Here is a 67,501-nt window from a genome sequence, read left to right as displayed (position 1 = left end):
ATTGTAAAACACATTTAAAAGAAGTCTTATTTGTAGGATGGAAAAAATGATTTTTGAGAGTTTGGCTAATTATGAAATTCCAGAATGTTGTATTGGTTATGTGTCATTGTAGTTGTTGTAAGTAACACAAAGATACAGTATTTAGAACAATGGTAATTTCACTGAGTAACATCTATCACTGCTGTTTTACAAGATTCATGCATATATTTAGTAGAATGTGTTGGTTCCCAATGCCAAAATGAAGATATTTTTCAGTCTTTAATAGAAAGTTTTCTATATGCTTGATTAATCATTCGCTGTGAAAATATTCATTGTTTAACAAAGTCTTTTATAAAATAGTGAAATATTTTTGCTACAGTTTAAATGAAATTGAAAACAAGTTTTGATTGGTGAATAAGTGAACAGGGTAATATTACCTGATGTATATGAATTCTAACTTCTGAACACTTGACTTCACAAAGGTCACATTCCAACAACCTCCAAATTATATTGTCATAGAAACAGGTCAGATGACTTTTGTGATAGGTATTTATTTCACACCTTTTGTTAGAAAATTCTATTTCAAAAATCACAAAAGACATGTTCTTAGCTGTGATTGACTGGTTCTTTATTTCACACACGAATTAATTATTTTATTACAGATTCATTGTAGATGCCATAGATATTGTTGTTTACTAGTCAAACTTCTGTACATATCAGTGTGTTTGTTCTGTGCTAATATTTTCTCAAATGTTGTCAACCGAAAACTAAGATCAACACAACTTAAGGTTTTAAGAACAAGATTTCAGAATATTTAATTTTATTATCGAACAATGTTGATGATTTTTTGTGAAAAATATTTCTTGTTTGCCCTGTCAACTTTCAAAGTTCTGTCTCTTTTAATGCCTGTGTTAGTATACTGTGTGCTTTATAGACTGGAAATGGATGATGTAGAATATCTGACCATTTTTTATCTGTTTTGTTTGAATTCTATTTTTAGTTTCTTGTGTACATAATATGAGTATTTCTTCTATCAGTCATTACTGGCAAGTGTACATGTGATATTTTTCCTTGTGATTTTGTAAAATTTTTTGTAAAATATTTTTTAATTGACAGACAAGCAAGATAGATGTTTACTAGATAATCCGTCCACTGTGCTGTGACAGGCATCATCTTATATCCACTGTACACATACTTGTTAATATAGAATGTAAAAATATATTTTTGATTATGTTCATTCCTTTCATCATCACTGTAAGAACTGTAGATTTGTACTCAATTGTTTTTCTGTGAAGAGTGTTACTTACTAAAATCAGGTCACATACTATTTAATGACAGATTTATTGCTCTTTATTTATAACATACAGAACTACACTCCTTTATCTACTATACCATCAACAGAATTATGGCCCGTTGTGTATGATGCAATATGCAAAATTATGGCCTTTAATTTATTGTGAAGTATTCCTAGTTATTGCCCTTTATTTAACATTCAATAGACAGAGTTATAGTCCTTTATGTATCACACATAGACTTTTTGCCCTTTACTTACTGTGCGGATTTAACATTCAATAGACAAGAGTGATAGTCCTTTATGTATCACACATAGACTTGTTGCCCTTTACTTACTGTGCAGAATACAGAGTAATGACCCTTTATTTAACATTCAATAGACAGAGTTATAATCCTTTATGTATCACACATTATAGACTTTTTGCCCTTTACTTACTGTGCAGAATACAGAGTAATGACCCTTTATTTAACATTCAATAGACAGAGTTATAGTCCTTTATGTATCACACATTATAGACGTGTTGCCCTTTACTTACTGTGCAGAATACAGGGTTATGATCCTTTATTTTTGCACACTGTACAGACTTATGGCCCTTTATCCATTATAGGGTTTATTACCCAGTCTTACAATTTGTTCACAATAATACTTTCATCATCACATTGATATTTTTTTTCCTGCTCAGATAACAATGTGCACAGAAATTTTCATATATTTAGTAGACAGAGTTATGGCCCTTGCACCCATGTGCAATTGGCATATAAATAAATAAATACAACCTTAAAACCTGACTTCCAGGTCCTTTTTGTTGAATACACAACAATAAATTTGAAGTATATGTTCATCTTTCTCACCAAAACATATTTATTAAATTTTATCCTGTTTGCAGAAACAGCACAAACATGGGATATAGTCTGCAAAATGTTTAAAAGGTTTTAGCCTCTTTATGCTGATTTAGTACCTGTCTTTCCTTTAAGGTTGAATAACACTGCTTTACCTGTCTTTCCATTAAGGTTGAATTACACTGCTTTACCTAGATTCTGTACCGTCTTTTCCTTTAAGGTTGAATCACACTGCTTTACCTGTCTTTCCTTTAAGGTTGAATCACGCTGCTTTACCTGTCTTTCCTTTAAGGTTGAATTACACTGCTTTACCTGTCTTTCCTTTAAGGTTGAATTACACTGCTTTACCTGTCTTTCCATTAAGGTTGAATTACACTGCTTTACCTAGATTCTGTACCTGTCTTTCCTTTAAGGTTGAATCACACTGCTTTACCTGTCTTTCCTTTAAGGTTGAATCACGCTGCTTTACCTGTCTTTCCTTTAAGGTTGAATCACGCTGCTTTACCTGTCTTTCCTTTAAGGTTGAATCACGCTGCTTTACCTGTCTTTCCTTTAAGGTTGAATCACGCTGCTTTACCTGTCTTTCCTTTAAGGTTGAATCACAATGCTTTACCTGTCTTTCCTTTAAGGTTGAATCACAATGCTTTACCTGTCTTTCCTTTAAGGTTGAATCACACTGCTTTACCTGTCTTTCCTTTAAGGTTGAATCACACTGCTTTACCTGTCTTTCCATTAAGGTTGAATCATGCTGCTACAGTGGATCTTAGAAATTCATTGTGACGTAGGGAGATGGTAATAAGAATTTATATTTAGAGAAATATTACTTATACATTCCAGTATTTACAAATTTTTGGTGTATTAACAGTTAACAATTTACAGTTAACAATCTCCATTCATATGACCATTGTGAGGAATTTTTGAGGTTTTTATGTTGTTTTTGCAAATTCAGCATGTACAGCAGTTTGATCCCTCAATTTCTTCTTTATTTCTTTATTAGGTATTTAGATAAAACATTGACTTTTCATAGAAAATATCACCAAAAATTCACTTTCCAACTTGGTGTAATGGAGTTCAATTGTTATTACACTGTATAAGATACTTTTTTTCTAAATTCTACATAAGTCATTAGGTCACTTTTTAGTTCAGTTGTGATAATTTTCATTATATATAGTCAAACTTGTCTTAAAGGTCACCTTTATACAAAAGGCCATCTGTCTATACAGGCTGCATTTTGGTTGCCTATGTAATGTAATTCATAGCAATAAAACCTCTATATAAAGGTCACCTGTCTATAAAGACCAGTTTTCTTTGCTTCCTTGAGTGGCCTTTATAGACAAGTTTGACTAGTTATTTCCTAATTAAAACACCATTTAAATCTACATTTAAGATTTTCGCTCATGTGACATCTGTTTCCATTCCATCAGAGATGTACAAACATATCACAGAAGCTGACATTTAATAGTCTGTTAAAAAGGGTCATATACATTTTCTTTTTTAAAGATTTATTTAAGAACAAATCTTTTGATGTTGCCATATTATGCATATATATATATGACGTGTTTTCAAGGTTGATTCCCTTTCATTTGTTGCTGTCTGTAAGCCATTGTTGAATGGTAGGTAACTGTGATAGATACAAGATATCTGTTCTTCCGTCCGACATAACTCCATGACATTAAAGATATATCTATATACACTATATATACACAACTGTGTTGTATCCAGATTAACAATACATGTTTTGTCTTCCATTATTGTGTTTCGTGTCATTTCTTTAACGGGCTCAACATGTCCTGCCTAGTCTGTATGTAGACATTGATTATCAACCGTCTATTGATGACTTTGTACTGCACAGAACTGAAAGGCTTCAAAAAACGCAAACGTCAGCAATGAACTGGCACTTATGGTCCCGATAAATGTCAAAGTTTTGCTGACAAACTTATCATAAATAGACTATTGAATTCTTATGTTCACATTCCGTATCTGACACAATTAACTTAAATAGAATATGTAGTATCTGTGATGTAATTCGTCCAATGGAACAGCTATTTTGACGACGTACCGCCATCGCCGTTTCTATGGCTACAATGCTGACTTCATCGTGAATTGTAAATAGATGTATATCGCCTGTAGCGAATGAAATTCTTAATACATGCTACAGACACTTTTCATCTTGCAGTTGTTTCAATACAAAAAATGGCAGGACGAATCAAATTGTAGCCGCCAAAACAACCGATAGCACATCGACAGGAAGATTCAGTGATTCCACAATTTAATGTATTTGGTTAATTTTGAACATCAAGTACTTTTTAGTTTGTGCGTGAAGGAAGTTGACACAGAAACAGAAGGAGATCCGAAGTTACCTGTATTAAGTACTAGTTTTCCCATTCTGTTATAGATTTGTTTGCGGACTTAGGATTTGCTGATTAATTTCCTGGGCCTAGTAAGCGTCCAAAATCTCGGGTCTTGCTTTCACAGCTCGTGTGATATAAAAGACATACTAATAGTGATTAATTACCACCCACACAACCTGTACTGCTGACTCATACTGTGAAAAAAATCACTCATCTTCGTCAGTCTGGTTATTACTTAGAAGCTATCAGATTCTAGTTTATCTACCAGTATTTGTTTCTGGAGGGGACACGTTTGTAGCGCACACTATTATACATAATTAGTTTCTAGGGAAGATTTTGTACTACCCAAGCCCCCTCCCCTAGAAATTTTGTTACATGCCACTGTGATATTGGACGATTTCCCGACTCTAGTTACGGATGTTTAGATTTCTTTGGAGTATTGACAAAACATAGTATGTAGACAAGGTGTTGTAGAATGAGGTATCTTGGATAATACTGTTAGGTATCTGTCGGTGAGCCAGCTCCCATGTAGAATTTGAGAGGTAATTGTCAGCACGTTCACAGGAATAATTATAGCAAATATAACACATACTACATGCAACCCCTCTACATCTAGATGAACATAGGTTTTACATTGGGAACAGACGTCTGGGACAAGTTGGAGGCCTTCGTCTTGTTCTTTAAGATCAGGGATTTAGTGAATAGATAGTTGATACCCTTCGATGCTAGTACAAGCTTCCGAGTTTTTTTACATTGTCTTTCAAACAACAGTCAATACGTTTAGCATAGTATCTATCTAGTTTGTTCATCCATGGCGTGGATCGTATTGTTGTTACAATATCTGGCAGTACAGTCCAAGTTGTATCCATTCATTTGCAGCGAGTACTGTGTAAAGTAGAAATTAAGGGTAATTGTGTTTACCTTAACGGCCATTACGTAGTATATCTATGTTTTGACTATGTACTCCACGAACATGACATTCTTATATATAGCGTCTTCTCCTCCAAAGACAATGTTATGCTTCTAAACGAAGGGTTTTGGTGGCAGCTTGGAGGTCTGCTAAAACAGATTGCTATATTTAATCTTCAGCCAAGACCCTCTATTTCAGGTATAATGTTTATAAGTATTTTTTCTCAAACTCCTCTCTTTTTCTTAATAAGTGCTTTATCTGCGTAAATGGTGACCTGTTTCGATGATTTGGGTCAGCCTGTTTCATCATACCGTTAGAGAGGATATTTCGGTTAGCGGGGTATTATTCCTGGTTCTACATTTCCATACAAGGAGTTGTGATCCAGATAGTGGTTTGCTGCTGGAGATAAGTAGGGTCTGGACTCGAGAGAATGTAAGTATATTGCTACTTCTATAGTATAGTGGACTGATAATGTAGAATTAGAAGGAGTACACTGTATATTACTTCCACTCTGTTGGGAACTTTTTATTAAATGTGTTCAATGAGCTCATTGCGATTCAATTTTAAAAGGTTGAAAGAACAAGTCTTTGAATTAGAAGCAGACTTTGAGAAAATAGACCAAAGAAAAGGCACCAAATTCACAATTCTTAATGTAAAGACATAGCCCCGCTCTTTCAATTGTTCCGTGATAGAAACACAACTAGATTCAACCCAAAAACAACAATTCACCAGGAAAAAGGAGATTGTTCCTGTCAACCTTCATGGAGATCCTTTTTCAACCTCCTCCTTGTATACACATCTAGGAATACAGAGACAAACTAAACGTACAACACAAGTCAAAGACCAATCTACACAGTTAAAACAACTCTGCAAACATAGCCCGGAAACCCGCACTCACTTCCTTGCAGAGTAGAGTGCTCCAGGCATAGAATTAAAATGGAGGTGAAAATCCTGAAATGTTCCAGATAGGAACATTTTTACATTGCTACCTCAGTGCCAAATAAGCTCCGACTAGTACTTTATCGAACCTGAGTACATATTTCCGGACCCATTGGACCTCACTGACCTTGACCTTACCATTACTTCATACATATCTATGTATTGTTAGATAAAGGGTAACTATAACGTAGTGTCCAGTGTATAGAACCCCGGTGTAAATGTGTACATATTATATTCAGGAATGGATGTGTTGATATCGTTCCTCAAGAACTGGATAACTCACTACTTCCGACGTAATTCATCCACACTCATTCAACCAATCCCATCTTGGGTGCGCCGTACAAGTCATTGTAGGAAATCCTAACAGAACAGAAAATATGACGAGAAGGTTATAGTGAAAGTCATTGTAGGAAATCCTAACAGAACAGAACAAATGATGATAAGATTATAGTGAAAACCGGTCAAACTGACGACGTTACTTATATGCGGTACTGCAGTTAGTAACAATGCACTATCCCCTGAAGGGCAATTAGGCTACGATTTTTAAATTCTGGTCATAGATGTTGCAAGAACCCCTCGTCCATGTATAGCGCAATCCTGCTGCGCGGCATTTTCAGAAGCCATAGCTTCCTTCATCTGCCGCTTGATAATGTTGTTTTCTCTGCTTGTTCGGATTTACCCCAGTCAATTATATGATTGGTAAGAGCCGATATATATTGATCGGAGACTCGGATAAGTTTCCGCTCCGATCAGGTGAATTTCATACCTTCCTGAGTTTCCGTATTCTGTGATTAGGACCCGGATAAGTTTCCGCTCCGATCAGGTGAATTTCATACCTTACTGGGTTTCCATATTCAGTGATTAGGACCCGGATAAGTTTCCGCTCCGATCAGGTGAATTTCATACCTCCCTGGGTTTCCATATTCAGTGATTAGGACCCGGATAAGTTTCCGCTCCGATCAGGTGAATTTCATACCTTCCTGAGTTTCCGTATACAGTGACTAGGACCCGGAATCTTTCTGCTAATTTCCCGCCTCTGGCAACATTCTCTTTCGGTCCTCCTAATGGATGACATCTCGTCCATTCTTTTTAATCTTTTCGTTGGTGGTTTGCCTCTTTGATTTTTTCACCCTTTGAGTTGTTTAATCATGTTGCGATCGTATGTTTTTACACCTATAGAGCAAAGTTCTCCCTTCTCCTGGTGTAACGGGTGGTAAGTCTGAAAATTGAGGTACATGTCTGTTTGTATCTCTCCTTATGTATAAATACATTGACTGTACCGTCATCTTTCTGTATAAGAAGGTTATAAACGTCCCCATCGCTGTCGAATTTGATGCTGTTGATGATGTCCACTGGATTGCTGTCTCCATTATGCTGTCACCATAGGCTAGACTTATACATCCTCCAGACGTTGAATGAAGGAGGTGGCCACAATTGAAGAAACAGGACTGCTCATTACTACGCCAAAGCATTGCTGATGGATAGTATCTCAGAAAATGAAATATATCCTTGTAACTACAGAAAATCCATGATACCTTGGATATGAAAATTTGCGTCCGTTTGCCGAGATCTGTCTAGCTCCAGGCGACTGCGAAAGATACCAAGTATTTTATTAGTGGGAGTCGGGAAAAGAGGCAATACATCAAGGGAAATGAATTCCCAATTTTTTAAATTAGGATAATGGAACATTTTTCTCTCGATTTTTAGACGTTACGTTCTGATTTCCTTACTTTATAACTATAATAGATGAATTCGGTAGAGTTCACAGAACAACAGGACCGAAGTGGGTTGCCCTGTTTGTTGATCGTGTGTATGCAATACATCCTAGAGCTGATCACAGATTCTGTTATTTTATTTTCCATTCTTCTTCAGTCTTTTTTTTTAACTTTTGATTTATAAATTTTTCATGTGTTTTGTTGTCCTGCAGCATCACCATGACTTTGCTATCATAACCTTCAGTGTTCATGACGACTGTATGATTACATTTATTTGCTAGTGAAATACTTATGGATTTGTCCTTGCTTGATTTTTAAAAATAAATATGCTCTTCTTTTGTTATATTGTTGATTTGTAATTTTCAGATTCAAAACCTGTGATCTCCGTTGATCAGCAATCAGCCTCAGACCTGTCTTGCACTTTTCCCCCATCTTTGAAGTAAATGGAACCCACAATACCCCACGTGCTTTAGCCACATTAAAGAAGGGAGATAGTGGTCCTGTCCCTTGTTTGTAATTTTTGTATCCGTAGAGCGTTGGGCTAACACTAAAGTGAAGATTTCAAGAAGCTGAGAAACGGATAAAGTTGTGCTGTAGTCGTTTTTCCATGGACGAGACACTTTACCCTTTTGCTTTGAATGACATGTGACGGACCTCATGTATGTTGTTCAGTGAGTTCCTCAAAATAACTCTAATTGTCCATAGAGCGTTAAACAAGGAAAACAGGTCAGGATAACGAGTTTGGGAACTCAAATTTATATAGTTAAAAATGAGTCATTAAGAGAAATACTTTCCCCTTCTATTGGAAGTCATTTTAATAACATAACGAGGATTTCTTTTGGACAGACTGATACGAGATCAGTGAAGCGAAATATATTAAAGCCCTGCTATCGTTATTCTGCGATCAACAAGTGCCCTTTCAATAGATTCTGTATACACGCGCTAAGCGCTTTACCTAGCCGGATTTATAAACATGAGTAAATCAACAGTTTATATATAGTGATTAAAGCGATCAATTCACCAATACTCGCGTGTCAGGAATACAATACACACTTGGCATAAATCTACAATCTATACATTTATTAGTTATATGTATTAATGAGTTGGCGCGGTCATTGAAAGGGCTTGGCACGAATTCCTTGTTATACGGTCAGTAACATATTTTAAGCAATAAAGTATAGTTATATTCTGACGGTAGGGTTAGGAATTTGTAAATCTGTGGTTGTACTCACAGGGACTCAATTTCAGGAATGCGTAAAAATAATATTGAATGTTCCTATGTATATAAAAAGAGAAAAGCCGAGTTTAAAATGTTTTCCGGCTCTTGGTTCCGTCTTTTAGAAAGCCTCGCTTATTAATAGAGTAAAACTAATTAACGGACGGATTAGGATGTTGTCCTTAAAAAAACTTAGATATGCAATAATTGGTCACATCGTGTTCACTCTTTTAGGCTGTATCTATTTCAAAACCAGATTCAAGTTCTCGACGTTCCCGAGACTGTTCCCACGTGACTGGACTCACGGAAGGCATCGCTGTCTTATACCTTTTCAGCACAAGAAATCCCTGTGAAATTGTCTTCTGTATTCCGTTTCGTTCTGGTCGATTTGATCACACACGTGCATATGTGCAGCCTATTTCCCCCACCTCTTTCATTATTTTGGATTTGGCATCACGTGTCTTACACGTCAAACATTAAAAAGACAATTACGCATATTCCCATTTTAAACCAATAAATGAGAATATTACTGATATCCATTATTTTACACTTAATATACAGTTTTGTACAAACAGTATCCATAACTTCAATAACCTCCAGTAACAAACCATGAGAAGAACTCGATGTCGTAGATTTTGTATGTATATATCATTTGGCTGTTGAAATAACACTCGGTAGAAGACAACTGGTGTTGATTTTTAATGTTACTTTATTTGAATAAAAATAACATTCAAATTATGGATATTTATATTTTTTATTTGTAGCGTCGGCTGTGATTAATCAATCTGAAAATTGGCAACAGTACTCTTGGTATTCTAAAATGACACTATAACACGTCTTCAGACATGCAATATGTTGCCTCAAGACTTATTAAGAATAAAATTGTAACAAAGAATATAATCCCTTCAAATTTTCACTTGTATGTACATATATATTCAATGGCTAAAAGGTGTGACCTGACGGCAGTGACGTCATGAAAAAGAAAGTTGCACAGGCTGTGTTTTGTTACTACAACTCAAATTACAACAGCAAAGAAAATATATTTATAATTCAACAGGGAACATTAAAAATCGGCCATGATGCCCTAACGTAATGTATTCATACATACACTAGAGAACATAATAAGTTAACCTGTTGTGGCGACATTTACGTGAAATATTTATATATGGTCATTACATCTCACAATTTAACTAAACAATAGACAATGAATTGTGCTTTCTGTGTGAAGATTGACTCACCTGGAGTCAGAGAGATAACTCAGAGTCAACTCAGCAGGTCACTGTGATTAGACGGTATACAGGTTTACATGGTATACTAGTATATGTGTTTGTAAAACTGTGAAAAATCATAACCTTTCACAAGCGACATACATGACCACTTTGAAAATTCCAGAATGTTCATTTCCTAGGTCATTGACAAAGGCATGTATTATTTACGAATTGATAGCAAAGAAAACATGTTTTCCCAACATACTAGTTACTAGAATAACGAAAACTAAAACAAATGCAAGTTACAAGACTGATCCTCGTTTAGTAAAAACGTATTTTTAAGGAAAGAAAAAGTCTTGAATTGAGTTTAGTATCATTATTGATATTGAAAAAGAATTCTCACGTAACTTCTTGCTAATATTTACAGATATAGTTTACTTTTCAAACTACGGCTGACGATGTAATTAGTCAATACTCTCGTTTGCTAGTGCCTGGATGTATAAAGGTCACTCGGTACATATTACGTCATAATTTTTTCGTACTTTAAAATGGTTCTTAGTGTGATCATCACTGATAAGTGAAAAACAGATATAATCCGACATGTATAGGAACGTAATATACTGCAATAGATTAAAACTTGTGTGTGAATTCCTCCAGATGTTTCACTTCTGATCGGGGTGAATTTGACGTCACACTCACATCAAAATGGTGTCGCACTGCCATAAAATGTACATTTAATCCAATTCATGCTGTAATTTCTACAAACGTTTTCATCACTGACGAGGACTGAGGTTAACACAGACTCGATAAAGACGATTATGAACAAAACACTGGCGTCATCCAATAAGGAATCCATACACACACCATCGTACCGTTCACATTGGTAGCTACAATTGTACTGTGAACCAAAACTGCTAGGAACAAATCTCAAACAGTTGTTTTGGACCGCCTTAGCATGTTGATTGGTGGGAGCTGGTTCAGTGACGAATCGTGCATCGTTGTCATTGGTTTTATAATATCTTTTTTCACTGGTAACGCTGGCATGGTCGGTGCCGTTTTGGCCGATCTTGCCGTCTGCGGAACAGCTCGCGCGGATTTGATTATCTCAATGCTGACATTAGGATCGTCAGCAAAGTTAGCCCGAAGACGAAATCTAAATAATGGATTTTTCGATGTAAGTCCTTCTCGTATCTTTTTCAGAATGTTTTTTGTGATAAGTGACTCGTGTTTGACCTTCTGATCACGGATGTAATTGTTTACCCAAGTGGTGTCCGCTAAGGGCCATAACTCTTCCTCTATGACTGGCGTTTCCGGTTCCGGGGTTTTTACTTTGATTTGAGAGTTTTTTCCCACCCCTATTGGTTGCAGTCGTATTCGTGTAATTCCACGACGACTCATCAACTCAGCTGCTTTCTCTTCGTCACTTTTTTGTCTTTCTTTCTCGTCTTCATCCTCTTCGAGTTTTGCGTCCGCCAAGTCTAGTTTAAGACTGTCTTTCTTACTCTCGGCTGTTGACACTTTTCGGTCACTGGCGTCTACATCGTCGATTGCTTGTGTTAAAAGCATATCAAATTCTCGAATAGATTCATTCATAGATTTTTGTTTTTCAAACACTAATGCCCATCGCCTGAGAGTTGTTCTCTTTTTGGAGTCGTAGGTACTGTTCAGGTGAAGTCGCGCCTTTTCAAATCTTTTAATCTGACGTTGGAGACCTTCATTTTCAAGTTTGTTACTCCGATAAATGACCTCACCCGTCTTACTTTTAGACACACTGATTGCTCCCTTCATGACACGGATAGTGTTGAGTGTTTTCTGCTTGTTACTATCTCCGTCAATTTTAAAAAGGGAGCTCACCATTTTGGCGTTCATTTTGAATCACAGGTAGTAATGTCACCTCTACTGTTGAGTTTTCTTTAAAACGTTGCATCTATAAAGAGAAAAAAAAACAGTTAGAAAAATGTATGGAGTTGAACATTTTAATTATATGCTGTCGTGTGTCGAACACAATGAAAATATTAATACGCTGGTATGTTTATATATACAAACATACAATGACAAATCGCACCTTATTCCTTATACAAATATAAAAAGCAATCATACATGAATATCGTACTTAGCCGAGAATGTTGAAAGAGTGGTGATTCGTTTAGATGAATAGAACCACAGTCCAACTTAGTCACACCGTCGTATCAATATTGTATCAACAGTTACTGAAATTATTCTGCCATCACCAAGACTCCCGGAATCGACCTGCCTAGCCCCACGAGGGACATGCAAAGTTTTGGCAAAGTGACGAAGACTCATTTAATTAACATAACTGCTGTGACCTGACCCCCGGGGCCGAAAATACTAATATTATCTGACCCAACTGCAATTCATAATATTGACTTAACCGACATGATCGTTTTGCTGGCTATAGCTTGGCTACATGCACTTAGTTACATGCTATATATTCACAAATATACAACATTTACAGTGTTGAAACAAACAAAAAAAATCCAAAAATAAAAGTAGTACAATTATTTTCCGCCATGTAACAATTTTTAACCTATGTTTTTATTCCGATCTATAATATTTATTTTGTGAAATATGCATGTGGTGATGAGTGCAGAATTTTATATATGACACATTTGAATTGTTCTGGTACATTTTTAAATTTAATACTTTGTTACAGAAGCAACAAATATGTAGCACCATTACACTATACTTGTTACACTAAAGTCAGTGTTGTGTTTTCGTATACACGGGTGTGTCAATTCGATATAAAAGATGGACGTTATATTCTTGGTCAGTGCGAACTGTGAGAGGCATTTGTAAAGACGGAGTTAATGGAAAGACATTTGTTTAAACAGTGTAAACGGTGACACCATTTGTTAAAACAGTGTAAATTGAGAGACATTTTGATAAAACAGTGTAAATTGAGAGGTATTTTGTTAAAACAGTGTAAATGGAGTTGTGTTTTGTTAAGACAGTGTTAACGGAGTTGTGTTTTGCTAAGACGGTGTAAACGGAGAGACAGTTTGCTAAGACAGTGTAAATGGAGGTACGTTTTGTTAAGACAGCGTAAATGGAGTTGTGTTTTGTTAAGACAGTGTAAACGGAGTTGTGTTTTGTTAAGACAGTGTAAATGGAGCTGTGTTTTATTAAGTCGGCGTCTTTTGGTAAATGAAGAGTATGACTAAGGAACACAGTTTGCCGATAGATTTCAAGTTATGATTATTTTTTATTCAAATTTGCTTTCACGTCATTTTTATACAAATATTAAACTTTTCGAGATAATTTAGAATTATCAAACCCTGGTAAATTTGGAATATTCGTACTAGTTTATTAACTGCTATTTGGTTCACTCGAATTCGATAATAGTTGTAATTTCAAGGTTAAAAATGTTAATTGTTTTCTTAGTGACAAATGTAAATATTGCAAAACAAAAAATTGAAAACAAACGTATTTTTGAAATTTCATACAATGGCTTCAAATAAAAAGTTTATAAAATTGATAAACAAACAAGAAATACCTTTTTGATTCTTCTTGGGTCCCGAATTTGACATTGTACCTTTATATTTGTCAGTGATGTGTTGTTTATATATCACTTCCGTTCACACCTTGTTTCAGTAACACTTTCCCCTGACTTTACCGTATAAGTATGGTTCCCCTCTCACACCCAACCCGACATGGATTATCACAGCCCCGACAACGGATCAGTGCCACGTTAATCTCCGAGCGCAGTGTAGAACAGATTACTGAAATAAGATTACTTTTTTTTAAATACACGTAGATTAATTTATGGATTTAAGTATATATTACACTGCTCGTTTTCTATGTAGTGAGCGTGTCAAGGTCCAAAACAGTGAATACAAAATGTAAGCAAAGCGAATTCACATTTATTGAAAATTAGAAATAGTTTTGAAACTCGTCAATAAGGTGTATGTGTACCTAATATCGAGGCACGCGCATATGACAAAGAATTTGTTATAACAGGACATTTAAGTTTGAGTACAATACCTAACCCACTATCTACTGATGTACCCCACCCAAGCCTTTCCCGCCAAAACGATTGTAACAAGCTATGCAGTAATCCCGATGTCGGCATATTTGAGCAAGAATATTCGTCTTTTCGGACGTACGGACGGACTGGCAGCGTGTTATGAACATAAATTTCAAGATTGTCATGAATTCTTAACTCGAAACAGATAAGAATAGTTAATCCGTGGTTATACTGAGTTTACTAGTATGTAGAGTTTAATGAAGTTAGTGTTTCATGGTCATCAGTAATGGTTAAAGGGTCAAAGGTCACATTTGACCATAGGTGATCTCACGAACCTATCATTACACAGCACGTAGCATTTTGATGATCATTACTCAAGAATAAAGCCTAGAAGGTCACACGTGACAATTGTGTAAACTTCTTCTCTTCTGAATCATACATACGAATTTTAGACAATCACCAACAATAAAAAGGAAGATCTTTTAAAATTCTACGTCGTTTGTGTCAACAATTCGTCCCTTGATCTTACTTCTCAGGATAAACATGGTGGACTGTTATCAAATGTCATACATATTCCCGTTAGTCCCCTACTATTTACTTTTAAAACTTATGACTATATTACTGCATTTTTTATCGTCTTTTGCGCGCAAGGCCAGGGATTCAACTACTTGGAAAAATGATTCTCGACAAGAACATTAAAATTCGTTATCACAATTATCAAGAGTTCATATATCTTTCTCTGAGTTCAGATTTATCTTGGTTACGAAATATGCATGTTTAACATTCAGGATCAACAACTGCAGATTCCTCAACCTCTTTAACTTAATAAAATGGATTAACCCAGGAAGGCTACGGACAAAGTCAGAATTATGGCGCGTACAGTCAAAGGTGTCAATTTTAGATACAATAATATGTAAAGTTTCATTTTCTTCGAAAAATCAAGATATAGAATTCAACTTTCCAATAGCCATGAAAGGAAATTATTTTTATTGCCATAATTCTTGCATAGAGTACTTGATTTTAAACACCACCCTTTGATACTGATTATTAGATTGAAAACATTAAGGACTCTGTACTGTAACAGGGTTAGATCAGGTGCAGTTTTACCTGTTTAGAATTTAGCAGATTAACCGTTTCCCTTAATTTCTGTTGCTCAGCAAGTGACGAAATGGCCGAGCTAACGCTCCTTTATTTAGTAGGCCGTGTAAAACCTTCCTCTAATGGGTTTTTATCTCTCCAAGATGCCACAACCGTTATACATATGTATCTTAATGTTTCAATAAATAAACATTTGATACTGTAAATACTTTAACAGGTGTTTATGCCCGTATACAACAAATACAGATAAAAAAAACCGTACAGCACGCTTGTTACTGTGAAAAGGTCAATCCTGATAAAAAAACGACTTCATGAGCAAAAGTCAGAAGTGCTTTAGTGACATCTAACTTTAAAATATGAAAGTGACATTGCTGTGACACCCATTCAAATATCTTTACAATCTCTCGATTATCTACTCAGTTTTTTTAGTTCCAAGAAATTGACAGTGCCCCATTTTGGACATAGTTCGCAAAAGAGGAAAACATTTTTGGGTTTATCGCCTGAACAAGATCAGCCCAACACTAGGAAACTGGCCCCTACTGCTCTCTGTCGGACAATCATATTTAAATGGCTGTCGGTATGATAAAGTTTATCTATTTTACAACAGTTGTGAAACAATTTATTTCAACTTATATTAATCACTCTTGTTGGCCCGGATGTAAGCGCGCGAGGGTCTTAATGTAGGAAGCAATCGGAGTACCCAGGGGAACAGTGGTCAGACAGGCGATCCCCTACCTTTTCACGTCCATTCCGGAAATCTAACCCTGATGGTATTAAGGTGTTAGTCACTTAACAGTACAGCACGACCGGAAGGAGAGTCATACTGCCTTGTTCCGGTTATAAAAGATTGTAGAAAATACACACAAGTGAAGAACACATTTAAATACAAGACATAAATTAGTTACTGTATCATACAGTTGTTTCACCATTCTGGGACTTGTCAGGGAAGCTAGAGGTCTGAATTTGGTGCCATGGACACGTCATCCATGGAAACTGTCTTCATTTGTTTGAACGTTACCTTATCCTCACAAACAAATCTACTTTTTAGAGGTTGGAAAATAAACACGTGTCCATGAGTGAACCATTGGATACTTACAACACAATAATAGTAGACACAATACAAAACTATAAACATTTAAACAATATATATTATTCAACATGAATATCAATCTTGTGTCCTGGTATAGTTTTCTGTCATCGATTCACCATTTTCTCTCTATATGTTTATATTAAAATTATTCAATAGTACTGAAAAATAGTAACAAAAGTCGCTAAAACTATTACAAATCATCTTTAAAAAAAATCATTGAGGTGTGTTGTATAATATAGACTTTCAGCCCCAGCCGAACCACATACCACCATCATTCTAATACCGCTCTATCGAGCGGTTATATACATAGCACTGTTACGTCATCCCTATCTGGATTATAAATCACCCAAGATTTAAGTCATCAATTTTGAATTGCCTCCAACAACGTTCGATCTGTGTTGCACGTACCACACACAGACTGTCAGAGTAAGACTTTGTAAGACATTAGACAAGATACACATTTACCTCCCTGTCAGCAGTTTATCAGAGTGTACACCGCACTGCTGATGATTCTATTATCGGCTAACGAAAGATCTACCATCAAACATGACCTAATTGTTCAAATCTGCAAAGATATCTTCTTAGAAGTCTGAAAAATGTCCCCAAACATATTTTTGTTGTCTTTCCCACAATTGTTTTTTTCATACACGCGATATTCCAGTTTTGATAATTTTCAATAAATATTATGGTTAATATTTTTTTCTGGAATTTCGACAGACTTGTATATCAACTGTAAGAGGAACCATTACGTCTACTGATTATACTTACATCACGATCTAATAAGTTTTGTCCTAGAAATTGTTAGTACGGTTCTATAGAAAGAATAAACGGTTTATAAACAAACATCATACCTGACGGATTTGTCTGATTATTGATTTCCGTGACATGAAAATGTTAAAACTGTTTGCTGACCTTTGAATCTGTTTTTTCGAAATCTGTAGAATTTATGAATCTGTTGCGTGATAAATCTCTTACCTTTGTAGGCATCTGTGGAACATCAAACGGAATAGTATACCGACAAAATGGCCACAGGTTGACGAGGAAATTAAACAACTTGAAATTTAAATCCAATACTGCTACATTTGATTGATTTTTAAAACTCTTACCCCGTAAGATTCGCTCAGGTGATCACGTGATATCGACTTAATTACATATTTGAACAAGTTTAAAGATTTAGTTTATATAAACGACTACAATCTGCTTAACCAGATTGTTTAACCTGACAGACCCGAGGTTAGACGTTCACAATACATTTAACGTGTTCTATTTTTTTTTTATTGAATTCAAGTCTTAAACACTTCGAGATATTCTTGTTCTGAAAAAATGTATGAAAGGTTTAAGATAGACAGAGCTAAAACAATTATACGATTGTTAAAATAGATAAACTAGTAATGGTTATCCTCAAAACCAGGACGAAGTATATCTGTCATATATACTTACAAATATATAAAGATGTTCATTTATCTATTATGATAATGAATATTACATTTTTACCATTTGGTGGTATTTTTGTTATCACAGCACAGATACAATATACTTCATACTGTTGGATGTTTTAGGAGGCTGTTACACCCCTTTATGATGTGTATCAGAGACATATATGTGATACTATAGATAAGGTGGATCTCACCAGCTATATATAGAATATCGTAAGTCTTTGATGAGTATGATCGGCTTATGTACTGCACAGGCCAGAGAAAGACCTCATTCGCTTAAACTGAAACACGTTCCCATCGCCATATGAATTTTCACTGAGACACTGCGGGAACTCGTCATCAAAATCTCGACCTTTGGGAAACCTATATATTGGGACACTGGGGGAACCTGTCGTCTGGACCTCGACCTTGGTGAACCTTTTTATTGGGACACTGCAGGAACTTGTTGTCAGGACCTCGGTTGGCGAACTAAACACTGGGACACTGTGAGCTTGTCATCAGGGCCTCGGTCCTAACGAACTAGACAGTGGGACACTGTGAGCTTGTCATCAGAGCCTCGGTCCCGACAAAGTAGACACTGGGACACTGTGAGCTTGTCATCAGAGCATCGGTCCTGGCGAACAAGACACTGGGACACAGTGAGCTTGTCATCAGAGCCTCGGTCCTGGCGAACAAGACACTGGGACACAGTGAGCTTGTCATCAGAGCCTCGGTCCTGACGAACTAGACATTGAGACACTGTGAGCTTGTCATCAGAGCCTCGGTTCTGTCGAACTAGACATTGAGACACTGTGAGCTTGTCATCAGAGCCTCGGTCCTGGCGATCTAGACACTGGGATACTAAGGGAACTTGTCAACGGGATCTCGACCTTAGAAAACATCATATACATGGACTCTACAGGAACTTGAAATATATATGTTTATTGAGACATTGCGAAATGGGTGGGGGTGTGGTGGAGGGAGGGGGTGGAGGTAAAACGGGACTCGATCTCGGTAAACCATTTAACTGACACAGTGTGGATTTCGTCACCAGGGTATCGATCTGGAAGAATTAGATTGGCTTACATTCTATTTTCTCGATGTAATGAACTATCAGGTCTCTAACGTAACGACATGAAAAACCAATCGATATTTTTCAATATTGATTAATAGAGAGGCGTCTACTTATGTCAGTTCCCTGATATACTTAGTCCGTAACAATATATAAACTGTATACGTTGTTGGTGCTCAACTGAAGTGTTGTTAGATAGGCCGCGGACAACGCCAGGTTGTCGCTAACACTAAGATATTGACATAAGGAGTAATCCAGCCCGGCTATGTCGAGATACGTGGTATGACTTTCGAAGATTTATAGTAATATATTTATGACAATGAAAACACTGAAGGCTTATTAATTAGACTCCTTTTGAGTGGGTGATCGGAACCATGCTGTTTGATAGAACTGGCTGATATTTATAACTGTACCACTATCTCTCCGATAGTTTGGTCTGACTCAGTTTTCTTACACTGATTTGACTTCTCAATATGCCTGTGGATAAAAATGAACCCTTTTTATAAACATTTAAATATAGACAGTCAAGCACCCCCCACCCCCACCCCCTCTTCCTAACTATACTTATATCATTATTATGCGTCTGACTGGGAATAATAACTGTAGCTATTTTTAATGGGTTTTGTTTTTGTTTGGATTTTTAACGTGCTCTTCCTTTTAATCTTTACAAAATTTATAATTTTTCTAAATTATCCCGCTGTCCCTACCTATTCTCTTTATTTATCGTTTTACTAATTACTACTTGATTTGCATTGGAACAACTGCCACTGGCAAGAAATCTAATAGGGGTTAGCTTGCCGAATATCTAACCTTTCAACAGTAATGTATCGATGGAAGATGGCAATCTTAATGATAGTGTAGCTCGAGTTCACAGTCTACATTCAAATCAAGTCAAACCTAAGGGAAGACCAATCGGGGATAAGGGGGACCTTTGATTACACGATGGTACATATCGCACCAGAGTTTGAGTTTTAATTTATGTTGGGAAGTGTGATGATGATGATGATGATGATGATGATGATGATGATGATGATGAAGGTTTTTCGTCTCCTTGACTCTGCCCGTCGCCCAATCGACGTGTGTCGATTCTCTGGCGACGTGAGGAGGTGCTCCCCTCATGGGTTGGAGTCGTCTGGGGGTTGACTGTTCTGTCACTTGGAGACGACTCGCTGGTCTAAAGGTAATCTGGTGTTGACGTGTCTGGACTTCCGGCGGTGGAGGGGATCCATGTCTTCTGTCCTGCCGAATCTCCAAGCTGTCTTATTTTGTTTATTAATTCTGGTTATGTGAAATTTAGAAGTCCTTCCCTAACAGAATGAAAATGACATTAGGCCGAATGTTATGTTAAATTTGGGCTCCTGGGTGGCGTTCAGCGCCTACTCTTATTATCGATAACCGCGGGAGGATCTTTCGCGTGCGAGGTTTGACAATTCTCACACAGGTCACCGTTTAAAGTCCCGTCCGCCGGACTATTAGTTGTTAGTTTGGTGATGTTGTGAGATTTGCCGTTGTACGTCCCGTCTGGTTTACTTTCCAATCATACTGCGGATAACTGATCTGCTTTTCGAAATGTCTATGAGTTTCTCTGTTTTGGGAAGTGTGGAAAACAGCTATTCTAATATACTAAAATCACACCGGTCTTCCCATGTGGCAACAACTTATTTGATATTATGTTGACGCTTCCTAGCCATTTAGCAATTATACAATCATTAACAGTATTGCCTTTTCAATTCTGGACGTATACATTGATATATAGATATTTTTTGACAATATTTTGTGGTCACTACAATGCAGTTACCTCTATCTCAGGTACACCTGCTGCAGTTAATCTCTCCCTCGTAAATACCCCCAATAATGACTTAATTACTTAACTCGCTATTCGGTTAGAGGGATGTGGATGTGTTGTATTTCTTTGATAAGTGAGCATTGTTACATTTTACTAAAATTGAATCAAATGGCACTTGCTGTTCTATTTTGAATACGGAAATTAATACTTAAACTTTAAGTGGATAACTAAAATGTGGCATTTCCCTTTTCTGCTGTGAAATACTGAAAATGAAGAAAAGAAACGACGAGAAGTGACGGGGGCAGCATGGACATCATTTTCTTACTTTTTTTTTTTTTAATTTTTCACATAAGCTTTCAAAATGAACACCACAGATCTAGAGCGAGTTAATATTTTCCTTGCTTGCTGCTGTCATCATGAATAGGCGGCATAAATATTTGGTTTCATTAATTTGAACGTTTGAAATCTTGTATTCTATTGTACTCAATAACAGAAGTTATTGGACCTCGCTTCAACAATCGAACAAAGAAAACTCAATATATGTAATATTTTCTTTTCGACTTTCACGTACATTTATATCCTGATAGTGGTGTAACGTTTCCTTTTGAAATGACCTTACCATACGCCTTTTCAAAGTTATTATGTATCATGAAAACTCTAATAAATATTATTTCACTTCGTTCATGTTTTATTGTCCACACTACAATATGCATAAATATATGTATAAAAATCCCAAATTACCTAGTCCGGAAAACAGTTAAACTAATACACCAAACCAACAGTTTTTCCTATCCGGATCAGTTTGGTAGTAATACATTAATACAAAGGCAAATTTTTAAGCCATTTTAAAGAATTGAAATGGTAGTAAAATCTTACTTTTTTAAAAATATGTTCGGAAATGTATTTTGGACTATGCTGCAAATTAACATTAACTTGTTATTGTAAGTTGTCTTTTTATTATATAATTAAGCATGGAACTTTGATTGCTAACTGAATTTTCGGAGGCGGGGTCTCCATGGTGACTGCCTTTAAAATAAAATATTTGAGGTCTATTGTTCAAATAAATATTTTTGTCTACTTCCAAATCACATGTACTATGTGCTGACATCTTTAAATGTAATCTTCTCAATAATCAAAGATCCAGGGTCATGCTATTTGCACAGCCGCATACTGGGATGGACGTCTTAAATCTATCAAATGAAAGACACAGGCCCACTTTCATTGTCAGATGGTTGTCATGTGTTTATGCCAAAACCTCAATGTGGATATTTGACCTCTTGCAAGGTCAAAAAGTCAAACTTATTGAGATCTTCAAACTACATCACCAAGAAAGAATGAATGTCCTGTAAATTTCTTCATATTGATAATATCGACTCTTTTTTAAAGGTCGCGGGTGTCAAAGATAGCTACATATAAATCAGACCCACTACCAACGAGGCCACAATACATTCTGTGAAAATAATATCATGTATGAAAAAAACCATGAAAGATTCAGACCCATTGGCTTTTCAGTTCTAATCACTTTATCGTAATAAGATTGCACAGTAATAAATATAGTGTAAGACCAGAGACATCTCTGGTAAGACATACTTTTTGGCTTAACCTGAATCTTGGCCAGGTAAGAGGTAAGTTCCTGCTACATCCTGCACAAGGACTAAAACACAGCGTGATTGGCTGAGGAATATCATTGATTCTGTTTCGTTGGCTGTGACGGTCGATTTTGTACTGAGCCATTCCGTGTAATAAACTGTAATTTGATGCCGATAAACAAACAATAAAAAACACCTGTATTAGTTTCCGCTGTACACACGTTAATTATTCAGAGCTTCAATTAAACTGAGTTTATCTCTGATTGTCGAGGAATTACACGCTGTGAATATTTGACATGAAAAGCCAGGAGTATAACGTGTACACGGATCGCTGACTTTATAGATTTTTTCTCAACTTTTTAGCACTCAAAATCAAAGTCCTTGTTTTAAGCCAGGAAACGTCGTGCTGGAAACCTTACAAAGTAAATGATACTATCGCTAATCGAATAATGATGACACGGTTTCGCATCACTGATTAATTAAAAAGAGATGAAGCAGGTGTATGATGCAGTTTAATTTATTTGTTTGGTTTATTTGTAACTTATCTAAATGTATTAATTGGTGATATTACCGTATGTGTCTTTTTGGACAATCTTCGAGATGGCAGGTGGTATAGACACTGCTGAGTGAGTGTTAGTTCCCGAGGTTGGCAGTAACCTGCGTGTCACGTTTTAATTAATTCGAACAGAGATACGGTTCAGAATACACACAAGTACAAGGCATTCTTCTAAAATTATCAAATGCAGAAATTACAAAATTTGCTGAATTTTTGGGCTAGTATACCACCCCATCTAGATTCTGACAATTCTAAAGATCACAAAAGTTAGGCCCTTAACATGTTTGTGGGCCCTAGAAGTACGAAACAGTTGTATGATGGAGTTAATTCATTTTTGACACTACGGTATATCACCTAATCTTGTACTAAATAGTGTTATTATCTCATGTGGTTTTAGTACAACCTTTTGTAAAACCGTCTGTTTTAAATCGATGTAAGTCATGCTAATGGTTTTTATTAGTCTGAAATAAAAGTACAGACTTCAAATTTGTTACCTCAAAATTAGCTACATGTATATACTTTTAATGTTATTCATGAAACAGACTGTTTCTCGTGTGTATGTTTAGCCACACCTGTCTTGATTGCCATCTGGACTTCTGCCTATAATTGCCGTTTTGTCTGCAGACTGATACCATGTAGATGCACAGTTTCAGGGCAGAATCGAATCACCTCCTAAAAGTGAAGAGTTCCTCGGCATGATGAAATAGTACTAACTAATTAATATGTAATAAGTATTGATTTTATTGTACTTATTAAACCTACACTGTAACGTGATCATGACTTTTTACTTTTGATGCTTCTTGTCCCTGTTAATCTTTAATTTCAACGCTCAGATGATTTCGGTCGGGGCGTTCACACTTCATCACTTGGTCACACAATGGCACAAATTCATAACGTCAAAATCAGGAAAAAGCGGATACTGTTTGTTTCCTGGCGAATAATAATTATATTTCAATCTCCACCAGAGTTGTCGATCCTAAAATCTGTGATGCAAGCTCGGCAAAAAATATCATGCTCTAATTGATCAAGAAGGATTGAATATTAAAAAAAATAATTTCTCCGTTAAACCTAATACTTAAAAAAACAACTTTGACCTGTAAACAAATCAGTCAACCAACCTACTAAATAGTATCGAAATAATTCTCAGTTCTTCGACAAATTATATTATCATCATAATCTTTTCGTTTTGCGTGAAAAGATGCCAAGCGACAAAGCGATATAACTAAAGCCTTGCAAAGCAGAAAGAGAAGAACTCGTCAAAACACAAAAAAGGAATATAGATAGACATAAATGTCATCATTTTAATACTCAGAGATTATGTACTATAAAAGAGAAAATCTCCACATTTCCCACCAGCTTATAATTACAGGAAATACATCATGTGGTCCAAATCTATTGATAGGGATTTTAATGAATACTTCTGAATTCTGAAACCCCGGTGATATTTAATTTTACATGGAAAAACTCTTCATGTTTAATGCGAGGACACCATAATAAAAAACCTATTTACATAAGCCTGGTCGGTTAGGACATATTCTCTAATTAATTCATTTATTATCACTTTCACATCTTTATTTTGAATCTGGAAATACATATATCAAAAATGCAATATTGTTCAGAAATACACACCAGATGAAACATATGTTATACTGTTTGAGAGAATATTTAAAGTCTTGGACAAATTAGTTGTTACATGAACATTGTGATACTGAAACTAAATATAAACACGGTGTATTCCTTCAGCAATTTAGTAAATACAACAAAAATACATGTAATTCATGAGTTTTGTTTTAATATTTTGTAATCGGTCACTATAAATCACAGACAGGCACCGGGTATGGTAACTTATACACGAGACTTATGTTGATGGAAAGTCAAAATCACACTTATTACGATATTCGTAGCTTTACTTCATAACTTTCAGTCGATCGCCCGAGCTAGACCATCAGAAATTCAAACCCCTCGGATATCACCAGTTTTAGTGGAATTGCTGGAATATCGTAATGACTTACCAAAATGAATGGTACACGCGCAATAAATATACAATTTGCACGAGAAAAACATGCGACTTATTAATTATTAAATGAATTTGAATCCGCGCGTGTATGTTTCATTATAGATATTCTGATATGCATGACAAACACGTGCATTCTTGCTCACATACTAGGATGTTATTTATAAAGTTATTGTGTTGATACAAAAATAGAAAGCAAAATAATCAACGTCTATATTGAAAACAATATTCAAGTATATGTATAGCAACAATTTCAGAGATAAGATAGCTTTATCGATCACCGATATTTAATTACACATTAATTATAAATAAAGTATGTCACAAAAGTCATAATTCTCCATGGTTATTACGATTCTGTTCTCTTTTGGTATGGCATAGTGTCCCTATTGATTACTCCACAGAAAAACGCATCCAAGTATTAATCCTATATTCATTACACACTAGTGCCAATATGAGAGAGGAAACGAAAACTTTGCTGGCCTCCACGAACCATTTTTTATACCACTTTCCAATCAAAACAATTATCTTCGCTTAATTACTATTTATCAATTATCTGTACATGTGTGTTTTTGTTAATACAGTAAGTTAAGATCATGAATAAAAAAAAAGACAATGATTGAATTCACAGGTAAAATTGTGCATGACCATTGGTACGGAAGGTTGACTATACCCTCACCTAGTCTGTGTACCTGTATAATTACAAAATCGAATCGTTTGATGTGCGTACAAGTACACCAAAGATATTCCGGAATTCTTGGTATAGACTTTGTTTTGAAGAAGCGGCGATATTGTAAACACTTCTCAGTGCTGCTATATATTTCACACGGGCAGTCGTATATAGAATACATGCTTGATATAAAAACCATGTAATGCAAAAATTCTCCAACAGAAAAAAAATCTGAATAAGATGAAAGTCGCACTGCAAAGCGACCAGCATTTGAAAACACATATTTTACCTTAAAGTACATAGATATTACAAATAATTTTACAAAGTACACACAGCTTTTAATGGTTCTAGATTTAGAGAAGTCAGATTATTCCACTTTCAGATTTTCAGAATATTGTAAACTAGAAGAAGTTCCCTTCATTTTGTCTTGATATATTTCCTCAGTCGTTATGTTGCGGATATTTTAGCATTAACCATACACTCGAAGTCATTTGTACCCCTGTGAAGAAGCATGGCTAACGAACAGACATCCAGAGAGAATCGTGTGGTTGGCGATATTGTCTATTCCAATAACAAAACTTTAATCACTTGTATAATCATTAACATTTCCTCGTGGACCTTTTTTTTATCCTGTTGACCTTGGAGTAAACTTTGCGCGAAAGACTTGGTGGTCACGTGAGTACAGGACACGGTACTACTCCATAAAAAGTTTAGGAGTCTCCCCTCTCACCATAAGTGAGGAAATTTCAAGACCAGATTCTATCCTGGGGGTAGATTGACGCTGGCCACTGGTGGTCCTGTTTTTTACACTCGCTCGGCCAGACAAATCCAATATCTTGTATCTTTCTTGTTGACCACACCGTACGTTGTTACTGGTCGCGTTTTGATTGGCACCACCCGTGACATCGTACTCCACAGTTGACCCCGTGACCCCGTTTGGATGTCCAGGGTATTGGAACTCTCTGTTAACAACTTGGATCGGTTTAGCTTTTGTTTTGAGAAAAGTGTCCTCCGATCTACTTGTTTTAATAGAAACACATACATTTTCATTACTGGTAAATACAGGTGCCTTTTTTGAAGGTATCAGTGGAATTTTAACAAAATGGCCATTTTCCTTGTTAAAATGCTTTTCTTGTCGTTCAGGTTTCTTTGACACACTGCACTGATTTAATTTAATGGGTAAATGAAATATATGGTATTTGTTCCATGGATAACGTCCCGAAATGTTCCCAACCTCCCGCAAGGTTGTCTCGTCTTCCCGTCGTGACGATGTTCGTGTGGAACGCTCCGCGATAAGCCACGAACATTGGGGCAGTCTCTGTTCGCCGGTCAAATGTAAACGGTTCCAAAAAAGAACGGGAAATAAGTCCACGTCTGTCATTGCTATCCTCGACCTTCACTGAATCATTCAGGTCTCCAATGGTCAAGGTCATGGCGTCTTTGTCAACATCTACTTCCGGTTTATCTTGTTTCTGCTTCTTGTTCTCTTGATTGGCACTTTGTACATCCTTTCTAGTTGTTTTCGGTATTTTAATCTCTACAGAGGACACCGGTTTTAGAGTCTCGTTTGCATTGTTTTCGCTTCCTAAAAAATCATCTAGTTTTGTTCGTGCTTTTCGAAACTCTTTTAATTTTACTGCATTTCGTGTGTTACATTCTTCTGGTTTGCTCTTTCGAAGAGATCGATTTTCTAAGTTAATGTACCTACCACGTTTCGGTCTTGCCCACTGGTCATAAAATTGCTGTCTGACCGCTAGATGAACATCCAAGTCCACGTTATCCAGTTTACGCGCGTTACTGAAAGATCCAACTTTAAACACGTCGTTTAAGTAGTCCCTCCGAGTACGCGGATTCATACAAACTCCCGACCCCATCACACCTCTGTTTTCATTTTTAGATTTATTATTCCACATCTTTGAGTCGAAAGTAGATGATCCAAGACCACTCAAACGCTTAGAGAAATTTGTTCCTATGCCCATTTCCAAACTTCGTTTGAGGTCAGAGGGCATACTAGCAGTGATTGTGCCAAGGTCATTCTGAATACGAAGGTCACTATGTAATCTAATGTCATGACTATGGCACGTGGTGGTCACCTTTTCCTTCCCATCCCCGCTGTCGTTTGTCCACGACACAATTGAACGTGGACTGTTCTGTTCAGGTTTTATGTCCGCCGGATTGAGCTCCTCAATATCCCGGACTTCACTTAGAGTTGGCGAGACTGAACCTGACCGTTCTGAAAGGTTTTCCTCGTTGTCTTGGCTACTGGCAAAACTCTCACCCTCTTGTGATATCGAGGCTTGTGGGATAATCACGACGTCCTTTCGGGGTTGAGGGGTCATTGATTTAGACCTCTGAGATAAACTAAGGCCACACACGGACATGGCGGATTTGACCCAGTCTTCGCTGTCCTGGTCCGAACCAGATGAATTAAACATCTTCTCGGAATACTATCGAAAATTCAATTTCAAAACTTCCGTCCATCAATGTCGAATCACATTATCCAGCAGCACCATATTTTATATTTTCATTTCACACTACAAGTTCATTTTACGAGATAAGTCCAATAAAACACTAGTCGTCTGGTTTATCTCTGTCGTGAACATGGCGCCGTGGAACAATTTTAAAAGCTTTCCAATGGCCATAAAGCCGAACAGCATGAAAACGTATTCCGTATACATTGCCGGTACGTACATACCCGTCTCCGATAGCTCGAGGTTTAAGTATTCATGATAGCTAGAGTGGTGAAGATGGGATCGCGGCACGATATATTGGCTGTTTTCTCGCGCGCTCTGCTGGCCAAAGTTGTGTCATGGTGTCTCGACATCCCCTTGGAAACTGTCACTCGCGCACAGGTACTTGTAGTTCTGTTTGGCTTATCCGTGAGGCTGTGTATCGCACATAAGCTGTATAGTCATATATAAATAAAAGCGCTGAACCTCGACGGTCATATATCACGAATAATTGAAACCTTTTGTCCGGAAAGTAACGACCGGTCCCCAATCATCTATTATTTATATCTTAATCTCGGAATTGAAACAAGAAAGATAATAGTTTCTGCCGGTGACGATTTCGTCTATAGACGAACTTTTTTTCTGCTTCGCACACCAGGAAAGTGTTTACCCACTCACAATAAACGGGAAATATGAATATTTAAAAACGTATCTATTGCAGGTATTGCTTGGCATCGGAACCCTATTAGATGATTGATGGTGTCAAAATCAATGAAAAAAGTATGATAATTCACGTGTTTTTTCATGCAAACTATATAGTGTTTGGGGCAGGATTCTCAAAACCCCAAGACTGCAAATTTTTATTTTTATTTTTTAGAAATTTTCTTTTTTTTTGTGGACCCCGTGTTATTTATTATGAACATACTGGAAAATACAATATACATGTTAACACTAGAGCTTACTCTCGCGGAATGTTGACTGTGGACTCGTTGACATGTATTATCCATGGACATCTCGGTATTTTAACCGTGGACATCTCGGTATATTAACCGTAGACATCTCAGTATATTAACCGTGGACATCTCGGTACATTTACCGTGGACATCTCGGTATATTTACCGTGGACATCTCGGTACATTTACCGTGGACATCTCGGTATATTAACCGTGGACATCTCGGTATATGTAATCATATTTTATCGTTTGGATTACTCTCGCACATATGTAACGCGACCCTTCCGTAAATTTACAATGCACTTCTCGGTACATTTAACGTGGACATCTCGGCATATCTATTCTGAATATCTCGGTATATTAACCGTGCCCTTCTCGACATATTGTTTTGAATTTTACGGTATATTTACTATGGGCCTGTCGACATATTTATTTTGAATTTTACGGTAAAGTTACTATGGGCCTGTCGACATATTTATTTTTAATTTTACGGTATATTAACCATGAGCCTGTCGACATATTCATTTTGTTTTTCTTCAGATAATCAACGGTATACTTGATTTTGCACATATTTACCACGACCATCCGCGCGCGCGGGATCGGTCTGCACACTGTTGGGTATATTTACATCGGTTCCATGAACTCCTGGGCATATCTACCAAGGACCTCTGGGCATTTTTATTGGGAGTCCCAGACACAGTTACCTTGGGATTTTGCACATATTTTCGTTGAGTCCTGGTCAAAATTACTTTGAAATGGTCGACATTTTCGCCGTTTACCATTCGATGTGTATTTATCGTGAAACTATCAACATATTCACAACGAATGTCTCTGCGGCATAGTTATCAAATGTGGACATTTCGTCATGTTTACAGTAAAAACTTCGGCATATTTCCCATGAACTCTCAAAATGTACTCATTGTGGAACTCTGTATATAATTATTTTGAATAAATACCGTAGATGTCTGGTAACATTTTCGTGGATCCTTTGTCATATTTCTCACGGATCGAGTGTCATTTCCCGCGGACTTTTCGTGATATTTACCGCAGACCCATCGTGATATTACCCGCAAAGCCTCTGTCATATTTATTGCGGTCCCTTTCTCATATCTAACGCGGATCCTTCGTGAAATTCTCCGCGTACCCTTCGTCATGTTCTCCGTGGACACTTTGTCATATTCTCCGTGGACGCTTCGTCGTGTTCTCCGTGGACTCTTCGTCATATTCTCCATGGACCCTTTGTCATATTTACTGCGAACCTTTCGTCATATTTACTGCGGACCTTTCGTCATACTTACCACGAAACCTGCGTTACGACTGACCAAATAAAGCCAAGACTAAAGTGTGTATCGCCATGTTGCTTTTGGTTTTAGATTAAGAGAACACCTATTCGCATTGATCTACCAAAACTTGTGATTTGCATTTCTCATTGAATGACCATGAACCACTCCCGATAGAACAGCTCCCTGGGATACTCCCATTTTTGGTTCAGTTTTAATATTTCTCATCCATGCTCGTTTAAGGACACCTCCCATTTTATCAAAAGAGGGTGCGTGGGTTTTGGAAGGCTGCGAGAAAATAGGGTTGAGACACCCATTTTGTCATCGAAATATTTTTCTTTAACTTTTGGAAAGTCATCTCACAAAATTGTTAAAATAACAAGGTATACATGTTTTATATGAATTTCTATGCATAAATCATAACAGGCAACTGCTTAACAGCTGAATATGAAGCCAGAATTCTACCCCTCATTTAACAGTGTTTACACATAATGTACATGCTCCTTAAAAAATGGTGGCCATGACCTGTCAACACTCAGGTAGGAATTGAACATGAGGCTTCCCGATGATAGAGCCGAATACAGGACACTCGGTCTGACAGAATGACACCAGTTGTGTTAACAAATTGTGACCAGTTACGATTCGTGTCACACACAAAACTCTAAAATGTAATTAATTTTGTCATTAAATAAATATTCCAAAATCAAATGTAGTATTGATCGTATAATCTTCAACTTCAAGACTATACACAGACCTTGAGTAGACAAAATTGTCTGAGGCATGTCGTTAGAATGACTTAAAACCCCATTCTTTGTTTAACTAAGTTCCATTCTATTTGCTCATCAACAGCAGTGTTCACCTCTCAGACACGGTATATTACTCGCGGGACAACATTTCCGGTGTAATTCGTGCAGCATGTTCGTTAGATATATAAATAGACAGAATAACGCTTGGTTTTGATTAATCAAGTTATTTGTTTCTATCTTAAGCGCGGATTTTTTAAAAGTATGATGTTTTTATTAATCTTGAAAAGCATAATACATATAATTGAAAGCTTTGGTATTTTGTACTTACGTTCTTTATATAGATAACACCATAGAAAGAAATGCAAGCTTCATTGTCATTGCTCTGAATTACGAACGAGCGTAGTAAAGGTTTTAATGATATTGAACATAGAGAGTAAAAATAAAAATAAAACCCATACGCTGCCGGAACTACTGTTATCGCAGAACGGACCTAGACTTTCCGACAAGGTGATTGGTTAAAAATTTCTTGGCATACAAAATACAAAGCAGTACCGCAGTTCCCTATTTCTATATCTCGTAGTAGTAATTGAACAGTCATTCACTGGTATTATTCACCACTAACATATATATCAAATGTTATAATTAATCATCTTTTCTAACACAGTGACTTGACACGTCCTATGCTTTCTTACATAAGTTGTTTACCTGACTTTACAGCACTAATTAATCACGGTGTGCTGGTATACTGATCAAAGTGGCGTACTGTCTGATCTATAAAATGTTCTCTCTGGACAAGACCAATCTCTACCAGAGTTTTCGTTCCTCAACAGTTATAATGCTTGTGTTAGGTAGTGTACCAATATGCACTATTGGCGAGACTGGTATAGGACATGAGGTTAATTCTGATCTCATTTGCACTGCTTCCATTTAACATTTCATCCGAACGCGTTAAAAAAGAAGTAAAAAAATCTTGTTTTGAAATGTAGAACTGTTATTCGAAAACAACTAGGAACCAATATTTTGACAAATATCTAATTTATTAACCACTACCTTTAGAGTGACGGTCCTGATTTAGCCTTTTTTCCTCGCTTATTTAACGCTTGGATTCTACTACAGTCTCTAAAATATTTTCACTTGATAAAAAATGGGAAGAAGGGGGAAGGGTAGACTTCTTTTCAAAGTGCTGTCTGCAACATTTCTTTGTGGTGTCTAAAAATATCGATATCGCCTTAACTGTAGGATAGCGTTTTAAATGGTCAAAAATTCTGCGGGGGGAAGGGGAGGGGACGGGTGTTTCTCCCTTATCTTATTGGGAGGGAGCACAATTTACACAGGGTTTGTCAAGCTAACACGAATGGAGGACATGTACTTTAGTGTGTTAAATTGGCATAGTTTATCTGTAAATTATAAATAAACCGTAGCCGGACAATCTCCTGGTAACGGCCATAACAAACTGTGACACGCGTTCATACATATTTTGGGGCAATGAATAAAAGATATTGACGAAAAACTATCAAGCTATATAATATTCAGTCGTATGATATAGTCTTTGGGTCAGGCCACGGTAATGTAAATGTTGGTGTAATGTCAGTATTGATCTCAATACTTTCTCTTTTTTCAATAAAATAAAGAACGGAAAATTTTCTAAATATGTATTGAGGAACAAAAGCAATGTTTACATAAAATTGATACAAAAGAAATAGCTCTTACACATCTATATTTTCATCAACAGAGAGCATAACTTCAAACAACAAATCAATTGTCAGTGTGGCCTAATTACTCGGATTTTTTTATGAGGGCGGCCTTTCTCTGTTACAGATTGTCTGCCGAAATGTAAAGTTTGCTCAGGGTACTATGTATTTCTTTCAAAGCTACCCGCCTGTACTGTGTACACGATCGATATCTTATTTATAATTTATATTTGAGCTTACATTCGGTCTTTCATTCTTTCTAATTCTACGAAAACATAACATCTTTTGAGATTGCGATCGATATCGTAATAGGTCAGTAAAAGTATAAACGTAACGATGTGTATTGTACTATAAATCTACCGGCGAGTTCGGACTACATGTATTTGTCCGTTAAAAGGAGTTTGTCATTGACTGGTAGGACCGAGCACTTTGTCCAGTTAGTTTCAATAACGAGAACGTCTATTTGTCGCCTAAGAAGCCTATCTTTGACCAATGAGCCCGAACTGTTTGTCTAATGAGAAATATTCAAGTTCAAGTTCTTTATCTCACCAAAAGCCGTACGACTTATATATCTTTAGCGACGATAACCAACTTAGTCCAGAAAGAAGCCTGCTTTGGCCTATTTTTTCACTATGAAATCCTGGGACTGATTTTAACAGAAGTTAAAAAACCTTGTTTCCGAAATCAATTCTGCATGTAACATACTAAATATATTAAACGAAACGAATATGAATGAATGAAAGAAAGTTAATGATAAGTCCGAAATCATGTTTCGAATGACAGATGAAATATTTTATGGTGCTCTAAGAAGCAATCTCTTTGACTGGAATTTTACAGGTTTACAGACTGTTCCTGCCCTGGTGATGTTGGTTTACCAATCAGTTCAGTAGAGGGAAACTTGCATGCTTTTATCGTGTCTTCCTATTTTGTTTTGCCAAACTTTCGCGAATATTTGTAGAGGTGTCCAAGAGTTCAGAGGCCGAGTATGTTCGGACATTTGTGTATAAACTTGGCTGTGAAAGTAATACGTTAAGTGCTATCTACACGCTTATAGTTTCGCGTAAGAATCAAACAATTTGGAAGATGTGTTAGGCTGGTTTGGCTAAATGAGAAATATATCATAATATTTAGATAGTAAAATCTATATATTTACTGTGACATTTATTATCAATATTCTGAACTACTCATCAACATAAAAAATTGTCAGTAGGGCAAAAATGACGTGGAAAAGCTGTTGATGTTTCAATATAAACGGTTCCCACGGGAAAACCTTACTCCGTCTGCCTTTAATTATGTCGCACATAAAAGGTCTGCTGACAAAACCTGTTAAAAAATTAATAAAAAAAACACACAAAAAATATTCAAATATTCATAAGAATGCTAATTATGTTCAGGTTAATGGTGGTGCTACCCGACCAGAGCCTCGTATAGACACAACAGTCCAATGCTTTCTTATGAATGGCCAATTTCACACAAGCACAGCAAAATTGATTTTTTTTTCAAAATTCAATTACGTAGCAACCATCGAAAAGCAATAAAGTCATACGTGTGACCATATTCAAACAGAGTACAACTATAAAACGTTCAGCAGGTTTTAAGGCATATTGCAGAAAACGTCAGAACCTGATTATGAACGCCATCTATAAATTATCTGAGAACATATCGCTCTCTGAATGTAAAACACGGCCATTTTTCTGTACAAAAAGGATACATACATTTTTAGAATCATCCTATCACGATACAGAGGTTACTCAATTAATTGTTATGATATATGGTATGTCTTTAATATTTTTTTCAAATTTTACAAAAAAAAACCTATTTCATTTTTTTGTAACTTTGAAAAATAACTAACGCGAATGAAATACAATTAAAATATTCACACTCTTGTATGACCTGTTTCTACCAAAGAAAACAATGTTATTTCGAAGTCAAATCTATCCAGAAACGGTAACAGGTTATGTGTTGTGACATTGATACCGGGGTAGGTTATGTGATGGGTGTTATGACATTGATACCGGGGTAGGTTATGTGATGGGTGTTATGACATTGATACCGGGGTAGGTTATGTGATGGGTATTATGACATTGATACCGGGGTAGGTTATGTGATGGGTGTTATGACATTGATACCGGGGTAGGTTATGTGACGGGTGTTATGACATTGATACCGGGGTAGGTTATGTGACGGGTGTTATGACATTGATACCGGGGTAGGTTATGTGATGGGTGTTATGACAATGATACCGGGGTAGGTTATGTGATGGGTGTTATGACATTGATACCGGGGTAGGTTATGTGATGGGTGTTATGACATTGATACCGGGGTAGGTTATGTGATGGGTGTTATGACATTGATACCGGGGTAGGTTATGTGATGGGTGTTATGACATTGATACCGGGGTAGGTTATGTGATGGGTGTTATGACATTGATACCAGGATAGACAATGTGATGTGTGTTATGACATTGATACCGGGGTAGGTTATGTGATGGGTGTTATGACATTGATACCGGGGTAGGTTATGTGATGGGTGTTATGACATTGACACCAGGGTAGGTTATGTGATGGGTGTTATGACATTGATACCGGGGTAGGTTATGTGACGGGTGTTATGACATTGATACCTGGGTAGGTTATGTGATGGGTGTTATGACATTGATACCGGGGTAGGTTATGTGACGGGTGTTGTGACATTGGTACCGGGGTAGGTTATGTGATGGGTGTTATGACATTGATACCGGGGTAGGTTATGTGACGGGTGCTATGACATTGACACCAGGGTAGGTTATGTATTTGTTGTGATGACATTTGTCATGCCATATATACGGGGATAGGCTTTGTTATGTTTGTTATGACATTGATACCAGGTAGGCTGTTTTTGGACTCCAGGATCGACGATTTTGGATGAAGATTGCCAACCTAAGACAACCAAAGATATCACGTCTACAAAAATGACAAGGTCAACAGTAATCAACGACAACAATATATATGACGATATATATTTCCTAATAAATATTAATATGTGATAGAATCCAGAGCTTTAGTCCAGGCCTGTTGTATTAATCATCAACAGACATATACCACGTAGCGACAAACAGCTTGATACGGAGATCTATCTACATCAAGGTCAATCGAACGCGTGCAATAATAATGAAGCACGTGCCATAGGAAATATATCTCTGACAAGATCAAATAAACGTGTTATCTGTATCAGCATTTGCCATGAAAGAATTAATTGAGATTGTATCATCCTATCTAGTCTTGATGAAATCCAACACCTTGTAAAAGGCTCCCTCCAATCAACCAGGGGATCCGTTTCCGGTATGATCCAACGATCTACATACACGAACACCGAGTTTAATTTGTGGTTTGGGTGATGCATGTTTTACAATAACAAAATCAAATATTTTTTTGTCTCATCAGCTTTGAAAAAGAATTATATTGATTAAATTATGGTATTTCGAATTCTTCGTCCACTTTTTGGATTCCAGACGGACTCGGCACCAATCCCACATCTCCAACGATTGGGTGGTTTGTGAATTCCTACTTTCATTCATTCGAATAGTGGCACGGTTCAGAATATACAGATGTACTTGGCGTTCTTCTAAATCATCAGATATACATAAATTACGAAATTTACTGAATTCTGTGGCTAGTACACCTCCCAATCTAAATTAGGACATTTCTTTCGGTCTCTAGATGGATTTCTCTCAGTCGCCTCATAGTTTTAATATTTAGGCTTTCAGCATCACTGACGAGTCCTAGAAGGACAAAACAGCTGTATGATTGTGTTAAATTAATTGTTTTACACTATATCTCATCCAATGTATTATATGGTGCTATTCATTCGTGTCATTTGTACAATCTTCTAGACGGTGTCTCACAGACGACCGCCAGTGTTATGGCAACGGCATATCTTCAAACATTCGAAACACTGGGACGAGAATAATTGTCAGTATATGCCTATAATACACAATATATATCAGACATGGGTCGGATATATACAGATTACTGAGTTAAAACAATTGTGGTAACGTAGTACCCTGCGTCACCAATCAACATATATATTAAAACACGCATGTTAATTTTTTTTTTTACTTTCGAAACCAACGAAACTGAAATCACTTCCTGCGATTGTTCCGCTAGCTGTATAAATAATACAGCAGCGTAAATGTACCTGTTTCCCTCTTGTTTTCTCATCCATGACATCTACAATGTATGACTGGGTGCTATATCATGCGAGTCGACAGAGCTCTCTAACACCGAGTTCCAAATATATCCCATGATTCCTTACGCTACAGTGGAGTGAACAAGAGAGGACGAAAAAGCGAATATATTACCTTTCATGAAAAAATATGAATAATTTACAAGACTGAAACAGTTCTGAACTGCCTCAAACTTTTGCAAATATTGATTACTCCCGGCAATATATTAGCAGCTTTTTGATAAGATGTTTTAAGAATTCAAAATTTAACAACATGGCTTATCAGTGTACAGTATTGAATTGGGTAATAAACAATGGACTTTTTTATACACCATATCAAATCTATCCCCCCCCCCCCATTTTACATAAATTGGTTTGCCATGCGCAACCGCTTCATTTTTCCTACCATATAATATATGTTTGCAATCATGCATTGTTTTATCATCTGCCAAAACTACGACTTCGAAAACAATAATATTTTCTATTCTAATGTCCGTTTCTCGTAATTTACAACATTAAATCATACCGAAACACTGACGAAGCAACATTTGTATCTCAGGGAAGGTAGTCGAAAATGGACATGATATTCCAGACTTTCAGTCTATAACTAAGTCCGTGATAATAATTCTATTCTGATAGGTAAATGTCTAATTTTAAAATTCAAAATAGCATAAGGTAATTTGATTATTTTTCATATTGCAATTAGTACTTACATTATCACACAAATGAGTCACTTTTGCACGGACTTCTAGGGGAGGTAACTGCGATGATCTTAACACAAGTGACATTGCTCTAGCCATCATGCAGGTAACCTTTTCCGCGAGACGACAGAACATTTCGTAAAGGTCAGCACAAAATTGTGAAAAGTATCCGCATTTTTACTGTATCGTGTAACATGTGTCCAACATTTCACTTCGTTACCTATATACTTGGTTTCACAAGAGGTCCCGCAGACAACTCGAATTGAAAAAGAATATAAAAATGTATCGGACTCTCTTTTGTAATTTAAAAAGTACAGAAGAGTATGAAATATGTTTCATTACGGAATTAGCTCGTTTCCCATCTGGATTTTGACATTCATATCGACAAGTTTAGATTTTCATTTGTCGTCTTCTAGCTTTCAACAATTTAGACTCTTTGCCTCACTGACGAGTCCAACGACGAAACATCTGTATGCTTCAGTTTAATTCATTATTAAGCGCTACGGTATCTATTTCTAAATTCATACTGAAAGGTACTGTTCACTTGTGTGTCTTTTTGTATCCTGCCACCTTGTTGTAGTCAAGAACTATTTACATTTACAGGTTCGTATCAGAAAACCTTGGACTCCGAATTGCGCAACTGACCAGAGTCAATGTTTTGAAACCTTGGTGGAGTGCTCCGGGTTAAATCAGTACAAGAAAGAGATTACCAAATAAGGAGCGACAGAGGAGACTCCTGAACTGTTTTGTTATTAACGTTTGAATTCTTTACTTGTCGTCTTTGAGTTCATTTGCCGCGTTTTATTTCAAGAATAAAAAATCTCATTCAATAGATTTAAGACAACATGTTTCGGGGACGCAAACTTCAATTTCTCAGGAAAATGAGAAGATCTTCTGTACATATGAAAAAGGTGGTATTTGTGTGCAGACTAAGCCTTATATATATGAAGAAGAAGAGGAAAGAAACAAGAAGAGGAAAGAAACAGTGTTTCAAATAGAAAGATTTTAGATACAGATATCATACCCAGGTCTGTAATTAAACCCTTATAAACTGGTTATAACTGTAGTGTAGGGTGAAGATTAACTATACACGGAAAATCATCTTAGGTCGGGAACGAGAAAAGAATATAGCCATGACAAGTACATGACCCCAAATAAGATAAATAGATATACTTGGCATTAATTTGAACTTTGCTGGGCGTTCGCGGGATTACGAGTTTATCCCTTACGGTGATAAATGAAAGTTCATGATCGTTGATGTAATGGGGATTGGTACGACCGGGAGGCGTGTCATGCTGCTGTGCCCGGGTGCTGTTTCTATATTAGACGTAGTCCTTGAAACAGAATCCAAAATAAAAGAATCTACGATCAGAAACGTAACATAGAATACAAATTCAAAACATGCAATATTCATGCATTTTACATATTTCAATGACATACCTTTCACTAACACCAAAGACCACCCCACTTCACAACGACTTAAACGGATGTAATCAATAATATAGTACTGACTTATCAATTCTCAATAGGAGATCCATGTGTTGACGTACCACCCGGGGTCCCCAAACGTATCTCCCTCAGGTGTTAAACAGGAAGCTTTACCTGGCCTCATTTTGGAGAAGATTTATTACAATTCTTTTTATTATTTAAACAGTACTGGTCTATATTGTAAAAATATTAAGGAAAATTTCATACCGGATGTAAGGATATGGAGCGCCTTTTATTTTTCATTCCACTTATAAAGTGATATCTTTTAAACGATTAGGTGATATCACCAATTCAGTGGTGGATTTAAAAGTAGAACCTCACACTATATAAAGATATATCTAAGTCAGTAACACCATTAAAAAGGTAATCATTTTTATCGATTATTCAATGATCTCGCATTTCTTAAAGAATGCCAAATAGTTAGAGTCTCAAGGGGCAGGCAGGACTGGACCTAGGAGGAGGAGGGAGGGAAGAGGATGAAGGGAGAATAGAGGGAGGAGGAGGGAGGATGGTTAACCGAATCTAAGGGTGTTGCTCGTTAAACTGTTTCATAGTTGAACACCATTAAGTCGTTTTGATAAATTATAGGCCGATGGTCAGCTCAGACAAATATTTGGAGCAGTATACTATTGAGTTCTATATTTTAAGTGAAAATTTCCTTCATCGCCATTGGAGCAAAGGTATTTTTGTTGAATCACGTAATTTATAGATAGAGAGGAACTAACGAATTGTTTTTTTAAATATATAACTTTAAACATGTAAATATTGGAAACAAAACAGAGTTTGAATTAACAGAAATACTAATCACTAGAAATTCAAAACAGATAATTAGCAATAAGTTTTACCAAAACCACTGATTATGGAAGTTTGCCAATCTCAACAATGAATATGGGATAAAAGCTCTCTGAAAATGACACTGGTTTTTACTGGCTTTTCACAAATACTATATATCCGATCGTTATCTTGATAGGAATAAATCTGTTTGGGCGGAATTGTAATTAGGTGCTAAATCATTGTTTAATTTGTGTGTGTGGATATCAATAAAAAAATTGTACAGATAAGTGACTAAATTTTGTTTCAAAATGGTCAGATGGTAAACTTAGTATATATATATATATACACATATATATAATTTAAAAAGATAACAACTTTGTGTATTGTATATACAGATATATATATATATAGTTTATCATCCACAGTTATGTACTGTAATTATAATAGGTGTAGACTTGAGTTTTTTCCTAAATGTTTGATCTATTTATCGGATTGAGTAAATATGATGTACAGTTTATGTAAATGACCGAGAGGCTTGTAAACACTCTAAATGGGGATTTTTAAAATGTTATTTGTTTGTAAAATATAACTCTTTTGAAAAAGATCATTGCACAGTAAGGAGAACTAATGATATTATTTTTTTTTATTTGGTCATAAATACGAGTTAATACAGCCGGCACATAATAATGTGGTACCCACTGTACCGGAGTGTTCCGAAATATCTTAGTAATGCTTGTGATAAACTGTTACCTAAATCAAATTTCAATAAAAGATATATTGCAGATATCAACATAAAATCCAAGTATATTGCACATATATATCAAATCTCAAGTACACAGCACACAGTTCTAAAGGGTGCAATGTCTGAAAAACGAGAACATGTACATATGTAAATACACCTTTAAAAAAAACTCATTTCAAGTATCTTTAACTGAACCTTCAAAGCTCCACTACAATACAGTAACCTATGTTTAGTTTGTGCCTTTTTTCTGATCTTTTTGAGTTCATTTGCTGAAGTGAAGTAACAATCACTTGCCACCACTGTTTGATGGCAAGTATAAGTTCACATAATGAAAAGTTTTCAAAATTATTAATCAAGCTACATGAGTATCCATTAGAAAAGTGATTTATAAAGTCTGTGTGAAAATCTTTTGAAGTTTCATAATTATCAAATCAAACAGAAACAAATTGAGGGTCACATGATCCATTATTCAGGCAAATATTGTACAAGTAACCCTGGTAAGTACTAATCATAAGACACCCTACAACTAGGGAGATCTTTCTCTTTAAACTTGACAGGTTGAGTATAAGACTAGTGGGTCAGAGGTCACAGGTTCAAATCCTAGTTGAGGTACCAAAATAATTATCTCTATCCCATTGGCTCTTATCTGTAGCAACTCAGAATTAATACTTGGCCCATTACTGTAACCCCTGGATGATTTTTTTCCTGTAAGTGTATTTAATCCTGGTAAAATACTAGTCGCAATATACATGTATCACTAGGCTTGAGATCTTCTCTTAAGCTTGATCAGACTAGTACATGTAAGCTAGAGGACCAAGGTTCGAGTCCCAGCGGAGGCATCAAAATAATGATGTTTCCACATCAAACTTACTATCAATTCTGCTGTTTATCACTGGGTTTTTATAGTTACATCACAAGACAGTCTCCGAGTATGTGACATCATTTCATTATCTAAACCTGATTATCATACCCAAAATACAGGGTATATTCACTGAAAAATATGGTAATCATGTGACGAATGTCAGATATCAAGTATCAGGTTAATTCAGCGAATTGCTGTCCCCTACCAACACATCACCTCACCAAGGTGAACCCATAACCAAAGTTTGAAATTCCTGTGACAAATGATGTAGAGAACAGAGCTAGGACACAATCCCTGAAGGATGGACTGACATGACATAGTTTCCCCAGTTCCAGTGGGAACTTGTAAGCCTACAGGGCGAACACATAAGTAATTCTGCCTAAAATATGGAGGTGAGTATATTACAAGACAATGATTTAAATGTATAAGTGCAATATGATATGTAAAGCAGTCTTTGCATCTGAAAGACCCTCATCCACATATGACATCCTTCAAAATCTCTTATTATCATTTCTAGCGAAGTGGTATACAGATCATTCTCTTCGAAGTATAGATTTCCCCCCGTCAGTTGCTGTGTTAATTCAATTTTAGAACTGCGCTAAGATCAAATTTGTCTCTTGGATTTTGATTGAAAAGGGATTTTTTTTACCGAGAAGAAATGGAGGGATAATTTTCATATTTCATACGTGTATGTGTCAGGTTTCCATGGTTCCTGGTGTTTGGTGTTCAGTTTTGAGTACAATCAAAACAAAATGTCTACAAGAGAATTCAAGTTTTTCGGATTTCAACAAATTATCTAACCATTTTAAATCTATGTTTTCATTGATGATTTCTTATACATGTTTACTTTTAAGACTGATTGGAAAGATAAGATTGCTTTTGCTATTTCAAATGATAAAAAAAAACTAAAAAAACCTAAAGGGACTGTGCTACATATGACAGTCCATTCTTATGAACTTAAAACTTAAAAAACTTAGTTAGCAAAAGTACAGAAATGTGTTGATATAATCACACAGTAACAAACTGTCAGAGTTTCAGTGGCATTAATTGGAATACACAAACTACCGGTAATCATAATTCATGAATATAAGCCCTGCTACCTACCTATGTAATATATCTAATTGTATACATAAACAATTTATAATGTTCAGAAGCAAGAAAAATATATTTTGATTCTTTCAATTCATATGAATATCATCAGGACACTCTGTCTTAGGTAGCTTCAATAGCAACAGCAAACTACAGTGTATACCTGTATATACTAATTATCATCAAACAATAGTGAAATATTCACCATCATGTTTTCAACCAAGTCGACTAAAATAAGCACACTCTAGCGAAATGGAACATGTATGTAGCTTACAAGGTAATACAGGCTTTTTAAAATGAAGTTTGTTTTGTGTAGTGAAGAGTGGAGATGAAGAAGTCCAGATGCTGTATCATTTCCTGAAGGCATGTGAGTGTTCCATCTCTCCATAGCCTAAATCACAATAAATCTTCAACAACCCGAACAGCGTTTGAATTTCTTTATCTCCACTCTTCACTACACAACACAAACATATTTTTACCCAAACCAACAAAACAGCATCAAAGTAATAAAAAATGGTTGCATAAGTTAACCTGTAAAAGGTGGCGTTACAAATAAATATATCAAACTGCAAAATAACTCTCTCTGAGAATTCCACCACTGAAAATAGAGAATTTCATCATTTGAAACTGACTTATAAAAAAAGTCTAATCCAAAATTACAAAAAAATCAAAATGTTGGGAATATTTAACAGAGTTTTCAGTAAAATCATCATGTAGCTAATAAATTGATATTTGCACATGTGAAATATATTTGTTACTACTGACACCATCACTTTATTTCCTTTACAGGTCAAGTAAAGATGAGATCACACAAAAATTCAAGAAAAGAAGAAAAGATTTCATATCTATGCAAAATATACTATATTTCATTTCATCCATCAATAATTTCATGTTCGGTAATAGTCCCACTCATAAATATTGCTGTTTTATTAAACCTTTAACATAATGATTAACATTAACAGTGACCAGTAATAAGCCCATCCCTGGACTTCAAATAAGTAGTTTGTTGGTCTCTGGGCTTATTGCAGAATAAAGACAGTAAGAAAAGTATGTATAATTAAGAAATTTCTGAAGCAATTTAACTGAATTCTAGCTGTACGAGAAATGAGACCCTATGTCTGGCAGGAAATCTTCTAAAAGTGTTGGTAGTCTTCCAGAAATGGATTCCTAATGGAGTACAGAGTCCAGCTCCAAAACAGCTGTTGAAGTTATTGGTAGATATGACCAGACAACATCTGTGTCACAAGGTTCAACCAATAAATCCTGCTGAACTTTTCGACAGATCTTGTCTGGTCATGTCTATCGTTAACTTAAATTCTACCTAGTTTGTTCTTTCTAGCACATTCAGCTGCCTTGACTTGTCTCCATTCACAAACAGACTCGTAGTCACATCGCTGACACTTCCACGCATCCTCAATATCAACACCTTCTACGGCCCTTTGTCCTCGCCAGAATTCCAAGTAATGAGTGTACATGTTCTTCAGTTCCTCATCATCATAGACCACATCCTGGTGGAGAAATGACTGCCCTGACCCCTGGTGGACATATTCAATGCTAGTTTCTCCAATGCATGTGACTGCCGCCATTCGTCCAAAAACAATATCTAGTAAGGTATCAAGTGTTTTACATGACAGCCCCGACTTTCCTAGTTCCTCTTGAACACTCTCCCCCAACACTTTTGTCAACTTCAATCTGAGGTGACGGGCCACAACATCTTTTGAAATATTTCCTTTCACAAGATCATCAAATAGCTTTTTATATAACATAACCTGTAATCGATGTTGTCTCTCTTGAGATTTAGACGGCTTAGATTTTGAAAGTCTAGTTTTAAGTTCCGACAAACCAATAGCATATGTTTCTAAGTCAAATCTCAGCTCATCAATAAGCCCTACTAGGAAGACATCTTCATGAAAAGGTGCTCCAAATATCGGAACTTCCCTAGCGAGTGGTGCACCACTGAGAAATGTCTGTATTGAATTTAGTAGGTTCAACAACTTCACAGCCCAGATATCTTCACTAGATGTGATATCAACATGAACAACATCATGAACTGCAAGCTCTGAAAAACGAGATTCTGAGGAAATTAGTATTGGGAATTTATTCCAAAGCTGATTATTAAATCATTTTAAAGTCAGCAATGATAATAAAACATATCCTTGGAAAGTCTTCATATTTAGGTCAAACTATATGAATGACAAAGATATGTAAAACAACCAAACATTTCAATTGAATTGACTCTTAGTTGGTAGTGTTTGATTTTGTAACCTCTTTCTGAGACAATGTTACTCAATGAAACACCCAAGATATATACTGTACATATAGCAGATTATCTGAAACATAAACATTCATCACATATCTATTCATGTATACCAGGTTTATGTGATATACGTGTGAAAAGTTATATACATCATTCATTTGCAAAATTTAATAATCCTCATTTAAGGATCACTGTGTTGACATTAAGTGATTTTTACCCATAACTTTACTGAAAATCTCATTGAAATTCTCATCATGTGCTAAATTATACAGGAAAATCCTATCCATTTTCTCAAAAAACTATCCTTTGAAATTACTGACCTAAAATTATCCCTGTGCACTTACTCGTCTTAGTGTGAGACATTTGATCAATATAACTTCATAACAGCATTTGTCATTAATCTATGCTCTAATAAATCATCTTTAAAAAATCAATAATGTCCATATTTTATCTAGGCATGAAAAACTTGATAACTACTACCAGTATAAACATCATTAATTTGAATTATCTTGTATTCTATATACGCACCCCTCTGAAGGTGCAGGTCAGATCCTTTTGTCATAACTGGGTCCTCCACAACAACCCCAGGGACTGTGAAACTGTACAATAACTGCTGTTCACACCAGTTTTGCTTGGTGAGATCTGACACCCACAGGTAGCCCGGGCGAAACTTTTCCAGGGGTGTTGTCTCATCTGCGTGGTCAATAATGACCTGAGGAATCCGGCCACTATCTTGATCAGTCCGAGTAACCTCAGAACAGGAATTGTTTGTTTTGTTGGCAAGGATCTCACTAGTGGTTTCATCAGCAGGTCCAATATGGGAACTTGCCCTGTATGTTTGATCAGCACTGACCTCTGTGCTTGTTGTGTTGGTCAGATCACTGACGTGGACAGTACTGTTTAGAGAATGGGAGGGTTTTTCATTTTCACAAAAAAACATGGGGTTATTAGTTCTAGTTATTGAAACACAGCCAGTGGAACTGGTGTCTGCATTACTGCATATGACTTCTGTATTGGTTACAGTGACTATAGTATCTGTACTTCTACCAAACGTGTCGGCTGTTGAAGTATACTTTTCTGCCATTTCCTCCACTGAAAAGACATAAATTCAACTTCAAAAAAATTACATATCACACATTCTAAAAGATTTAAATTGGTAAATATACCAATCTGTTTCAGGAGGAAATTTGTGTAAAATGTTAGCACATGCAGGACCCATGCATCTGTAGTAGGATGCAGTAATTAAAAACCTTGGCTTGGAAATGTTCGACTACTGAATCTTCAGTCTTTAGTCTGACACTCTACTGGAAGTAAGGCAAGCTGAACTCTCTCCATTAGTGCACTACTCCCTCCTTCCCAACTCTTTAGATAATGACCTCTGTTACATTGGTGGCCATGTAGGGACTCAGGGATAATACTAAGCTATACATCACAAGCATCAATATAAAGCTCGGTTAGAGAAATCTTCTCCATAGCTTGATTGGTGGTGCATCAAACTAGTAAGCCAGGGTCCCAGGTTCGAACCCTAGTAGAAGCATTGAAATAAATAATGATCTCTGTTACAATAAAAAGGATTAATGAAAAACTCTGCTCCCTGTGATTTTAACTAGTGACCTATGGGTCTCTAGCTCAACACTCTATCGCTTTACTATAGGGAAATTTTCACTAGCCAAGGCTAGTTATGTGACCTGCATGCACTCTCTTTTTGTATCCTTGGCACATTAGTTTTGGACACCTTAAGAATCGTCTCATGCTACCTATGCTTTGTCAACCAATTGCCACCAAACAAATACATTAATTAATTCAAATATGATCATTTTATAAGATTTATTAAAAAGATGATCAGTGAAACACCAGTATTTTTCTCAGAAATATCCACAGATCTGACCTCAAATTTGCTCACCTGAAAATGATTGACATATGTATCTGACATGTAACTGAACTTTCATTTCTGATAACATCACTAAATCTCAGAGACGCTTAAGATAGCTTACAGTGACCCAGATGTACAAATTCATTACAAAAAATTTGAACCAAAATGACATTCTGATGACAGAAAAAACATAATACAATAATGGTGCGAAAATGGTGTATATTTGTGTTGATGTGTGCACCTTTTCTGAAGGGTTAGATTCAATTTTTTGTGTGTCTTTTTTGTTTTTCTCTCAAATGAACCATATTTCTTCTTTTTTATAACACAAACTATTTCAATAAAATTTAATTTTTCATTGGTTGGTTTACGATTTGCTATCTAATTAAAAATCTACTCAGAAAAAAGTCATCAAAAGCGACAATTTTAAAACACCACTTTTCAAATGTAAGATTTGCATGTTTGGACTTCATTCCTGGTAAATTTTTAATCATTTGGCAATCGACAACATAACACTGGCATCCTAGGATGGATTGATTGGCTATTTCACCATATCTGGGAGTATGTTTGACATGTCATTTCAGCAAACAATATTGACAAATTTAAAAATGAGTAAGACAAATACTGGAAATACCAAGAACTGTTCTTTAATAACAGGGCTGCAACCACATAATTTCCAAATAGTATACATGATGTACATTTGCAAGAGGTCTTAGTAAAATATCTGTTATATTATGAATAGTTCAATATTTTGTATAATGTATTTTTAATATATAGAGAGGACTAGCATAGAAGTCCTGACCCGGAAATAAACTTATCTTATGAGAAATATGTATTAAGAAAAAATACACAAATTTGCCCATGAAATATTAACACGGTGTATTTTATGGCGAATGGTTTTAATCACTATTTTTATTCTTTCAGGAAACATAACATGTTACAGCACCCAAAATTATCAGAGTTCGAGGTCACGCATGTCAACAGTGCATGTGATACGTCTCGACAAAATGGGCGTTCCGAAATACATAACGGCCTGGAACCGATATCCTGACGAGAGATTGTTGTATCAAATATGATCGGCTGTCTAAAAATACAAAAGCATTTGTTTACTTGTGACTACAGGAACTTTTAACATCAAGACGCGCACGATGCGTAAGCTCAAGGACTAAGGTTTTTTAAACAGTATAGAGTAGCTAACCTACAGGGCTATATACATGCTACCACGCCCCCAATCCAGAAGGTTGAGTTGACTTGGGATATTGTATGTTTTAGTAAAGACCAATGACATGATTTACTCTTTGAAACGTAGGATGACAGCCATTCGTCGTCATCATCATTAATCAGTTGAAAGTGTTCGATGTTTAATTCGATGTCACACGGGATGTTTGATTTTGGCGCTTCAGTATCCTTGTCAGTCAGGGTCGTCATTTTAGCGGAAATCGATCCGTCAACACTTAGAAACGTTAGATTCCTCCGCAGTCGTTTCCGGTTACCTAATATCATTTAGAAAATAATATCAAGTCGTTTTATTTGTTATTTTTCACATTATACCAGGGTGAAATATTTATTAAAATATACCATTATGTAACGTAATATTTCTTAGGACCTAAATAGGTTATCTCATCGGAACTATATTCTTAACATAACGCGGACCACTAGTTTACATGTTGGAAGTTGTTTGGCGATGTCAACAACCAGTAGTCTTCAGCATGGTTTGAAATGAATGTTATGGAACGGTATGGAATCTTCAGCTAATATCATGCTGCTGATGTTGGGTTATATGCGTTTTACAAGGCTCAAGTATGGATATTAAATCAGTGTCAAAATCAACACAGAAGAAGGTGTCTGTGTTAAATGAAAAGATGCAGAAGAAAAACGCGAACCCGGCTACTGCAAACTCGAAAAAGAAGAAAAAAAATAGTAAGAAAAACGTGAAGGCAGACCAAAAGGATAGCGAACAAAATGTTGATGTCGACAATCAGATGTTTGGAATTGAAGGAGTCGGGGTATTGGATAATACAGCTGGTAAGTATCATCAGTTTCCATTCAGATATTGCAACTACTAATAATTACAGAGGCCATATCTGCATAAAACCCGTCAAAAATGACTTGACTTGCATTGGCCAATGTGTTACAAACAACGTTTCTACTGACCACATATTGTACACGTTATGACCCACTTAAATTCAGTTGAAAAAAATCTTGTGAAACCGCCTTTAGGGTATACTTGCATTGTGTATTGTCTGTCTATAGAAGTACACGTATTCATGTGTGTATATAGACCTCATCCAGACACCCATGATAATTTTAACTTTATAAACTATAGAAATAGCTATGTACCAGTCCATACCCAGTGACAAAAAACTGTTAATCTTTAATTTGTTATAATGCATTAAATTGGCAATTATGAAACTTCTGGTTGATTGTTAAAACTGCACTGTACATCATTATGCTGGCAGGTATCTACTGTTTTTTTAAGCATTTTTGACATGATTGGAAATTGACAATGAAGATGATTACATTTACAAATTTCCTAGATTTCCCCAAACAAATTCTCTTTATTTTACTGTGTCTTAAAAAGGATGATAAAAAAAAAAAGATTATATTTCATGAAATTTCTCTTTGCATTGTACAACCAATAACTATGGGTTTTTGTTTTCTTCCAAGTTATAATGAAAATGTTATATTAGTCTATCCTAAAGGTGTATAAGGGTTTTGAAGCAATGTCCAATTTTGCAGGGAATTGATTTTTGTCATTAGATGGATGATAATACATGCAGCCTTTGATAGAAGCAATTGATCAAACTATCCAATGAAATGTTAAAACTTAATGAAAAATGGTTTAAAAGTCAGAAATTTTTTTTTTGGAAAGTGATATGATACTATGAAATACTATGTTGGATACCTAGATGTACACTATTTCTAAATTGAAAGTCTTTATAACCTTAAAATAAAGACCATCCTGATGAAGTACTGTAGCAGTAACCTTATGACGGGGCAAGGGAGAATTTCTTTGTCATTAGGTAGCTCATCCCTCTAACAAATGTATTTACAACAATGTACTGACTGACATCATACTAATATTTGTGTGAAACGACATCTTACAAATAAGTTCAGTTGTAGAGCTATGACTTACTAATAGCAAGAATATCAGCTTCAAGTATTGTTTACTTTGTGACTAGTTAAAGAGATTTTCTTTAGAAACCCTGCTGTAGGTCGACTTAAATTTAATTAACTTTGCCGTCCTACTTAAAAATGGAGTTAAATATAATGTACCTCTATGATAACGCTGCAATTGAGAAACTGTTTGACAAACTCTTGTGAGATGAGATGGTGTCAAGTGTAGATTTATGTTTAAAATGTGTACAAAGAATATACAAAGAAGGGGGTGACCACTCCAAGTAACAAACACCCAGATATACTGTTCAAACAACCAGTACAAGGCCTGTGTAAAGATAAGGATTGGCTCTACCACAGTCGTACTTGTGCTGAAATTATCTTTGTATTCTTTGGGTCACATAATTAATTTTTTCCTTGATGTAATAAATTGAAATTTACTGTAATTCTTTTAACGGCACAGGAATATAGACAAATATATTTAGCAATAATATACATCTGGTTATGGTCTGTATCATAGAAGTTTGAACACAAATTAAAAGTGCAAGAAAAGTACTAGGTACAAATACTGATTACAACTTCCAGGATGGAAAAGAAAAAAAATGACTCAATAGATCTTTGTTTAATTGTGAAAAGCTATTTTTGGCTTTAATCTTCAATAATAAAATAACTCAATGATTTGAGTGGTGCAGTGGCAATTAAACACATTTGTCTTTCACCTAGGCCAGTACACTTTCACCAAAGGCACTGGTTTCCTCCAACAGTATTCTCCTTGCACACTACAATCTTATACTAATAGAAGTTAATTTTTTTTTGTCAAGGTTGTAAAACTTAAAGCAATAAAGTTTATAAGCTTCATGTTTAACACCATGGGAATATAAAACTAACAGTGGACAATGCTTTGATGTGAGGGGACTTCTATAGTGTACTAATAATTATTTATAGTCCGGGGTCCACTACCAAAAATGATCAATTTTCATCAAGCCATTTCTCATGCCTACCAGAAACAGAATGACTGCAAGTGTGATCAAAGGCCTAAAGATAAAGAAGATTTCTCCTCCCTGAAACCTGAAACATGGTTACATGCCCCTGTGATTAATTGTAGTTTACAATACACAGGCTTTATAAGGTGGAGTTAATTAATCAGCAGTTTGTACACTGTAATATGTTGGGAAATAATTTAGTACTGAGGATCGTCTATGACCATGTGATATTCTTTGATATTGATCAATATCAAGAAAAGGATGCATGATAAAGTCAGATAAAATTCTAACCACTTTAGTAACTTCTGAAATTAATCCTCTTAAAACCTCTGAGTAAATATTTATTGATTGTAGTCATTCCGGACTCTGTTTGGGTATAAAGGTATAATACTGACTATAAAGGTCACACACAGGGTTGATCAGCCGTGCTGATTTAACCTCTGTTTTACAATTAAGGTAAGCTATGGATTGGTCATGTGCCATGTCTATTGTAAAGAAGCACTAAAGGTGACCGCTCTACGTAATCCAGCCACAAAGGGTGGTCAATTCTGACCAATAAGATTACAATCAACAGGTGGACTTACAATTGTAAAATCATACATGTCAGTGTATTTCAAACAGTTGAAAATCTACTTCAGATTATGTGGTCCAGGGTATTAAGTGTTGGACTGTGTTATGTGTGTTAAGCTGTTTAAGATGTCTACTTGTAGCTATATTTTTTTTTAAGTAATCATTTAAGGTTATGGTTAGTTTGATATGTTCTTTTTCTGTGTTAATGTCACCTTTCCTTACTTTCATTTCACTTGTATTGTGGAATATCAACATTTTATTTTTCAAATTTTGGATTGGTAAATAACTGAAAAAGTCATTAAGATAAGTTGAATTGATGATAACTTTAATGCATTTGATTTAAGGCATAACATGCTAGGCTGCAAATAAATTTAAAGGGGTTTAGATATATAATATGTGTTTTACTGCACTGTATACATATATAGTGTGTAACTTCAGCTTTATGGGTATTTTACACTTCGAAAAAAAAGGGCAATGTTTTCTCAAGAATGTGTTCAATTTGTCCATGGACTTAACATACAAGTAAACACTAGTGGTTTAATTACAACATCAACAACAACTTTACAATGATTTTACCTGTTGCATGTTTAAACAAATATAAACAGCATTAAGTATTTATTTGTTCAAGTTTGAAAGTTCGGCATTTTAGTTGTTAACACTTCCAGGTATATAGTTTTACTGAACATTCAAATAGCTTTGTTTTTTTTAAGAATCTGTTGGTACAATCTTACAATTTAAGCTCAAAATGAGATCAATACAGGGCTACATTAACCTATGCTTGTGTTACATATATTAAAATACTTCACCTCCTACCATCGGGGAAATGCACGACCCTATGTGGTAATGAAATTCACAATTTTGGTAAAGCACCTTTTCCATCCATGAAAAGTGTATTTGATTCTACCACATCTGGGTTTTGAGAAGATGTTTGAGGTATGAGTCAATTTGACTCCTTTTGGCTCTGCCCATTAGCACTTGGGGTACTGTACCATGGAGTTTAATTTATCAATATGGGATGGGATATTTGCATCACATTTACAGAAATTATTTGTCCTATTAGAAAATTTCAGATGTTAGCTGGAAAATTTTGGAAACGATTTCATTGCAAATTTAGGAGTCATGTAATTGGCCAAAAATTATCCCCCAAAAAAGGCTAATAAAACTTAATGTCCACATACAGTAGATATGAACATAATAGTTATTTTTTGTTTGTTTATTTGAAACATTACCCAGTATATCCATATCAAATTGCTATTTATCTTATCACAGATGCACAGCGCCAGTTGAATTTTATAATCAGAAAAAAAAATTGAAGTTGTTTCGGGGTTTATTAAGAATATAACACCAAGAGTATCAGAATCACATTAAAATGCTCTTCTGTTATTCTATGATCAATATCATTTCTCAAACTTTAAAAACTTGGGCTTACTTTACAGCTGTACAGCTGGTTGGTTCTGAATATCTTGGGAACAATGTATGATTGTTTCTGACAATAAAATCCTTAATGTACAACATGCATGCATGATAAATGTCCGTTATATTAAATTATTATTAATCCTCATGATTTATTATCGTTATTCTGCTTTGTGTTGATTAATTTTTCCTAGCTATGGATTATAGTAGGATCATGTGTGAATAATTGATGGTAAATACAAAGTTTAAAAAAGTAACATATTTTATTTTTTAAATGTCATACTCAGGGTATATGTTGATCCTTTAAAATTGGGTGATAATGAAAAAGTCTCTGTAGCAATTAATCCTTGGTTTTTTTTTATAACATTTAGTGAGTTTGAATTATTATAGGACAGAAAAAAACGACTTCATTATATCACTTAAAAACTTAAAAAGAAAAAAAATTATAATTATTCAAAATTTGCAGCATTGTTTTATAACTTTCAAAGTTAACGAAATATGTAATTTGCTTTCAAATTGATTTTTAGAAATATTCAAGAAAATGAAAATTAAAACAATTGACCTGATCAGCTATACAGTGGTACAGTGCTTTACCATTGTGTTTCAGTCAGATCATTGTTATGTTTAAACATTTTAATGACAACCCCTTGTTACTCAATATGCCTCACATACAATGAAGCCCAATTGGACAAGAGCTTAGCCAGCTTAACGAAAAAAAAAAAAAAAACACAAGCTAATCAATAGACCATACCTAGTTTATCTTAGATAATTAAATAACTATTTCACTTGCAAGAACACATTTTTATTAAATACAGTATTCATACGTGTATTTTCATGAAATGTGAACTAAATAAAAAATGACCTATTGTTGTTATGCTAATTAGGGTTTATACAGCCAATACTGTTTGATTGTGGAGATGTTGTTCACATGTATAGGTACAATGTAGATTTGAACTCTTAACTTATATTGTAATAATCCATGCTATTGTTAGTTCAGGTATTCGTCTTTCAAAACAGCTAGAAAATGTTCAGTGCTGACTAGAATGGATGTATATTATATTGTTATGCAGGTGGCCACTATAGTCTTTCCTGTAATTTGACATTATATAGCACTACATATGTTATTCTGGTATGGGTTTGTAAATACACTGTAGTACAAGGTTGTGAATTTTAAATAAAACTTGAATAATGTAACAAATTAATTGAGTTTTAAACAAAAAAAGACAGAGCCAACATCAATGCGAAGAGTGAGTTGGTTGATAAGTAGGGTGCTGTGCATGGATGTGGATACTGATAGGTATGCAGAATAGAGAAATAAAATTCCTAGATTAATCTACGTAGGTTTCAATCACAACACACTTCAAACGTCCTCAGTTGGTGGGGTATTTATCTGACTAGTTTTACCCCTGATGCTAGGTCCTGATGAAGCCTTGCATCAAACGGTGAAACTAGACGGCCAATGGACGTCCCACTACTGGTGATGTATGGTGCGAGTTGTGATTGAAATCTGTTTGGATTAAAATTAATTGAGTTTGATGTGGTTTAGTAACTGTGTGTCAATCTATGACTGATTGATACATCAGACAGTGAGGAATTAATGTAGCTGCCTGTGTTTTGAGAGTTTGGGAGTCTTTTAAGTTTCCCTTTCCCTAAATTACAAATGAAACATAACCTCAGGTAATGACACATGGATGTTATCAATAGCTTGAGTCAGATGAATGAGGTATGTAGTTGATCCATAAGGACTGTACTGTGCCATTGCGGTTGTGTCCTTGGGCAAGACACTTTATCTCAATTGTGCTGGATAGTATGTGACAGGCATCCTGCATGATGTTCAGTAAGGTAGCCACCATCTATTGCAATATCCAACAGCCATGCAAGTTATAAATAGATTCTAAAGTTCAAAGCTCAGATCATTCTAATTCATTTATTGTTGAGGCAAAATAACTTTTCATTTCTTGTTTTAAGATATTTTTCTGTGAACGTCATCCATGCACTCATCAAAGGTCAATGGTCACAGCACGGGGTGAAAGGTCAAATCACACTGTGGGTGGAAGATAATTTTGGAATGATTAGTACTATTTGATAAAACTTAAAAGTTTGGAGTCAATGGTTGTTATTGTAATGAAAGTAATGTAAAACTTTCCTCTTTCTCGAAAGTTATATTGAATGCTGTCTTCTTGATATAAAATGTGATCATATCTAAGGTCAAATAAAAATCAAGGTTTAAGAAAGAGCCGCAATTCCTGAGGCCAGGCTTCCAAAAATTGCTGACATGTTTCCGGCTGTAAGGCAGGCCATCATCAGAGCACAATCTATTTGTTTGTATTACAGTAAATCACACAACATGGTGAAGACCAAATAAGTCACGAAAGAAATAGAAAAACATTTGACAGGAAAATTCATTTCCATCAATCCTGCAATTTTTTAATGTTTATATTGGGCCAAAGATTGAATGTTACATTGTGAGGCAATCAGATGTAAAATCGCGTGGTTTTATATCAACAGAGGGTGGTTTGTCTGGAGGCTTGATGTGGGACAAATATCTGTAAGGCCGGGAATTTATACAGGATTAAAGGATTCCTAAAGATTACATTATCTATGATATACATATATATGTATATCCTGTTGGGTAACTGTGGTACAGATACTGTGATGTGATAACAGGTTTACTGTGATGTTGGGTTTTGTACAAAAAGTTTTAAAAGTCAATATTGTAGCATGAGTTTGAACTATTAAGTTTAAGATTAAAAGAACACAAAAATGTATTAAAAAATGAAGTTGGTGTCATGCATCGGTCAAACATATATATATACAATACTGTTAAGGCTGTGTGGATGTGAATACCACTCGCAGTCAAAACCAAAATTAAATGTTTATCACATTCAGGACACATACCCACAGCCATTAATTAGTATGCTGTGTGCTGTTATTTATCACTTTCTTCACGATACACAATTCTATAGAACAGCTCAAGTACCAAATAAAATTCTGGTTTTATTTGATTGAGTAGGGATCTGTGAATTATCATGTAAATGAAAGTTTTATTCCAATAGATCTGGAAAAAGGATCAATGATACACGGCCCACAGTGGGAGTCCTAGTCTCAAATACTCTTTATTCTTTTATAATTCATACCTCTGGTTTGTGAATGCTGATGTAAATGAGGAAGGTTTTGGATGAGATGGATGATTAAATTTACTAGAGAGTGAAGTTAAATATTACGCAGGACTATAGTGTATAAATTCAGAAATCAGTCTCATTGTATAAGCGATGCACAGCGGATTATAAAATCACTTTAATAAGAAAATTCATGCATAGTAATCTCAAATAACAGAACATGAAAGAAAATAACATAAAATAAAAAAAAATAAAATAAAAAAAAATAATCATGTGACATATTAAATTTCTTAACTTCTCTTGGCACAATATTCCCAACAAAATTAAAAAAATTGCAGTATCATGCTTTAATATTAATAAAAAAAAAACAAAACATGCCAGCAATTTTTAAATTGATGAATGTCACAGTTGAAAACTCCTCTGAGCTCACTTGATCCACGCCAATACAATTAATGTTGCTTATTTTGTATTAACTTAAATGTACCAACATTTAACACCTACATATATAGCAAATGCTTGCAGCTTGTTTGTAAATTAATGGACTTCCTGAACGCTATAAATGTAATGTCATTCCAATATCATGTTTTTAGTACTAGTAACCAGAGATATTGAGTTACCAAAGTTTACCAGTGTCATGAATCAGTAATGAGTTGGCAATGCATGTCAGCTTTCAAGCCACTTTGTATAACTGACATAAGTAGATGCTGCTAAGCACCTCCAAAAAATCTTACCAATATACATATATATCGATCAAAGGCCTGTTTGCTATATATACAAGTCTATTTTGGATCATTGTAGTGTTTGTCTAGATCAGAGTTTTCATAATTCCTCAATTATGGTTACTAATGTAAGTGTTTGACATGCCAGCTTTAAATATAAATGCATGCATTTGATACATGTGCTAAGGTCGTTGATGTACTTTTCATTGAAGATGTTTATAAGGACAATGTGTTTTTATTAGTCTGTCTGGACAGTCACTGCAGCTTTGGTGGAGTACCAGACAGTTTATATCTGAATTAAGGATATAATTAGTATGTAAAGGCCAGGTGTTTACAGTATATACCCACTGCAGGTCTGGATGGTTTCTGTGATGTTTTCTGATAAGGGGATATTGGAGAGCTGAAATTAGAACATGTTGTATGATACAACTAAAAGTCCCCTGCACATGCATAATCAGATGTTTTCCATCATGTCATCTACCAAACAGACGTTAAAGAGACTAAAATAGAACTACTGTCTCCATAGCAACACAGGATCTGGATATTTTCTTTTCTTTCCTGTTTGCTCATTCTTTCAATGCTTTATTTTCCTTGTTTTGTGTCCCTCTTAACTCCTGTCCTCACATGACCCTGGTGGTTGCGAGGATGTTAAATTCTGTAAAACCTAACAAGCTCATAGCTGTACAAAATTAAAATTGACACAGTCAATGTCAAGATCAATACATTTAAATTAAAATTAACACAGTCAATGTCAAGGTCAATACATTTGTATAAACACTACAACTGCATTGATACTCCTATAATGTATATTAGTGTCATTATATTATTGATAAATGTAAAATGTCACTGAATTTTGATTCTGAAGTTTGGTGATCTGTTTAACATGGTATTATATCTTACAAATAATTTAATACTTCTGCAGGAAAGATGGGCATGATTTGAAATTTCTCTTATCTTCAGTTATTATTCTTAACTTTTATTTCCAAATATCTACATACTTGCTATCTGACTACATATATTCATTATTCTGTAATTTTTCTAAAATTTACATTCAGTAACATTCAAATTATTTAATTATTTCATATGAATTTGTAGCTATTTTAGTTTAATGATGATAAGTTGGTAACCTTCAAAAATTCTGATTTGTTTTCTTTGTCAACAATCTTGAAATTTTGATTTCTTTGCCAAGATATAATCGTAATACTACATGACACTTACCATACTGCAAATGTGTAAAACTTGGCACTGTCAGATCTAAGCACATAATCACTTAATTTTTGTAAATTAGTGTCATGATAAATTAGCATGTCTACAAAAAATGCTATGTAATCAACATACAGAAACAGCTATTAGCACAATACTTTCAACAGGAATAGATTAAGATAATTGCATAAAAAAGATGTACATACATTTACAATGTTTAAGTCAAGTAAATCTTATATTTAAGTCCGTAGGGGTATTGAGCCAATGCCGTTCTTGTTGTAGTGTTCGTAGGTCCGTGGTCCTTAGCTTGGATACCTTCAGGTATGCAGGGCAATTGAGAGATAGTGGTAACTAAAGGGTAATATTCAATCGCAACAAGTCCAGGGTCCTGAAGAAGCCTACATGTTCGGGCGAAACAAGTAAACACATTGTAATAAATATACTGTTCTGGTACCCTGGACTTGTTGCGTTTGAATGTTACCCTTTATATTTAAGTTGGTACATATAACAATAACACAAGTCAAAGACTTTTCACAAGTGACTGTAAACATACATACAAATATTTCAAAACAGCATGCATACATACAAAAGTGTACAGTACTGGTTAATTAAGATTTAAGCAAAAGCGTATAGCATTATGTTAAAAATCTACAAAATAAATCTATTCATGTATACACACCATGCAACACAGACTACTAAAGATGATAGAAATATCATACATAACACTGGGTTAAGTTAGATATATAACTCCATCAAGGTAAATATAATAAGCAGATATTTGAATTAAGTAAAAGTTTAAATTAAGCAAACATATAACTTTAAGCAGCATAAATCTAAATAAGCAAAATAAATTGAAATTATGAAAATGTAAATTAAATTCAGCAAATTTATTTATTTGATGTGTTCAGCTTTTGTTTGCCTGAAATCAGTGTATTTTATAAGGATCTTATATTGTGTATCTATATTGTAATACTTTGTCTGGTAGTTTAAAATGGCTCCTAGATCATATACAGCCCAGTGGCTTATCTAGTAGTGTTCTGTATTAATAAGCATTCATGGTTATAATATCACAAGTAGACATACTGTTATCACCATTTTCGACAAAGACACTCTTCACAACAATCAGAGCATTTCCCTTGGCACAATGAGTTTATGATTTGCAAAAGTCAATTCTTTATACAAAGTTGTCAGCTAGATAAGTGTTGTATAGGTGTGTTAAGTTCTGTGGCCAAATCATACCCTATCAGCTGATACACTGTTACAATACACTGCACTATATGTAGTTCTTATGGGCCACGGGTGGTAGCTTAATGGCACAGAAAGGCACCACGAAGGGAGCAATTCGGCTTAGACAATAGTGTGTAAACTTGCTTTGGTTTTCTTGATATAATATTAACTTTTCTTTATAAATAATGTATAGGACTGAAATGGATAATTAAGAAATTGAAGAATTTTTTTATAAAATGTTTGAGAAAATGTCTTGAATCTGACAGAATACATTGTATGTCGATCTCATTATAAGCCTTTTTGTCTAAGAAAAACTTTATACTAATATGTAACCAAGATATTAAGTATTTAAAGAACAGACAAGTTCTCTCAAGTTTTGACAAGATTACTCAGCAAGATTCAATATTAAATCACTTCACAACTCTAAATAATTTTCAAATAAAAACGTTAAAAACTAATATGTTCTGTAATGGTAAAAAAAAAACGTGGCATAGAAATATGTCCAAATGATTATAAATGAAGATTATTCAAAGGGCTGATCAGTTATTGGAAATTAATGGATGGTTGAATTTTATATCAACCCTCTTTCGAACCTCATTTAGTTTATCAATGAGTCCTGCTCATATAGAGGTGTGAAAGAGGTAATGCCACCCCAAGATGTAATTGGTGATAAATGTATTGACTTAAACATAAATTGTAACTTAATGATATAACTTATGCTGGCATCAGTACTGTACAAGATTTAATAAAACCAAATAGCACTGAAGTACATCACGATAAATGTCGCTTGAGTATGTTTTGTTTCTCAAATAAAGTAGATGATTCATTCGTCAGAAATAAACAAGACAATCATTATAATAAGGGAAAGTCATCAGCGAGTGAACAAATCAAACAGAAATTCAAAACTAAAATGAGATTTAATCTGAACAGTATGCTAACAATTTTATGCCTTATATATGTAAATGTGCAAAGTTTAAAAAAAAACAAAAAAAAACAGAAACCCCTAAGGCCTGGTAATTTCATGTTACACCCGTCTTTGGATTTCAGTAATGATAAGTATGAAAAACCTGGTTTGAAAATACTTCCAAACAGTACATACACTGTATGTCTATACAGAGCTTACATTAGTATTAGTGGTATTTATCTGTGATTTAAAACACCTATTGTATTTACGTAGTATATTTGTATAGGTCTGGCTTGGCGATTTATGCTGTATCAATAATCTTGCTCACCAAAACTCTTTGATGTGAACTGAAACTTGTACAATTTTTCAATTTAGATAAGAGCATAGAGTTCTAGTTAAAAAAAGGTGTTGACGTGAGTTATGGTTGGCGTTTCTAATGTGTGTATTTATCATTTGTATTCTGTTGGTATATTGACCTGGTAATGTTATACTTGAAAAAGCCAATGGTTTAAAATGTCTTGCTCTAAAATTTTAAACACACCTCATTTGAAAAGTTAATTGGTTTGCAAATAATTCGAGATCAAGTACAAGTATCTGTTTTGTAATTGTTTGAAAAAAAAAACGTGACTTTAAAACCAATTTGGAACATGATACATTTCAAAATAATTGTTTCATTGATTCTTTATTTTTATGTTTGTTGGTTCATTTTGTTGTCCAGTGAACAGGCTGAATCATATTGAGGCATGGTCCCCTTATTCATATACATATGTTAGCTGCCAGTAACCTCACTGAACAGCATACAGGAGGCCCATCACATGCTTAAATCAGGAGCATTTGGGACAAAGGTCATGAAGCATGCTCATCTAAAATTGGTGTCTGGGGTCAGTGATATTGTGTCACATGATTAAGTGAACCCCTAAGGTCAAGGTCATAGTTTTGTTTATCTCACAGTTAATCCATGCTTGATAATAGGCACATCTATTTTTGTACAGCAGAACATATTCTTCACTGTTGGTGAACCTGTGTAATCCCTGACTCTGAGTCGGAGAAGGTAGTATGCTGACTCCCTTGGCTTAATTTTTGTTGGGCCTTTTATATTTTAACAATGCAGGTTGATTGTGTAAAGGAGTCTTGTTAAGATATATAAGACTGAGTTCTATATGTTATTTAATCACTTCAACAAATATTTCTTCTGCACTCACAAGCTCAAAGCACAATATCTCATCCATAAGATCTCTTTTCATAACATGGTCTGGTAGCACATTAAATCCCCAGTATACATACAAGAAAAAAATGTACAAGTGTTGACTTTTGATTCGTCAGAAGTTATTGCCATCAAGATAAAACTATCCAATTCAATAGGGTTCACTAGAAATAAGACCTTTAAATTTAACTTTTTAAATTGAAAAAAAATCTAAAGTTATCTAAAGTTCCTAAACAAAGAATGGACTGTTCTTTAGTGTAGACTTTTGTCTTAAACAGTTTTATTTTGAATCTATTTTGAACTTCAGGAAAATATCTAGCTGTATGTAAAGTCAGACATTGAAAAATAGACATACTTATTGTCCACATCAACTGAAGAAATGCAAACAAATGCTATATCATATATATATATTATTTTGTAATATCAGCTTATATCCCAACTTCAATTGAGAATTTCAAATTTTGATAACCAACTTTTTGGGTTTATTGAACAAGGTACTATCTTTATATGGCCATGATGGGTAAAATGCCCACCTATTAATGGCACCTCTCGATAAGATTATGAACCAATGCTTTTGAGTGTCCCTTAATAAACCCACCCATATACTTTGAACTAGTGTTCATGTGTTGACTTGTTGGCTTAATTTTAGTACAGCACATATTATACTTAGTATTATATATGTTTTGTGTATTTTTTCAATTGATAAGGAAAATGTGTACTGGTAAAATAACTTGATGGGTCCTAGAGATGGAGTTAGATTTCATGTACCTTTAAACACAACTAGATCTAAACCTTAGATATCCATTTACAGATTAAACTATAATATATAAACCAAAATACCTGTAATTAATGTGATAATCAGCTCATACACTCATTCTTCATGATAATTAACGACCAGTATTCACAGGTGAACTGTTTATATTACCATATACAAAATTTCACTCCTGATAAAACTCACAGTTTGAATAAAGTAATCTTTAAAGTGGAAGTGAAAGCACTTTTGTAACTAAATGGATAAAAAATGATAAATTCTGAGAGTTAAGTTTTCAGGGACCAAGTACATGGTTGTGTAATGTATTCAATATAAAAAGGAACTCCAGATCTTTTCGATATTTTCATGCCACCAATTTTAATAAATGGTTTAATTAAAGTTTAAATGAGTGTGTCTCTACAGAACTGAAATTCTACTCTCTGTTTTTGTGACTGTTATCAGATTAGAAAAGTGTTACATCATATATTTATGACAGGACAAAGTTCGTCCTTATCTGAAAAATGGTCTCGTGGTCAAGGAACACATTTACACCTGTATATAAATCTTAATGTGAAAATATTTGTTAAAACCCCTGGTGATGGTGTTTGAGTCAATACAAGATATTTGGTGACACTGCTATGGGACTATAGATTATTGGCCCCCTGGAGAATCTATTGACCAAAAAAAGTGATCAGAGCTACTTTATATATTGTATAAGATATTAATTACCAGTAATCTATGTGTGCAGTTTTCCCAAACGCAGAAACAGAAGAATTTGTTACAGTCCAGGTGAATATATGTATTTAAAATTGATATCCCTGTGTGGTTTATATAATGAAAGTAGGTCAGTACTTGGGACCCTGTTTTTAGGAGTCTGTAGTTGTCTTTTCTGGGGTTATTTATTGTACTCAGTCCAGAAAAGTCAACTATATGTTAGTAATATTATGTAAATATAGACGGAGATGTTATTTCATTAAAAGACTATATTGCTTTATTATTCTCTTTCTAAATTAATGTTAGATAAAAATTGTTTTGTCCCTCCGAGCTTGTCAAGTCTAGTCTTTCCATTCCAACTGCCTCTATACTTTTTTTTATACTTCATGGGTTCACTTACAAGCATTGATATGATATACATATATATATCCCTTTCCTTTTTTATAACAATTTTGAAAAAATATAATCCAAAATAAAATGTACAGGATTTTTTATTTTATGATAATTTGAATACCGGTATTCTCATGCCAAAGAAATCCATGGGCTAAAAGGGCTTGTGTTGTTTTTAAACAAATTTGGAGTTCAATTGCTAAGTGAATCTAGAAAGTCTTGTATTCTGTCATATGTGTTTTAAATTTCCATTATGTGAAATGGACTTCAGTTCAATAATTCAATCAAATTTTATGGGAGGCTTTTTAGCAAAATCAGTTGTGAAGTTTAATAATGTGTGTTTCAGTTTGTCATTGATAAATGTCAGGAAGCACATGTATAGGAATATATGTTGATTAAGTAGACAAAATCCAATTTGAAATGTTTTAAATCTTCACGATACAGGAAATATCAATATATAATTTGACATTTTTGATATACAAGAAAATAGCTGTAAAATGAATCCAGTGGTTTGACGTTACTGTAATATCATTATCTTCATTCATTATATATAGGCAGTGTCTGTATACACATTGAAAAGATGTTGTGGTCATCATCTGTTGTCCACCAGTTTGTCCTTAAACAAATCTTTATTTCCCCAATTCTGGAAAAGCACCGAATGGATCATTCTTAAATTTCATGTGTAGCTTTACCATGGCCTCTTAACAGTTGAGCATAATCCATTTTGGGACTTACAAGAAAAAAAACAAGATCGCTGACAGGTTTTGACTATAACAAATTGTTATCTCTATTTCTTCAAAAGTACATATGAATCTTTTCTATATTCTATATGTACAAATTGCCTTTGGTTTTTACTTGTGCCAACATTTTGGTGTTATGTCTGACCAGAAAAACAAAAAAAGCTGACAGGTAACAGATTAAGAATATCACTATTTCTTAAAGGGGAATTTTCAAATGTCATATGAATAACAGAAAAGAAGGGAAACAACTTTTAAAGAACAAATAAAGATCAAACAATGGTGGGCACCAAGATCTCTCATGGATCTCTTATGTGGAGAATAAAATGATTAAAAAAAAAAAATGCTTATTGCCGTGTTAAAGTTGTGTGTGATGAAGACATTTGAATGGGAGATGAAATCCAGTCAGAGGTCACATTCACAATGGATTCCATGATGGTAATGTAATGATAGCAATGAATCTGAAAAATTGTATCAGTGAAGGCAGGTTATATACAGAACTACTTAATAATCAATTTGATTAGCAAGAAATGTAATCTGATAATCCTTAATAATTAGCGTGACTGGTTTCCATTGATGACAGTTTGACTGATGAGTTCAACGCACCCATAAAGTTTGTCATCAAGACGCGTATAAATCAAACAAAGCTGGTGAAATCAATATCATTGTCACATGGTGAAATAAATATCATTGTCACTTGGTGAAATCATATGGCGTCACTTGGTGAAATCAATATCATTGTCACATGGTGAAATCAATATCATTGTCACATGGTGAAATCAATATCGTTGTCACTTGGTGAAATTAATATCATTGTCACATGGTGAAATCAATATCGTTGTCACTTGGTGAAATCAATATCATTGTCACATGGTGAAATCAATATCATTGTCACATGGTGAAATCAATATCATTGTCACATGGTGATGCTAATGTGTCCTGTTTGTAGACAAGCCAACATGGCAGTGAATTTGTGTGGGAAATTGTCTATATATCCCTGGCATTGCCCAAAACATTTTGCTTGACATTCTCTCTTGGATTCAAATTGATATACATATATGGCAGGAGTGGACTTCTTAAAGGACACACAGATTTTTTCATAAAAGATGTACATGATTATTACCAGAAATGATATGATTTTGTTTGTTTATTGGGTTTATTGCCCCTTTGATAGCCCTTCTACAATCACAATTATTTTGAGCTTAGGTTTCATTGTAGACACTGGTAGCAACCTCAATGAACAACATACAAGAGGTCCCATTACATTTCATCCAGTGCCATTAGAGTAAATTGTCTTGCCCAAGAACACAACCACAACAGGATGTTGTCTGTATTGAGAGACACAAACCACCATGGGTAGGAATCATTGAATCACTTGGCTTATCATCAGACAAATACAGTACGTCCATTGTGATACATGTCATTTACTTTCTGTGTTACAGGAGATTCCAAGAGATCTTCCCCTGAGACAAAAATTGCCCCTGTCCAGGAGAGTGGAGAGAGTGTGAGAGATGAGGGAAGCTTGAGAGGAGATGGAGAAGATTCGACCAGGGATGATGTCAGTGAGGTTTTGGATGGTGCTAATACATTACCTCAGATAGTAAAATCACCCCAGCCAACTCCATCTCCCAGTGATCCTACGAACGCACCACAAAAGTCTGCCAAGCCACAAAAATCCTCGGCCAAGGTGGCCAATCGTGTACCTCAAAGTGGCATCAAAGGGCAAAGACCTAACAACAAATCAATGCCCAAGAGTGCTAGTAGTACGGCTGTGAGTAAACACACAACCGAAAGTCTACGTTGGGATAAGGTTCTAGACAATGAAGAAGAGGAAGAAGAAAGGATACGAATTTACAAAATGAATCGCCGCAAACGATATTTGGCTGCAGCTCAGGCAAAAGGTCTTGGCTGGGCTGCTAATTATAGAAACAATGGTTCACCCTTGTCAGAGGATTCTGGGATAGACACTAAAGATCGCGAGTGGAACAACAGTTCATCAACATCAGATACTCACTCTGCCAAATCTAATCATTCGGCACGATCAAACAAGTCACGCGGCAGTTCATCTGATATGCACCATACTCTGACAGACTTTGGTGCAATGAAAGGTCTAGGTCCTAGTAGTTATGGTGGTATGTCCAAATCTACCCTTGTTGATTGCTAGCCCAGGTTGTCATGCCAAGTTATACCTGTACAGCAAATAATCTTTTTATAGATATTTTCAGACCTGTCCAGGAGTATGCCATGTGTATGTTTATAGCTGACTACATCTTATGCGTGTAACCATTTTTTACTAGTCCGAAGGAGTCTAGGTAAAATTTTAACTCCTACAGGTTTGTTTATACCTTCACATTGAGATATTGATTATGTTAAGTTTAAAAACACCTGTAGTTTGATTACTATGATATATATGTATATAAGTTAGTTAGGTAAAATTATATAATTATCTTACACATCTTAATAGGCATACCATTTTATACTTGTGCAGATGGATTATAACAGAACAAGGTGAACATTAGATAACTGAGTGCTTTATTGTAAGTTTGTAAGATTTTTCTTGAATTGAACTTTCTCATTGTCTGATTCTACATAGACAATGTCATTTGAACATTATTGCTACACTATGGAATTTTACCTAGTATCTTGAATTGTCTCACTGTTGTGATTTTGTCAATAATATAATTTTCAAATAAGTAAAATAGCTACATGACCAGACACAGGTGTACAATGTATATTTAGAGAAAAGTTATACTCTTCGTACTTAATGGTAATTTTGAATTTTTTTAAAGAAATCTTAGCTTCATGAATTAAGAACCTTATTACTGCATTATTATTTTTCAAAAATATTGAATTAATTAAAATCAATAAGTTTTTATTTATCAAGGTACAACTCAAACTGCGAGTTTTCTTGTATTTGATGTTGCGACCTTCTAATTGTAAATGTATGATACATGTGTGTGTTACGTGTCAGATCAAGATGAATGTTTCTCTGTGGGATTTTCATAGGAATCAATTTTTATGAATCATTAATTTATTTATTGAAGGTATTTGTTTGTAATCATTTTTAAATCAAACTTTTTCGTGAATGTAAGTTTTTTCTCCCTTGTAACTTTAGATTGAAGTTTCAAATTTAAAGATAAAAAATGTACATTTTAGTTATTTTCAATGATGTTTTGGTCATTGTTTAGAAAGAAAAAAAAAGGATTCAAAATGTGAAACAAAAAATTTTTATTCTGTTGTATTTGTTAGATTTTAAAACTAAGGATTTCATTGTGAACTGATTTCTGTTTTAGTTTGAAAATCATCCAGAATACTCTCCTAATGGTAAACCAGTCTTCCTGGTCATTCATACACCAATATATGTAAACATTTCTTATTGAAATGGTGATTATTTAAACTGTACAGAGAAATCTGTGGGCATTTTTGTTTTTCATCCTTTTAAAAATATTTCATTTATTTGTACACACAATTTGAATGTTGTAAAATAATTTGATAGATTATTGTGCAACTTCCATTTGTCCGTTTTTCTGTACTGTTCGTGATTTCATGAGAAAATGTAGTAACCAAAGATACATACACTGTGATATACATATCTATATGATGGGGTCACAAGGGCTTTTA

At 35.1% G+C, this 67,501-nt stretch overlaps 3 protein-coding genes across 3 annotated transcripts; 1 reads left to right on the top strand and 2 right to left on the bottom strand.

Moving 5' to 3' along the window:
• Window positions 1-11,378: 11,378 nt before the first annotated feature.
• LOC132544108 (uncharacterized) lies at window positions 11,379-12,320 on the bottom strand. The gene has a single exon (XM_060207676.1). It carries the CDS (start codon window positions 12,318-12,320, stop codon window positions 11,379-11,381), a length of 942 nt encoding a protein of 313 aa, XP_060063659.1.
• Window positions 12,321-44,012: 31,692 nt separating this feature from the next.
• LOC132544177 (exonuclease V-like) lies at window positions 44,013-48,257 on the bottom strand. Its single transcript, XM_060207746.1, has 3 exons — window positions 48,125-48,257; window positions 45,488-46,051; window positions 44,013-44,761 (listed from the first exon to the last, which is right to left on the bottom strand). The coding sequence occupies exons 1-3, from the start codon at window positions 48,255-48,257 to the stop codon at window positions 44,013-44,015; spliced, it is 1,446 nt and encodes a 481-aa protein (XP_060063729.1).
• A 296-nt stretch (window positions 48,258-48,553) lies between these two features.
• Window positions 48,554-66,232, top strand: LOC132544211 (uncharacterized). The gene is made up of 2 exons (XM_060207780.1): window positions 48,554-48,854; window positions 65,323-66,232. Exons 1-2 carry the CDS (start codon window positions 48,632-48,634, stop codon window positions 66,042-66,044), a joined length of 945 nt encoding a protein of 314 aa, XP_060063763.1. The 5' UTR covers window positions 48,554-48,631; the 3' UTR covers window positions 66,045-66,232.
• Window positions 66,233-67,501: the final 1,269 nt, after the last annotated feature.

This window comes from Ylistrum balloti, unplaced genomic scaffold (assembly GCF_031769215.1).
Source record: "Ylistrum balloti isolate Yb309-2 unplaced genomic scaffold, AGI_CSIRO_Ybal_v1 Utg369782, whole genome shotgun sequence".
Classification (NCBI taxonomy): domain Eukaryota; kingdom Metazoa; phylum Mollusca; class Bivalvia; order Pectinida; family Pectinidae; genus Ylistrum; species Ylistrum balloti.
This window is presented reverse-complemented; position numbering and strand designations above follow the sequence as displayed.

Coding starts and splice junctions, on each gene's coding strand:
- LOC132544108 (XM_060207676.1), bottom strand. CDS start 12,320: ATGAACGCCAAAATGGTGAGCTCCCTTTTTAAAATTGACGGAGATAGT.
- LOC132544177 (XM_060207746.1), bottom strand. CDS start 48,257: ATGACGACCCTGACTGACAAGGATACTGAAGCGCCAAAATCAAACATC. Junction 46,052..48,124: donor GTCATCCTACGTTTCAAAGA/GTAAATCATGTC, acceptor ATGTCTTTTCAG/TGGAGGAAATGGCAGAAAAG. Junction 44,762..45,487: donor TGACCTGCACCTTCAGAGGG/GTGCGTATATAG, acceptor CTCGTTTTTCAG/AGCTTGCAGTTCATGATGTT.
- LOC132544211 (XM_060207780.1), top strand. CDS start 48,632: ATGGATATTAAATCAGTGTCAAAATCAACACAGAAGAAGGTGTCTGTG. Junction 48,855..65,322: donor GGTATTGGATAATACAGCTG/GTAAGTATCATC, acceptor TCTGTGTTACAG/GAGATTCCAAGAGATCTTCC.